This window comes from Halictus rubicundus, unplaced genomic scaffold (genome assembly GCF_050948215.1).
Source record: "Halictus rubicundus isolate RS-2024b unplaced genomic scaffold, iyHalRubi1_principal scaffold0066, whole genome shotgun sequence".
In the NCBI taxonomy this organism is placed as follows: Eukaryota; Metazoa; Arthropoda; class Insecta; order Hymenoptera; family Halictidae; genus Halictus; species Halictus rubicundus.
Genome location: NW_027488607.1, coordinates 235,744 through 307,832, shown reverse-complemented (window position 1 = coordinate 307,832; position 72,089 = coordinate 235,744). Strand labels below are relative to the sequence as shown.

The 72,089-nt window shown below is 43.9% G+C and overlaps 2 protein-coding genes across 2 annotated transcripts in view; both read right to left on the bottom strand.

Annotated features, from left to right (window-relative positions):
* Positions 1-1,242, bottom strand: part of LOC143363594 (uncharacterized) — a 2,355-nt gene extending 1,113 nt beyond the window's left edge. The window contains exon 1 of the mRNA XM_076804159.1: positions 1-1,242. This exon is cut by the window's left edge and continues 1,113 nt beyond it. Within this exon, the coding sequence (XP_076660274.1) occupies positions 1-1,143 (1,143 nt within the window). The 5' untranslated portion in view covers positions 1,144-1,242.
* A 29,726-nt stretch (positions 1,243-30,968) lies between these two features.
* LOC143363595 (uncharacterized) lies at positions 30,969-36,299 on the bottom strand. The gene is made up of 3 exons (XM_076804160.1): positions 36,245-36,299; positions 35,021-36,193; positions 30,969-34,837 (listed from the first exon to the last, which is right to left on the bottom strand). Exons 1-3 carry the CDS (start codon positions 36,297-36,299, stop codon positions 30,969-30,971), a joined length of 5,097 nt encoding a protein of 1,698 aa, XP_076660275.1.
* Between the last annotated feature and the right edge of the window lie 35,790 nt (positions 36,300-72,089).

The window sequence follows — 72,089 nt, the reverse complement described above, 5'->3', positions numbered from 1 at the left end:
ACCACGATTTCCAAATCCACGACCATTGGCACGTTCTCCACCACGGCCACCTCGTCCTTTTCCACGTCCACCGGCACCACGTCGGGAATCACTGAATTGAATCTCGATGCCTAACACACGTTTCTGTCGTCCAACCCGCTGAGGATATTCCGCCGCAGCATCATGCTCCTCTTCGTCGTCATCGTCGTCCTCACCGCCTTCCTTTTTCTTCTGGAGCGCGTACATTTTCTTCCATTGAGTCATATCCTCGCCCTCTCCAGCTTTGCGCAAATTGTATTGAGGCTTCGCTCTATTATTGCGCAAAGCTTTCCATTCGTCCAATGTCAATTCGCGAGATTCCTCTTCGGCAGGCTTTTCCTCGGTTGTATCTGTGTTTGTTGCGTCCCCTTCTTTTGTTTCCGGGGATGCTTGGGGAGCATCTCCTTCGGGTTTCTCGGTAGGCCATTCCTGACTTTCTTGGTTCAAACTTTCTTCAATTTCGTCGTTGTGGGTACCCCAGTTATGGCTACCAGCACCATCTTTTTTATCCACTGGTTTAATCCCGGTTTTATCAGAGCCTGATTGACGATCAAATTCACGTTTCCCGCGGTTATCGTATCCTCCACGGCCACCCCGTGGTCCTCCGCGTCCGCGGCTCAACCCACGCATTCCACCTCGCCCCCTGCGCTCTCCGTAGTCTGCACGTTGAGTATCATTCGAATTTCTGAATTCTCGTGTTTCACGGCCCTCGCCAGGAGGTCCACGTCTCAGTTCTCCTTGAGGACGGGGCGTTCGTTCTCCCTCTTCGCGATTACGTCTGTTGTAACGTTCTTCCCTGTTATCTCCAGAGAACTTGACATTGCGATCTCCTCCACCGGTTCTTACTTGTGGCGGTTTCTTTTCTCCTTGATCTTTCTTTGGATCTTGAATCTTCGACACTGGTTGCTGCGTGTCCTTAATCACGCGGGTTTTTTGCGTTTTGTTGCCGGTAGGCTTTGGCGCGTCCGGCTGCTTACTCTTATTCTCCTTCTCCGAAAGCTTCTCCTTTTTCTTAGCTTCCTTCTCTTGTTCCCGTTGCTGCACTATCTCGCGCAGATCCGCATCGTCGGCCAACAACGGTACCAAGAACTTGTTGGTAACGTTAATACTGTACATGGACTCCATGATGTCTTTTATCCTCTCTTCGTCGAGGATCACGCGAAAATTTCACGGCTACTCTTGAGCCCTTGTGTAACAGAGACATTCAATATTTCAATATGGCCGAGTCCCATCCTCTGTCGTATTCTATTTTCTATCCTATCCAATCCTGTATCCTCTCCAATCCCCTATCCCATCCCCTATACTATCCCATTCTCTATCCTATCCTATCCTCTATCCTATCCTATCTTCTATCCTATCCTATCCTCTATCCTATCCTATCCTCTATCCTATCCTATCCTCTATCCTATCCTATCCTATCCTCTATCCTAACCTATCCTCTATCCTATCCTCTTGTAGCGGCTAGCGGGGCGCCGGAAGAGAAATCTTCAGCGCACCAGCACCAAGAAAGATTTATGGTTTGCACAGCATAAGACGCTATTTGTGAGAAAACGTCTTTAACGTTTTTGGCCACTTAGCGGACAGATGTGTCCTTGTAGTTCCTAGCGACGAACTCAATAGCGCAAGTGGACGCCATAAATTTTGGGTAGTCTAAGGGTCTCCAGCCTAGAGTGTCCCAGCGACGCGTGCCTGGTTTCTATCACCCGGGAAAGCTGGGCCCATTGACGTAAGCCAGCAGTCACGTACCGCACTTAGCACGGGCCCGGAAGACACCCCGCTGCATCACCAAAATTAGATTTTTAACAGAACGACACGCTCACCCTTCTCACGCACGAGAGGCGTGGAACGTGGGCGTGTTATGCAAAATGCACGGATTGGTGGAAGTTCCCCGCAAGGACTTCCACCAATCAGCCGACAAGCATTTTTGATGATATAAGGCAGAGACTACCGACGCGAAATGAAGTCACGAAGTCGAGACACAGCCGCGTATCCGCCGAGTGACTTAGAGTCTAGTCCGGTCGTTGCTAAGTTGCAATACAGTTCAACCGCGAGTCTAAGCGAATCGCCGGTTTTAATTGAACCACCCCGGACGCTCTCGCGACATCACTCTTTATTGTAAATAAACGACTCAGTCACGTACACCTGATTTTGAACACTTGTTCTAAGGCACCCGCCTTATATAACCCTGTTCCTTCACTCTATCCTATCCTATCCTCTATCCTATCCTATCCTCTATCCTATCCTATCCTCTATCCTATCCTATCCTCTATCCTATCCAATCCTCTATCCCATAATATCCTCTATTCTATCCAATCCTCTATCCTATCGTATCCTCTATCCTATCGTATACTCTATCCTACCCCATCCTCTATCCTATCCTATCCTCTATCCTATCCTATAATATTCTCTATTCTATCCTATCCTCTATCCCATCCAATCCCCTATCCTATCCTCTATCCTCTCCTATCCTGCATCCTCTCCAATCCCCTATCCTATCCTCTATCCTATCCTATCCTCTATCCTATCCTATCATCCATCCTATGATATCCTCTATTCTATCCTATCCTCTATCCTATCCAATCCCCTATCCTATCCTCTATTCTAACCTATCCTGTATCCTCTCCAATCCCCTATCCTATCCTCTATCCTATCCTATCATCTATCCTATAATATCCTCTATTCTATCCTTTCCTCTATCCTATCCAATCCCCTATCCTATCCTCTATCCTATCCTATCCTCAGTCCTATCCTACCCTCTACCCTATCCTTTCCTCTATCCTATCGTATCCTCTATCGTACCCCATCCTCTATCCTATCCTATCCTCTATCCTATCCTATCCACTATCCTATCGTATCCTCTATCCTATCCCATCCTCTATCCTATCCTATCCTGTATCCTATCCAATCCCCTATCCTATCCTCTATCCTATCCTATCCTCTATCCTATCCTATCCTCTATCCTATCGTATCCTCTATCCTATCGTATACTCTATCCTACCCCATCCTCTATCCTATCCTATCCTCTATCCTATCCTATAATATTCTCTATTCTATCCTATCCTCTATCCTATCCTATCCTCTGTCCTATCCTGTCCTCTATCCTATCGTATCCTCTTTCCTATCCAATCCTCTATCCTATCCTATCCTCTATCGTATCCTCTATCCTATCCTCTATCCTATCCTCTATCCTATCCTATCCTCAATCCTGTCATATCCCCTATCCTATCCTATCCTCTATCCTATCGTATCCTCTGTCATATCCTATCCTCTATCCTATCCTATCCCCTATCCTATAATATCCTCTATTCTATCCTATCCTCTATCCCATCCTATCCACTTTCCTATCCTCTATCCTATCCTATCCTCTGTCCTAACCTATTTTCTAACCTATCCTATCCTCTATCCTATCCTATCCTCTGTCCTATCCTGTCCTCTATCCTATCCTATCCTCTGTCCTATCCTGTCCTCTATCCTATCCTATCCTCTATCCTATCCTATCCTCTATCCTATCCTATCCTCTATCCTATCCTATCCTCTATCCTATCCTATCCTCTGTCCTATCCTGTCCTCTATCCTATCCTATCCCCTACCCTATCCTATCCTCTATCCTATCCTATCCTCTATCCTATCCTATCCTCTATCCTATCCTCTATCCTATCCTATCCTCTATCCTATCCTATCCTCTATCCTATCCTATCCTCTATCCTATCCTATCCTCTATCCTATCCTATCCTCTATCCTATCCTATCCTCTATCCTATCCTATCCTCTATCCTATCCTATCCTCTATCCTATCCTATCCTCTATCCTATCCTATCCTCTATCCTATCCAATCCCCTATCCTATCCTCAATCCTATCCTATCATCTATCCTATAATATCCTCTATCCTATATAATCCCCCATCCTATCCTCTATCGTATCCTTTCCTGTATCCTATCCAATCCCCAATCCTATCCTCTATCCTATCCTATCCTCAATGCTATCCTGAATCCTATCCAATCCTCTATCCTATCCTATCATCTATCCTATCGTATCCTCCATCCTATATTATCCTCTTTCCTATCCATTCCTCTATCCTATCCTATCCTCTATCCTATCCTATCATCCATCCTATGATATCCTCTATTCTATCCTATCCTCTATCCTATCCAATCCCCTATCCTATCCTCTATTCTAACCTATCCTGTATCCTCTCCAATCCCCTATCCTATCCTCTATCCTATCCTATCATCTATCCTATAATATCCTCTATTCTATCCTTTCCTCTATCCTATCCAATCCCCTATCCTATACTCTATCCTATCCTATCCTCAGTCCTATCCTATCCTCTACCCTATCCTATCCTCTATCCTATCGTATCCTCTATCGTACCCCATCCTCTATCCTATCCTATCCTCTATCCTATCCTATCATCTATCCTATAATATCCTATCCTCTATCCTATCCTATCATCTATCCTATAATATCCTCTATTCTATCCTATCCTCTACCCTATCCTATCCTCTATCCTATCCTCTATACTATCCTATCCTCAATCCTATCCTATCCTCTACCTTATCCCATCCTCTATCCTATCCTATCCTCTATCCTATCCTATAATATCCTCTATTCTATCCTATCCTCTATCCTATCCTATCCTCTGTCCTATCCTATTTTCTAACCTATCCTATCCTCTATCCTATCCTATCCTCTGTCCTATCCTGTCCTCTATCCTATCCTATCCTCTATCCTATCCTATCCCCTATCCTATCCTATCATATATCCTATCCTATCCCCTATCCTATCGTATCCTCTATCCTATCCCATCCTCTATAATATCCTACCCTCTATCCTATCCTATCCTGTATCCTATAATATCCTCTATCCTATCCTATCCTCTATCCTATCCTATCCACTATCCTATCGTATCCTCTATCCTATCCAATCCTCTATCCTATCCTATCCTGTATCCTATCCAATCCCCTATCCTATCCTCTATCCTATCCTATCCTCTATCCTATCCTATCCTCTATCCTATCCTATCCTCTATCCTATCCTATCCTCTATCCTATCCTATCCTCTATCCTATCCTATCCTATCCTCTATCCTATCCTATAATATCCTCTATTCTATCCTATCCTCTATCCTATCCTATCCTCTGTCCTATCCTATTTTCTAACCTATCCTATCCTCTATCCTATCCTATCCTCTGTCCTATCCTGTCCTCTATCCTATCCTATCCTCTATCCTATCCTCTATCCTATCCTATCCTCTATCCTATCCTATCCTCTATCCTATCGTATCCTCTATCCTATCCCATCCTCTATCGTATCCTATCCTCTATCCTGTCGTATCGTCTGTCCTATACAATCCTCTATCCTATCCTATCCTCTATCCTATCGTATCCTCTATCCTATCCCATTCTCTATCGTATCCTATCCTGTATCCTATAATATCCTATATCCTATAATATCCTCTATCCTATTTTATCCTCTATCCTATCGTATCCTCTATCGTATCCTATCCTCTATCCTATCATATCCTATATAGTATAATATCCTCAAACTTATCCAATCCTCTATCCTACCCTCTATCCTATCCTCTATCCTATCCTATCCTCTAACCTATCCTATCCTGTATCCTATCCAATCCCCTATCCTATCCTCTATCCTATCCTATCCTCTATCCTATCCTATCCTCTATCCTATCCTATCCTCAATCCTACCCTATCCCCTATCCTATCCTAACCTCTATCCTATCCTATCCTCTATCCTATCCTATCCTCTATCCTATCCTATCCTATATCCTATATTTTCCTCAATCCTATCCTATACTCAATCCTATCCAATCCTCTATCCTACCCTCTATCCTACACTCTATCCTATCCTATCCTCTATCCTATCCTCTATCCTATCCTCTACCCTATCCCCTATCCTATCCTATCCTCTATCCTATCCTATCCTCTATCCTATACAATCCTCTATCCTATCCTATCCTCTATCCTATCCAATCGTCTATCCTATAATTTCCTCTATAATATCCAATCCTCTATCCTATCCTCTATCCTATCCTATCCTCAATCCTATCCTATCCCCTATCCTATCCTATCCTCTATCCTGGCGTATTCTCTATCCTATACTATCCTGAATCCTATCCTATCCCCTATCCTATCCTATCCTCTATCCTGTCGTATCCTCTGTCCTATCCTATCCTCTGTCCTGTCATATCCTCTGTCCTATCCTATCCTCTATCCTGTCGTATCGTCTGTCCTATACAATCCTCTATCCTATCCTATCCTCTATCCTTTCGTATTCTCTACCCTATCCCATCCTCTATCGTATCCTATCCTCTATCCTATCCTCTATCCTATCGTATCCTCTATCCTATCCCATCCTCTATCGTATCCTATCCTCTATCCTATCATATCCTATATCGTATAATATCCTCTATCCTACACTCTATCCTATCCTATCCTCTATCCTATCCTCTATCCTATCCTATCCTCTATCCTATCCTATCCTCTATCCTATCCAATCCTCTATCCTATCCTCTATCCTATGCTCTATCCTATCCTCTATACTACCCTATCTTCTATCCTATAGTATCCTCTATCCTATCCAATCCTCTATCCTATCCTCTATCCTATCCTATACTCTATTCTATCGTATCCTCTATCCTATCCCATCCTTTATCGCATCCTATCCTCTATCCTATCCTATCCTCAATGCTATCCTGTATCCTATCCAATCCTCTATCCGATGCTATCATCTATCCTATCGTATCCTCTTTCCTATCCCATCCTCAAACGTATCCTATCCTCTAACCTATCCTATCCTATATCCTATAATATCCTCTATCCTATCCCATCCTCTAACGTATCCTATCCCCTATCCTATCCTATCCTCTATCCTGTCGTATCCTCTGTCCTATCCTATCCTCTATCCTGTCGTGTCGTCTGTCCTATACAATCCTCTATCCTATCCTCTATCCTATAATATCCTCTATCCTATCCAATCCCCTATCCTATCCTGAATCCTATCCTATCCCCTACCTTATCCTATCCTATCCTATCCTCTATCCTATCCTATCCTCTATCCTATCCTATCCTCTATCCTATCCTATCCTCTATCCTACAATATCCCATATCCTATCGAATCCTCTATCCTATCCTCTATCCTATCCTCTATCCTATCGTCTATCCTATAATATCCCCTATCCTATCCAATCCTCTATTCTATAATATCCTCTATCCTATATAATCCTCTATCCTATCCTCTATCCTTTACCATCCTCTATTCTATCGTATCCTCTATCCTATACCATCCTTTATAGTATCCTATCCTCTATCCTATCCTATCCTCTATCCTATCCCATCCTCTATCATATCCTGTCCTCTATCCTATCCTGTTCTGTATCCTATCCCATCCTCTATCCTATCCTATCCTCTATCCTATCCTATCCTGTATCCTATCCAATCGCCTATCCCATCCTCTATCCTATCGTATCCTCTATCCTATCACATCCTCTATCCTATCCTATCGTCTATCCTACAATATCCCCTATCCTATCCAATCCTCTATCCTATCCTCTATCCTATCGTCTATCCTATAATATCCAATATCCTATCCAATCCTCTATCCTGTCCTCTATCCTATCCTATCATCTATCCTATCGTATCCTCTTTCCTATCCCATCCTCAAACGTATCCTATCCTCTAACCTATCCTATCCTATATCCTATAATATCCTCTATCCTATCCCATCCTCTAACGTATCCTATCCCCTATCCTATCCTATCCTCTATCCTGTCGTATCCTCTGTCCTATCCTATCCTCTATCCTGTCGTATCGTCTGTCCTATACAATCCTCTATCCTATCCTATCCTCTATCCTATCGTATCCTCTATCCTATCCCATCCTCTATCGTATCCAATCCTCTATCCTATCCTCTATCCTATCCTATCCTCTATCCTATCGTATCCTCTATCCTATCCCATCCTCTATCGTATCCTATCCTCTATCCTATCATATCCTATATCCTATAATATCCTCAATCCTATCCAATCCTCTATCCTACCCTCTATCCTATCCTCTATCCTACACTCTATCCTATCCTATCCTCTATCCTATCCTCTATCCTATCCTCTATCCTATCCCCTATCCTATCCTATCCTCTATCCTATCCTATCCTCTATCCTATACAATCCTCTATCCTATCCTATCCTCTATCCTATCCAATCGTCTATCCTATAATTTCCTCTATAATATCCAATCCTCTATCCTATCCTCTATCCTATCCTATCCTCAATCCTATCCTATCCCCTATCCTATCCTATCCTCTATCCTGGCGTATTCTCTATCCTATACTATCCTGAATCCTATCCTATCCCCTATCCTATCCTATCCTCTATCCTGTCGTATCCTCTGTCCTATCCTATCCTCTATCCTATCCTATCCCTTATCCTATCCTATCCTCTATCCTATCCTATCCTCTATCCTATAAAATCCTCTATCATATCCTATCCTCTATCCTATCGTATCCTCTATCCTATCCTATCCTCTATCCTGTCCTATCCTCTATCCCACAAAATCCCCTATCCTATCCAATCCTCTATCCTATCCTCTATCCTATCGTCTATCCTATAAAATCCCCTATCCTATCCAATCCTCTATGCTATAATATCCTCTATCGTATATAATCCTCTATCCTATCCTCTATCCTATCCCATCCTCTATTCTATCGTATCCTCTATCCTATCCCATCATTTATCGTATCCTATCCTCTATCCTATCCTATCCTCTATCCTATCCCATCCTCTATCGTATCCTATCCTCTATCCTATCGTATCCTATATCCTATAATATCCTCTATCCTATCCTATACTTTATCCTATCCTATCCTCTATCCTATCCTATCCTATCCTCTATCCTACCCTATCCTCTATCCTATCCTATCCTCTATCCTATCCTATCCTCTATCCTATCCTATCCTATATCCCATATTTTCCTCAATCCTATCCTATCCTCTATCCTATCCAATCCCCTAACCTATCCTCTATCTTATAATATCCTCTATCCTATCCAATCCCCTATCCTATCCTCAATCCTATCCTATCCCCTACCTTATCCTATCCTATCCTATCCTTTATCCTATCCTATCCTCTATCCTATCCTATCCTCTATCCTATCGTATCCTCTATCCTATCACATCCTTTATCCTATCCTATCGTCTATCCTACAATATCCCCTATCCTATCCAATCCTCTATCCTATCCTCTATCCTAACCCCTATCCAATCCTCTATCCTATCGTCTATCCTATAATATCCAATATCCTATCCAATCCTCTATCCTATCCTCTATCCTATCCTATCCTCAATGCTATCCTGTATCCTATCTAATCCTCTATCCTATCCTATCCTCTATCCTATCGTATCCTCTTTAGTATCCCATCCTCAACCGTATCCTATCCTCTATCCTATCCTATCCTATATCCTATAATATCCTCTAGTCTATCCCATCCTCTAACGTATCCTATCCCCTATCCTATCCTATCCTCTATCCTATCCTATCCTCTATCCTATACAATCCTCTTTCCTCTCCTATCCTCTATCCTATACAATCCTCTATCCTATCCTATCCTCTATCGTATCCTGTCCTCTATCCTATCCTGTCCTGAAATCCTATCCTATCCTCTATCCTATCCTGTCCTCTATCCTATTCTGTCCTGTATCCTATCCTATCCTCTATCCTATCCTCTATCCTATCCCCTACTATATCCTATCCTATATCCTATATTTTCCTCAATCCTAGCCTATCCTCTATCCTATCCAATCCCCTAACCTATCCTCTATCCTATAATATCCTCAACCCTATCCTATCCCCTACCTTATCCTATCCTATCCTATCCTCTATCCTATCCTATCCTCTATCCTATCCTATCCTCTATTCTATCCTATCCTCTATCCTATGCCATCCTCTTTCCTATCCTATCCTCTTTCCTATCCTATCCTCTATCCTAACCTATCCTCTATCCTATAATATCCTCTGTCCAATCCAATCCCCTATCCTATCCTCAATCCTATCCTATCCCCTATCTTATCCTATCCTATCCTGTCCTCTAACCTATCCTATCCTCTACCCTATCCTACACTATGTCCTATCCTATCCTCTATCCCATCCTATCCTCTATCCTATCCTATCCTCTATCCTATCGTATCCTCTATCCTATCCCATCCTCTATCCTATCCTATCGCCAATCCTATAATATCCTCTATCCTATCCAATCCTCTATCGTATCCTCTATCCTATTCTCTATCCTATCCTCAATCCTATCCTATCCTCAATGCTATCCTGTATCCTATCCAATCCTCTATCCTATCCTATCATCTATCCTATCGTATCCTATTTAGTATCCCATCCTCAACCGTATCCTATCCTCTATCCTATCCTATCCTATATCCTATAATATCCTCTAGTCTATCCCATCCTCTAACGTATCCTATCCCCTATCCTATCCTATCCTCTATCCTATCCTATCCTCTATCCTATACAATCCTCTATCCTCTCCTATCCTCTATCCTATACAATCCTCTATCCTATCCTATCCTCTATCCTATCGTTTCCGATATCCTATCCCATCCTCTATCATATCCTATCCTCTATCCTATCATATCCTATATCCTATAATATCCTCAATCCTATCCAATCATCTATCCTACCCTCTATCCTATCCTCTATCCTATCCTATCCTCATTCCTATCCTATCCTATCCTATCCTCTATCCTGTCGAATCCTCTGTCCTATCCTATCCTCTATCCTGTCGTATCGTCTGTCCTATCCTATCCTCTATCCTATCCTCTATCCTATCCTCTACTCTATCGTTTATCCTATAATATCAAATATCCTATCCAATCCTCTATCCTATCCTCTGTCCTATCCTATCCTCTTTCCTATCCTATCCTATTCTCTATTTTATACTATCCTCTAACCTATCCTATCCTCAATCCTATCCTATCCTCAATCCTACCCTATCCCCTATCCTATCCTATCCTCTATCCTATCCTATCCTCTATCCTATCCAATCCTCTATCCTATCCTATGCTCTATCCTATCCAATCCTCTATCCTATCCTCTATCCTATCCTATCCTCTATTCTATCGTATCCTCTATCCTATCCCATCCTTTATCGCATCCTATCCTCTATCCTATCCTATCCTCAATGCTATCCTGTATCCTATCCAATCCTCTATCCGATGCTATCATCTATCCTATCGTATCCTCTTTCCTATCCCATCCTCAAACGTATCCTATCCTCTAACCTATCCTATCCTATATCCTATAATATCCTCTATCCTATCCCATCCTCTAACGTATCCTATCCCCTATCCTATCCTATCCTCTATCCTGTCGTATCCTCTGTCCTATCCTATCCTCTATCCTGTCGTGTCGTCTGTCCTATACAATCCTCTATCCTATCCTCTATCCTATAATATCCTCTATCCTATCCAATCCCCTATCCTATCCTCAATCCTATCCTATCCCCTACCTTATCCTATCCGATCCTATCCTCTATCCTATCCTATCCTCTATCCTATCCTATCCTCTATCCTACAATATCCCATATCCTATCGAATCCTCTATCCTATCCTCTATCCTATCCTCTATCCTATCGTCTATCCTATAATATCCCCTATCCTATCCAATCCTCTATTCTATAATATCCTCTATCCTATATAATCCTCTATCCTATCCTCTATCCTTTACCATCCTCTATTCTATCGTATCCTCTATCCTATACCATCCTTTATCGTATCCTATCCTCTATCCTATCCTATCCTCTACCCTATCCCATCCTCTATCATATCCTGTCCTCTATCCTATCCTGTTCTGTATCCTATCCCATCCTCTATCCTATCCTATCCTCTATCCTATCCTATCCTGTATCCTATCCAATCGCCTATCCTATCCTCTATCCTATCGTCTATCCTATAATATCCAATATCCTATCCAATCCTCTATCCTATCCTCTATCCTATCCTATCATCTATCCTATCGTATCCTCTTTCCTATCCCATCCTCAAACGTATCCTATCCTCTAACCTATCCTATCCTATATCCTATAATATCCTCTATCCTATCCCATCCTCTAACGTATCCTATCCCCTATCCTATCCTATCCTCTATCCTGTCGTATCCTCTGTCCTATCCTATCCTCTATCCTGTCGTATCGTCTGTCCTATACAATCCTCTATCCTATCCTATCCTCTATCCTATCGTATCCTCTATCCTATCCCATCCTCTATCGTATCCAATCCTCTATCCTATCCTCTATCCTATCCTATCCTCTATCCTATCGTATCCTCTATCCTATCCCATCCTCTATCGTATCCTATCCTCTATCCTATCATATCCTATATCCTATAATATCCTCAATCCTATCCAATCCTCTATCCTACCCTCTATCCTATCCTCTATCCTACACTCTATCCTATCCTATCCTCTATCCTATCCTCTATCCTATCCTCTATCCTATCCCCTATCCTATCCTATCCTATCCTCTATCCTATACAATCCTCTATCCTATCCTATCCTCTATCCTATCCAATCGTCTATCCTATAATTTCCTCTATAATATCCAATCCTCTATCCTATACTCTATCCTATCCTATCCTCAATCCTATCCTATCCCCTATCCTATCCTATCCTCTATCCTGGCGTATTCTCTATCCTATACTATCCTGAATCCTATCCTATCCCCTATCCTATCCTATCCTCTATCCTGTCGTATCCTCTGTCCTATCCTATCCTCTATCCTATCCTATCCCCTATCCTATCCTATCCTCTATCCTATCCTATCCTCTATCCTATAAAATCCTCTATCATATCCTATCCTCTATCCTATCGTATCCTCTATCCTATCCTATCCTCTATCCTGTCCTATCCTCTATCCCACAATATCCCCTATCCTATCCAATCCTCTATCCTATCCTCTATCCTATCGTCTATCCTATAAAATCCCCTATCCTATCCAATCCTCTATGCTATAATATCCTCTATCGTATATAATCCTCTATCCTATCCTCTATCCTATCCCATCCTCTATTCTATCGTATCCTCTATCCTATCCCATCATTTATCGTATCCTATCCTCTATCCTAACCTATCCTCTATCCTATCCCATCCTCTATCGTATCCTATCCTCTATCCTATCGTATCCTATATCCTATAATATCCTCTATCCTATCCTATACTTTATCCTATCCTATCCTCTATCCTATCCTATCCTATCCTCTATCCTACCCTATCCTCTATCCTATCCTATCCTCTATCCTATCCTATCCTCTATCCTATCCTATCCTATATCCCATATTTTCCTCAATCCTATCCTATCCTCTATCCTATCCAATCCCCTAACCTATCCTCTATCTTATAATATCCTCTATCCTATCCAATCCCCTATCCTATCCTCAATCCTATCCTATCCCCTACCTTATCCTATCCTATCCTATCCTTTATCCTATCCTATCCTCTATCCTATCCTATCCTCTATCCTATCGTATCCTCTATCCTATCACATCCTTTATCCTATCCTATCGTCTATCCTACAATATCCCCTATCCTATCCAATCCTCTATCCTATCCTCTATCCTAACCCCTATCCAATCCTCTATCCTATCGTCTATCCTATAATATCCAATATCTTATCCAATCCTCTATCCTATCCTCTATCCTATCCTATCCTCAATGCTATCCTGTATCCTATCTAATCCTCTATCCTATCCTATCCTCTATCCTATCGTATCCTCTTTAGTATCCCATCCTCAACCGTATCCTATCCTCTATCCTATCCTATCCTATATCCTATAATATCCTCTATTCTATCCTATCCTCTATCCTATGCCATCCTCTTTCCTATCCTATCCTCTATCCTATCCTATCCTCTATCCTAACCTATCCTCTATCCTATAATATCCTCTGTCCAATCCAATCCCCTATCCTATCCTCAATCCTATCCTATCCCCTATCTTATCCTATCCTATCCTGTCCTCTAACCTATCCTATCCTCTACCCTATCCTACACTATGTCCTATCCTATCCTCTATCCCATCCTATCCTCTATCCTATCCTATCCTCTATCCTATCGTATCCTCTATCCTATCCCATCCTCTATCCTATCCTATCGCCAATCCTATAATATCCTCTATCCTATCCAATCCTCTATCGTATCCTCTATCCTATTCTCTATCCTATCCTCTATCCTATCCTATCCTCAATGCTATCCTGTATCCTATCCAATCCTCTATCCTATCCTATCATCTATCCTATCGTATCCTATTTAGTATCCCATCCTCAACCGTATCCTATCCTCTATCCTATCCTATCCTATATCCTATAATATCCTCTAGTCTATCCCATCCTCTAACGTATCCTATCCCCTATCCTATCCTATCCTCTATCCTATCCTATCCTCTATCCTATACAATCCTCTATCCTCTCCTATCCTCTATCCTATACAATCCTCTATCCTATCCTATCCTCTATCCTATCGTTTCCGATATCCTATCCCATCCTCTATCATATCCTATCCTCTATCCTATCATATCCTATATCCTATAATATCCTCAATCCTATCCAATCATCTATCCTACCCTCTATCCTATCCTCTATCCTATCCTATCCTCAATCCTATCCTATCCCCTATCCTATCCTATCCTCTATCCTGTCGAATCCTCTGTCCTATCCTATCCTCTATCCTGTCGTATCGTCTGTCCTATCCTATCCTCTATCCTATCCTCTATCCTATCCTCTACTCTATCGTTTATCCTATAATATCAAATATCCTATCCAATCCTCTATCCTATCCTCTGTCCTATCCTATCCTCTTTCCTATCCTATCCTATTCTCTATTTTATACTATCCTCTAACCTATCCTATCCTCAATACTATCCTATCCGTTATCCTATCCTATCCTCAATCCTACCCTATCCCCTATCCTATCCTATCCTCTATCCTATCCTATCCTCTATCCTATCCAATCCTCTATCCTATCCTATCCTCTATCCTATCCAATCCTCTATCGTATCCTATCCTCTATCCTATCCTGTCCTATATTCTATCCTATTGTCTATCCTATACTATCTTCTAACCTATTATATCCTCTATCCTCTCCTACCCTCTATCCTATCGTATCCTCTGTCCTATCCTATAATATCCTCTAACCTATCCAATCCTTTATCCTATCCTATCCACTATCCTATCGTATCCTCTATCCTATCCCGACCTGTATCCTATCCAATCCCCTATCCTATCCTCTATCCTATCCTATCGTCTATCCTATCCTATCCTCTATCCTACCCTATCCTCAATCCTACCCTATCCCCTATCCTATCCTAACCTCTATCCTATCCTATCCTCTATCCTATCCAATCCTCTATCCTATCCTATCCTCTATCCTATCCAATCCTCTATCCTATCCTATCCTCTATCCTATCCTATCCTCTATCCTATCCTATCCTCTATCCTATGTCCTATCCAATCCCCTATCCTATCCTCTATCCTATCCTATCCTCTATCCTATCCTATCCTCTATCCTATCCTATCCTCTATCCTATCCTATCCTCAATCCTACCCTATCCCCTATCCTATCCTAACCTCTATCCTATCCTATCCTCTATCCTATCCAATCCTCTATCCTATCCTATCCTCTATCCTATCCTGTACTCTATCCTATCCTATTGTCTATCCTATACTATCCTCTAACCTATCCTATCCTCTATCCTATCCTATCCTGAAATCCTGTATCCTCCATCCTATCCTATCCTCTACCCTATCCTATCCTCAATCCTATCGTATCCTCTATCCTATCCTATCGTCTATCCTATAATATCCACTATATTATCCAATCCTCTATTCTATCCTCTATCCTATGCTCTATCCTATCCTATCCTCTATCCTACAATATCCGCTGTTCTATCCAATCCTCTATCGTATAATATCCTCTATCCTATCCTATCCTGTGTCCTATCCAATCCCCTATCCTATCCTCTATCCTATCCTATCCTCTATCCTATCCTATCCTCTATCCTATCCTATCCTCTATCCCATCCTATCCTCTATCCTATCCTATCCTCTATCCTATCGTATCCTCTATCCTATCCCATCCTCTATCCTATCCTATCGCCAATCCTATAATATCCTCTATCCTATCCAATCCTCTATCGTATCCTCTATCCTATTCTCTATCCTATCCTCTATCCTATCCTATCCTCAATGCTATCCTGTATCCTATCCAATCCTCTATCCTATCCTATCATCTATCCTATCGTATCCTATTTAGTATCCCATCCTCAACCGTATCCTATCCTCTATCCTATCCTATCCTATATCCTATAATATCCTCTAGTCTATCCCATCCTCTAACGTATCCTATCCCCTATCCTATCCTATCCTCTATCCTATCCTATCCTCTATCCTATACAATCCTCTATCCTCTCCTATCCTCTATCCTATACAATCCTCTATCCTATCCTATCCTCTATCCTATCGTTTCCGATATCCTATCCCATCCTCTATCATATCCTATCCTCTATCCTATCATATCCTATATCCTATAATATCCTCAATCCTATCCAATCATCTATCCTACCCTCTATCCTATCCTCTATCCTATCCTATCCTCAATCCTATCCTATCCCCTATCCTATCCTATCCTCTATCCTGTCGAATCCTCTGTCCTATCCTATCCTCTATCCTGTCGTATCGTCTGTCCTATCCTATCCTCTATCCTATCCTCTATCCTATCCTCTACTCTATCGTTTATCCTATAATATCAAATATCCTATCCAATCCTCTATCCTATCCTCTGTCCTATCCTATCCTCTTTCCTATCCTATCCTATTCTCTATTTTATACTATCCTCTAACCTATCCTATCCTCAATCCTATCCTATCCGTTATCCTATCCTATCCTCAATCCTACCCTATCCCCTATCCTATCCTATCCTCTATCCTATCCTATCCTCTATCCTATCCAATCCTCTATCCTATCCTATCCTCTATCCTATCCAATCCTCTATCGTATCCTATCCTCTATCCTATCCTGTCCTATATTCTATCCTATTGTCTATCCTATACTATCTTCTAACCTATTATATCCTCTATCCTCTCCTACCCTCTATCCTATCGTAACCTCTGTCCTATCCTATAATATCCTCTAACCTATCCAATCCTTTATCCTATCCTATCCACTATCCTATCGTATCCTCTATCCTATCCCGACCTGTATCCTATCCAATCCCCTATCCTATCCTCTATCCTATCCTATCGTCTATCCTATCCTATCCTCTATCCTACCCTATCCTCAATCCTACCCTATCCCCTATCCTATCCTAACCTCTATCCTATCCTATCCTCTATCCTATCCAATCCTCTATCCTATCCTATCCTCTATCCTATCCAATCCTCTATCCTATCCTATCCTCTATCCTATCCTATCCTCTATCCTATCCTATCCTCTATCCTATGTCCTATCCAATCCCCTATCCTATCCTCTATCCTATCCTATCCTCTATCCTATCCTATCCTCTATCCTATCCTATCCTCTATCCTATCCTATCCTCAATCCTACCCTATCCCCTATCCTATCCTAACCTCTATCCTATCCTATCCTCTATCCTATCCAATCCTCTATCCTATCCTATCCTCTATCCTATCCTGTACTCTATCCTATCCTATTGTCTATCCTATACTATCCTCTAACCTATCCTATCCTCTATCCTATCCTATCCTGAAATCCTGTATCCTCCATCCTATCCTATCCTCTACCCTATCCTATCCTCAATCCTATCGTATCCTCTATCCTATCCTATCGTCTATCCTATAATATCCACTATATTATCCAATCCTCTATTCTATCCTCTATCATATGCTCTATCCTATCCTATCCTCTATCCTACAATATCCGCTGTTCTATCAAATCCTCTATCGTATAATATCCTCTATCCTATCCTATCCTGTGTCCTATCCAATCCCCTATCCTATCCTCTATCCTATCCTATCCTCTATCCTATCCTATCCTCTATCCTATCCTATCCTCTATCCTATCCTATCCTCAATCTTACCCTATACCCTATCCTATCCTATACTCTATCCTATCCCATCCTCTATCGTATCCTATCCTCTATCCTATGCTATCCTCTATCCTATCCTATCCTCTATCCTATCTTAACACTCTATCATGCCCTATCCTTTATCCAAGCCTATCGTCTATCCTATCCCATACTCTATCCTATACTATCCTCTATCCTATATAATCCTCTATCCTATCCTATCCTCTATCCCATCGTATCCTATCCTCTATCCTATCCTATCCTATATCCTATAATATCCTCTATCCTATCCTCTATCCTATCCTATCCTCTATCCTATAATATCCTCTATCCTAACCTATCCTCTATCCTATAATATCCTCTATCCTGTCCTATCCTATCCTCCATCCTATCCTATCCTCTATCGTGTCGTATCCCCTATCCTATCGTATCCTCTATCCTATCCCATCCTCTTTCCTATCCTATCCTCTATCCTATCCTATCCTCTATCCTATAATATCCTCTATCCTAACCTATCCTCTATCCTATAATATCCTCTATCCTATCCAATCCCCTATCCTATCCTCAATCCTATCCTATCCCCTATCTTATCCTATCCTATCCTGTCCTCTAACCTATCCTATCCTCTATCCTATCCTACACTATGTCCTATCCTATCCTCTATCCCATCCTATCCTCTATCCTATCCTATCGTCAATCCTATAATATACTCTATCCTATCCAATCCTTTATCGTATCCTCTATCCTATTCTCTATCCTATCCTCTATCCTATCCTATCCTCAATGCTATCCTGTATCCTATCCAATCCTCTATCCTATCCTCTATCCTATCCTCTGTCCTATCCTATCATCTATCCTATCCTATCCTCTATCCTATCCTATCCTCAATCCTACAATATCCCATATCCTATCGAATCCTCTATCCTATCCTCTATCCTATCCTCTATCCTATCGTCTATCCTATAATATCCCCTATTTTATCCAATCCTCTATTCTATAATATCCTCTATCCTATATAATCCTTTATCGTATCCTATCCTCTATCCTATCCTATCCTCTATCCTATCCCATCCTCTATCATATCCTGTCCTCTATCCTATCCTGTTCTGTATCCTATCCCATCCTCTGTAATATCCTATTTGCTATCCTATCCTATCCTCTATCCTATCCTGTCCTCTATCCTATCCTGTCCTGTATCCTATCCTATCGTCTATCCTATCCTATCCTCTATTCTATCGTATCCTCTGTCCTATCCCATCCTCTATCGTATCCTATCCTCTATCCTATCCCATCCTTTATCGTATCCTATCCTCTATCCTATCCTATCCTCTATCCTAAACCATCCTCTATCGTATCCTATCCTCTATCCTATCGTATCCTATATCCTATAATATCCTCTATCCTATCCTCAATCCTATCCTATCCCCTACCTTATCCTATCCTATCCTATCCTCTATCCTGTCCTATCCTCTATCCTACAATATCCCCTATCCTATCCAATCCTCTATCCTATCCTCTATCCTACCCTCTATCCTATCGTCTATCCTATAAAATCCCCTATCCTATCCAATCCTCTATTCTATAATATCCTCTATCGTATATAATCCTCTATCCTATCCCATCCTCTATTCTATCGTATCCTCTATCGTATCCCATCATTTATCGTATCCTATCCTCTATCCTATCCTATCCTCTATCCTATCCCATCCTCTATCGTATCCTATCCTCTATCCTATCGTATCCTATATCCTATAATATCCTCTATCCTATCCTATACTTTATCCTATCCTATCCTCTATCCTATCCTATCCTATCCTCTATCCTACCCTATCCTCTATCCTATCCTATCCTCTATCCTATCCTATCCTCTATCCTATCCTATTCTCTATCCTATCCGATCCTCTCACCTATCCTATTCTCTATCCTATCCTATCCTCTATTCTATCGTATCCTCTATCCTATCCCATCCTTTATCGTATCCTATCCTCTATAATATCGTCTATCCTATAATATCCCCTATCCTATCCTATCCTCTATCCTATCCTGTCCTGTATCCTATCCTATCCTCTATTCTATCCTCTATCCTATCCTCTATCCTATCCTATCCTATATCCTATACTATCCTCAATCCTATCCTATCCTCTATCCTATCCTATCCTCTATTCTATCGTATCCTCTATCCTATCCCATCCTCTCTCCTATCCTATTATCTATCCTATCCTATCCTCTATCCTATCCTATCCTCTATCCTATCCCATCCTCTGTCATATCCTGTCCTCTATCCTATCCTGTTCTGTATCCTATCCCATCCTCTATCCTACCCTATCCTCTATCCTATCCTATCCTGTATCCTATCCAATCGCCTATCCTATCCTCTATACTATCCTATCCTCAATCCTATACTATTCTCTACCCTATCCTATCCTCTATTCTATCCTATCCTCTATCCTATCAAATCCTCTATTCTATAATATCCTCTATCCTATCCAATCCTCTATCCTATCCTCTATCCTATCCTATCCTATCCTCTATCCTATCCTATCCTCTATTCTATCGTATCCTCTATCCTATCCCATCCTTTATCGTATCCTATCCTCTATCCTATCGTCTATCCTATAATATCCCCTATCCTATCCTATCCTCTATCCTATCCTGTCCTGTATCCTATCCTATCCTCTATCCTATCCTATCCTCTATCATATCCTGTCGTCTATCCTATCCTGTTCTGTATCCTATCCCATCCTCTATCCTATCCTATCCTCTATCCTATCCTATCCTGTATCCTATCCAATCGCCTATCCTATCCTCTGTACTATCCTATCCTCAATCCTATACTATCCTCTACCCTATCCTATCCTCTATTCTATCCTATCCTCTATCCTATCAAATCCTCTATTCTATAATATCCTCTATCCTATCCAATCCTCTATCCTATCCTCTATCCTATCCTATCCTATCCTCTATCCTATCCTATCCTCTATTCTATCGTATCCTCTATCCTATCCCATCCTTTATCGTATCCTATCCTCTATCCTATCGTCTATCCTATAATATCCCCTATCCTATCCTATCCTCTATCCTATCCTGTCCTGTATCCTATCCTATCCTCTATCCTATCCTATCCTCTATCATATCCTGTCGTCTATCCTATCCTGTTCTGTATCCTATCCCATCCTCTATCCTATCCTATCCTCTATCCTATCCTATCCTGTATCCTATCCAATCGCCTATCCTATCCTCTGTACTATCCTATCCTCAATCCTATACTATCCTCTACCCTATCCTATCCTCTATTCTATCCTATCCTCTATCCTATCAAATCCTCTATTCTATAATATCCTCTATCCTATCCAATCCTCTATCCTATCCTCTATCCTATCCTATCCTATCCTCTATCCTATCCTATCCTCTATTCTATCGTATCCTCTATCCTATCCCATCCTTTATCGTATCCTATCCTCTATCCTATCGTCTATCCTATAATATCCCCTATCCTATCCTATCCTCTATCCTATCCTGTCCTGTATCCTATCCTATCCTCTATTCTATCTTCTTCCTATCCTCAATCCTATCCTATCCCCTACCTTATCCTATCCTATCCTATCCTCTATCCTGTCCTATCCTCTATCCTACAATATCCCCTATCCTATCCAATCCTCTATCCTATCCTCTATCCTATCCTCTATCCTATCGTCTATCCTATAAAATCCCCTCCGCTTTCCTATCCTATCCTCTATCCTATCCTATCCTCTATCCTATAATATCCTCTATCCTAACCTATCCTCTATCCTATAATATCCTCTATCCTATCCTATCCTATCCTCCATCCTATCCTATCCTCTATCGTGTCGTATCCCCTATCCTATCGTATCCTCTATCCTATCCCATCCTCTTTCCTATCCTATCCTCTATCCTAACCTATCCTCCATCCTATAATATCCTCTATCCTATCCAATCCCCTATCCTATCCTCAATCCTATCCTACACTATGTCCTATCCTATCCTCTATCCCATCCTATCCTCTATCCTATCCTATCGTCAATCCTATAATATACTCTATCCTATCCAATCCTCTATCGTATGCTCTATCCTATTCTCTATCCTATCCTCTATCCTATCCTATCCTCAATGCTATCCTGTATCCTATCCAATCCTCTATCCTATCCTATCATCTATCCTATCGAATCCTCTATCCTATCCTATCCTATATCCTATAATATCCTCTATCCTATCCCATCATCTAACGTATCCTATCCCCTATCCTATCCTATCCTCTATCCTATCGTATCCTCCATCCTATCCCATCCTCTATCCTATCCAATCCTCTATCCTATCCTCTATCCTATCCTCTGTCCTATCCTATCCTCTATCCTATCCTATCCTCTATCCTATCCTATCCTCTATCCTATCCTATCCTCAATCCTACATTATCCCATATCCTATCGTATCCTCTATCCTATCCCATCCTCTATCGTATCCTATCCTCTATCCTGTCGTATCGTCTGTCCTATACAATCCTCTATCCTATCCTATCCTCTATCCTATCGTATCCTCTATCCTATCCCATCCTCTATCGTATCCTATCCTGTATCCTATAATATCCTATATCCTATAATATCGTCTATCCTATTCTATCCTCTATCCTATCGTATCCTCTATCCTATCCTATCCTGAAATCCTATATCCTCTATCCTCTATCCTATCCTATCCTCTATCCTATCCTATCCTCAATCCTATCGTATCCTCTATCCTAACCTATCGTCTATACTATAATATCCACTATATTATCCAATCCTCTATTCTATCCTCTATACTATGCTCTATCCTATCCTATCCTCTATCCTACAATATCCGCTATTCTATCCAATCCTCTATCGTATAATATCCTCTATCCTATCCGATACTCTATCCTATCGTATTATATGTCCTAACCTATCCTCTATCCTATCCTATCCTCAATCCTATCCTATCCTCAATCTTACCCTATACCCTATCCTATCCTATACTCTATCCTATTCCATCCTCTATCGTATCCTATCCTCTATCCTATCCTATCCTACATCCTATCCCATCCTCTCTTATAGCCTATCCTCAATCCTATACTATCCTCTACCCTATCCTATCCTCTATTCTATCCTATCCTCTATCCTATCCAATCCTCTATTCTATAATATCCTCTATCCTATCCAATCCTCTATCCTATCCTCTATCCTATCCTATCCTATCCTCTATCCTCTCCTATCCTCTATCCTCTCCTATCCTCTATCCTATCCTATCCTCTATCCTATCCTGTCCTCTATCCTATCCTGTCCTGTATCCTATCCTATCCTCTATCCTATCCTCTATCCTATCCTCTATCCTATCCTATCCTATATCCTATATTTTCCTCAATCCTATCCTATACTCAATCCTATCCAATCCTCTATCCTACCCTCTATCCTATCCTCTATCCTACACTCTATCCTATCCTATCCTCTATCCTATCCTCTATCCTATCCTCTACCCTATCCCCTATCCTATCCTATCCTCTATCCTATCCTATCCTCTATCCTATACAATCCTCTATCCTATCCTATCCTCTATCCTATCCAATCGTCTATCCTATAATTTCCTCTATAATATCCAATGCTCTATCCTATCCTCTATCCAATCCTATCCTCAATCCTATCCTATCCCCTATCCTATCCTATTCTCTATCCTGGCGTATTCTCTATCCTATACTATCCTGAATCCTATCCTATCCCCTATCCTATCCTATCCTCTATCCTGTCGTATCCTCTGTCCTATCCTATCCTCAGTCCTGTCATATCCTCTGTCCTATCCTATCCTCTATCCTGTCGTATCGTCTGTCCTATACAATCCTCTATCCTATCCTATCCTCTATCCTTTCGTATTCTCTATCCTATCCCATCCTCTATCGTATCCTATCCTCTATCCTATCCTCTATCCTATCGTATCCTCTATCCTATCCCATCCTCTATCGTATCCTATCCTCTATCCTATCATATCCTATATCCTATAATATCCTCTATCCTACACTCTATCCTATCCTATCCTCTATCCTATCCTCTATCCTATCATATCCTATATCCTATCATATCCTATATCCTATAATATCCTCTATCCTACACTCTATCCTATCCTATCCTCTATCCTATCCTCTATCATATCCTCTATCCTATCCTCTATCCTATCCCCTATCCTATCCTATCCTCTATCCTATCCTATCCTCTATCCTATACAATCCTCTATCCTATCCAATCGACTATCCTATAATTTCCTCTATAATATCCAATCCTCTATCCTATCCTCTATCCTATCCTATCCTCAATCCTATCCTATCCCGTATCCTATCCTATCCTCTATCCTGGCGTATTCTCTATCCTATACTATCCTGAATCCTATCCTATCCCCTATCCTATCCTATCCTCTATCCTGTCGTATCCTCTGTCCTATCCTATACTCTATCCTGTCGTATCGTCTGTCCTATCCTATCCTCTATCCTATCCTATCCTCTAAGCTATCCTATCCTCTATCCTATCCTATCCTCTATCCTATCCAATCCTCTATCCTATCCTCTATCCTATGCTCTATCCTATCCTCTATCCTACCCTATCTTCTATCCTATAATATCCTCTATCCTATCCAATCCTCTATCCTATCCTCTATCCTATCCTATCCTCTATTCTATCGTATCCTCTATCCTATCCCATCCTTTATCGCATCCTATCCTCTATCCTATCCTATCCTCAATGCTATCCTGTATCCTATCCAATCCTCTATCCGATGCTATCATCTATCCTATCGTATCCTCTTTCCTATCCCATCCTCAAACGTATCCTATCCTCTAACCTACCCTATCCTATATCCTATAATATCCTCTATCCTATCCCATCCTCTAACGTATCCTATCCCCTATCCTATCCTATCCTCTATCCTGTCGTATCCTCTGTCCTATCCTATCCTCTATCCTGTCGTGTCGTCTGTCCTATACAATCCTCTATCCTATCCTCTATCCTATAATATCCTCTATCCTATCCAATCCCCTATCCTATCCTCAATCCTATCCTATCCCCTACCTTATCCTATCCTATCCTATCCTCTATCCTATCCTATCCTCTATCCTACAATATCCCATATCCTATCGAATCCTCTATCCTATCCTCTATCCTATCCTCTATCCTATCGTCTGTCCTATAATATCCCCTATCCTATCCAATCCTCTATTCTATAATATCCTCTATCCTATATAATCCTCTATCCTATCCTCTATCCTTTACCATCCTCTATTCTATCGTATCCTCTATCCTAAACCATCCTTTATCGTATCCTATCCTCTATCCTATCCTATCCTCTATCCTATCCCATCCTCTATCATATCCTGTCCTCTATCCTATCCTGTTCTGTATCCTATCCCATCCTCTATCCTATCCTATCCTCTATCCTATCCTATCCTCTATCCTATCCTATCCTGTATCCTATCCAATCGCCTATCCTATCCTCTATCCTATCGTATCCTCTATCCTATCGTATCCTCTATCCTATCACATCCTCTATCCTATCCTATCGTCTATCCTACAATATCCCCTATCCTATCCAATCCTCTATCCTATCCTCTATCCTATCGTCTATCCTATAATATCCAATATCCTATCCAATCCTCTATCCTATCCTCTATCCTATCCTATCATCTATCCTATCGTATCCTCTTTCCTATCCCATCCTCAAACGTATCCTATCCTCTAACCTATCCTATCCTATATCCTATAATATCCTCTATCCTATCCCATCCTCTAACGTATCCTATCCCCTATCCTATCCTATCCTCTATCCTGTCGTATCCTCTGTCCTATCCTATCCTCTATCCTGTCGTATCGTCTGTCCTATACAATCCTCTATCCTATCCTGTCCTCTATCCTATCGTATCCTCTATCCTATCCCTTCCTCTATCGTATCCAATCCTCTATCCTATCCTCTATCCTATCCTATCCTCTATCCTATCGTATCCTCTATCCTATCCCATCCTCTATCGTATCCTATCCTCTATCCTATCATATCCTATATCCTATAATATCCTCAATCCTATCCAATCCTCTATCCTACCCTCTATCCTATCCTCTATCCTACACTCTATCCTATCCTATCCTCTATCCTATCCTCTATCCTATCCTCTATCCTATCCCCTATCCTATCCTATCCTCTATCCTATCCTATCCTCTATCCTATACAATCCTCTATCCTATCCTATCCTCTATCCTATCCAATCGTCTATCCTATAATTTCCTCTATAATATCCAATCCTCTATCCTATCCTCTATCCTATCCTATCCTCAATCCTATCCTATCCCCTATCCTATCCTATCCTCTATCCTGGCGTATTCTCTATCCTATACTATCCTGAATCCTATCCTATCCCCTATCCTATCCTATTCTCTATCCTGGCGTATTCTCTATCCTATACTATCCTGAATCCTATCCTATCCCCTATCCTATCCTATCCTCTATCCTGTCGTATCCTCTGTCCTATCCTATCCTCAGTCCTGTCATATCCTCTGTCCTATCCTATCCTCTATCCTGTCGTATCGTCTGTCCTATACAATCCTCTATCCTATCCTATCCTCTATCCTTTCGTATTCTCTATCCTATCCCATCCTCTATCGTATCCTATCCTCTATCCTATCCTCTATCCTATCGTATCCTCTATCCTATCCCATCCTCTATCGTATCCTATCCTCTATCCTATCATATCCTATATCCTATAATATCCTCTATCCTACACTCTATCCTATCCTATCCTCTATCCTATCCTCTATCCTATCATATCCTATATCCTATCATATCCTATATCCTATAATATCCTCTATCCTACACTCTATCCTATCCTATCCTCTATCCTATCCTCTATCCTATCCTCTATCCTATCCTCTATCCTATCCCCTATCCTATCCTATCCTCTATCCTATCCTATCCTCTATCCTATACAATCCTCTATCCTATCCAATCGACTATCCTATAATTTCCTCTATAATATCCAATCCTCTATCCTATCCTCTATCCTATCCTATCCTCAATCCTATCCTATCCCGTATCCTATCCTATCCTCTATCCTGGCGTATTCTCTATCCTATACTATCCTGAATCCTATCCTATCCCCTATCCTATCCTATCCTCTATCCTGTCGTATCCTCTGTCCTATCCTATACTCTATCCTGTCGTATCGTCTGTCCTATCCTATCCTCTATCCTATCCTATCCTCTAAGCTATCCTATCCTCTATCCTATCCTATCCTCTATCCTATCCAATCCTCTATCCTATCCTCTATCCTATGCTCTATCCTATCCTCTATCCTACCCTATCTTCTATCCTATAATATCCTCTATCCTATCCAATCCTCTATCCTATCCTCTATCCTATCCTATCCTCTATTCTATCGTATCCTCTATCCTATCCCATCCTTTATCGCATCCTATCCTCTATCCTATCCTATCCTCAATGCTATCCTGTATCCTATCCAATCCTCTATCCGATGCTATCATCTATCCTATCGTATCCTCTTTCCTATCCCATCCTCAAACGTATCCTATCCTCTAACCTACCCTATCCTATATCCTATAATATCCTCTATCCTATCCCATCCTCTAACGTATCCTATCCCCTATCCTATCCTATCCTCTATCCTGTCGTATCCTCTGTCCTATCCTATCCTCTATCCTGTCGTGTCGTCTGTCCTATACAATCCTCTATCCTATCCTCTATCCTATAATATCCTCTATCCTATCCAATCCCCTATCCTATCCTCAATCCTATCCTATCCCCTACCTTATCCTATCCTATCCTATCCTCTATCCTATCCTATCCTCTATCCTATCCTATCCTCTATCCTATCCTATCCTCTATCCTACAATATCCCATATCCTATCGAATCCTCTATCCTATCCTCTATCCTATCCTCTATCCTATCGTCTGTCCTATAATATCCCCTATCCTATCCAATCCTCTATTCTATAATATCCTCTATCCTATATAATCCTCTATCCTATCCTCTATCCTTTACCATCCTCTATTCTATCGTATCCTCTATCCTAAACCATCCTTTATCGTATCCTATCCTCTATCCTATCCTATCCTCTATCCTATCCCATCCTCTATCATATCCTGTCCTCTATCCTATCCTGTTCTGTATCCTATCCCATCCTCTATCCTATCCTATCCTCTATCCTATCCTATCCTCTATCCTATCCTATCCTGTATCCTATCCAATCGCCTATCCTATCCTCTATCCTATCGTATCCTCTATCCTATCACATCCTCTATCCTATCCTATCGTCTATCCTACAATATCCCCTATCCTATCCAATCCTCTATCCTATCCTCTATCCTATCGTCTATCCTATAATATCCAATATCCTATCCAATCCTCTATCCTATCCTCTATCCTATCCTATCATCTATCCTATCGTATCCTCTTTCCTATCCCATCCTCAAACGTATCCTATCCTCTAACCTATCCTATCCTATATCCTATAATATCCTCTATCCTATCCCATCCTCTAACGTATCCTATCCCCTATCCTATCCTATCCTCTATCCTGTCGTATCCTCTGTCCTATCCTATCCTCTATCCTGTCGTATCGTCTGTCCTATACAATCCTCTATCCTATCCTGTCCTCTATCCTATCGTATCCTCTATCCTATCCCTTCCTCTATCGTATCCAATCCTCTATCCTATCCTCTATCCTATCCTATCCTCTATCCTATCGTATCCTCTATCCTATCCCATCCTCTATCGTATCCTATCCTCTATCCTATCATATCCTATATCCTATAATATCCTCAATCCTATCCAATCCTCTATCCTACCCTCTATCCTATCCTCTATCCTACACTCTATCCTATCCTATCCTCTATCCTATCCTCTATCCTATCCTCTATCCTATCCCCTATCCTATCCTATCCTCTATCCTATCCTATCCTCTATCCTATACAATCCTCTATCCTATCCTATCCTCTATCCTATCCAATCGTCTATCCTATAATTTCCTCTATAATATCCAATCCTCTATCCTATCCTCTATCCTATCCTATCCTCAATCCTATCCTATCCCCTATCCTATCCTATCCTCTATCCTGGCGTATTCTCTATCCTATACTATCCTGAATCCTATCCTATCCCCTATCCTATCCTATCCTCTATCCTGTCGTATCCTCTGTCCTATCCTATCCTCTATCCTACCCTATCCCCTATCCTATCCTATCCTCTATCCTATCCTATCCTCTATCCTATCCTATCCTCTATCCTATAAAATCCTCTATCATATCCTATCCTCCATCCTATCGTATCCTCTATCCTATCCTATCCTCTATCCTGTCCTATCCTCTATCCCACAATATCCCCTATCCTATCCAATCCTCTATCCTATCCTCTATCCTATCGTCTATCCTATAAAATCCCCTATCCTATCCAATCCTCTATGCTATAATATCCTCTATCGTATATAATCCTCTATCCTATCCTCTATCCTATCCCATCCTCTATTCTATCGTATCCTCTATCCTATCCCATCATTTATCGTATCCTATCCTCTATCCTATCCTATCCTCTATCCTATCCCATCCTCTATCGTATCCTATCCTCTATCCTATCGTATCCTATATCCTATAATATCCTCTATCCTATCCTATCCTCTATCCTGTCCTATCCTCTATCCCACAATATCCCCTATCCTATCCAATCCTCTATCCTATCCTCTATCCTATCGTCTATCCTATAAAATCCCCTATCCTATCCAATCCTCTATGCTATAATATCCTCTATCGTATATAATCCTCTATCCTATCCTCTATCCTATCCCATCCTCTATTCTATCGTATCCTCTATCCTATCCCATCATTTATCGTATCCTATCCTCTATCCTATCCTATCCTCTATCCTATCCCATCCTCTATCGTATCCTATCCTCTATCCTATCGTATCCTATATCCTATAATATCCTCTATCCTATCCTATACTTTATCCTATCCTATCTGTACTTTCCGACGGAGCGGGCACCTTTCGCGGCGTAGACTCTGTCGTAGAATCTATGAGGAGGCGTAAATTCCTCAATCGAGGGTGTTTCGACGACGCTACTCGGCGCGACCTTACGATCCTTTCGGATGATAAGGATGGTAAATATAAATTTGGAATTTAATGCTGCAAGGAGCAAACGGAACTATAGCGGCTGGTCCGCGTGTTGACGAGTTCCGGAGTCTAATCTCGATGTTGCCTTTGCGGGAGTTGCATTTAGACTAAAAGTTTTACCCCAACTCTCCATGCACTCGGGGTGCGTTGGCGTGGAGTGGGGGTATTCCATTTCGGGGTGGCAACGTCGCTGGATTTCGGCGGGCGAAATCACAGCTGTGGGCCCGATGTTCATCGGCCAGGGACCGTCGGATGGTCCCGCGATGCCACCTTTGTAGGTCCACGTTTTATGACAGTACGGTTGGCTGTTGAGGGCGCGAGGAAAATTCTAATGGGCAATTAAGAAAGGTTTCGTGAAGGCGACTTTCTCAAAAACAGCCCTAGAGGCCCGTGTCATAAAACGTGTATACCATCTGCACGCCAAATGTTGGGATGTGCCGATTTGTCAGTCGCGAGTAAAACTATTAAACTATTCTTGAAGGGATCGGTCCCTGGTCCCACCTTGAAATAGCGGTGCCGCGGATTTTCAAGGGGATCTTTTGTTTAAATCGCGGCTGAACATCCTCCCCCCGTTGAGAGACTCGCGATCAAAATAAATCTATATAGGATTAAAGATACGCTAGGTTTGAAGTACTAGAATGAACAAGTAAACTATCTTATGAGCTAAAGCTTAGCGATTACGATAAATTAGTTATTATCGGTTGAGGGATCGCGCGTTCTTGACGTCGATGTTGGATCCCGTGGTTCCTCCTCTGGCTGGTTCGGTAACGGTACAAGCCGTTTTACGCCCCGATCGAGTGTGGTTGTGGCTGTTCTCACTGTTGCAGCTCGAACTATGCCATCAGATCCGGGGTAGACCTTGATGACTCTCCCGAGTGGCCACTGCATCGGTGGTACGTTGTCCTCCCTCAAGAGCACGATGGTGCCCTCCTTGATGGGGTGTGTACCGCTGGACCATCTCGAACGGCTCGTCATCTCGTTTAGGTACTCCTTGTACCATCGGTTCCAGAAATGCTGCTTTAGTTTCTGGATATGTTGCCAGGTTGAAAGTCTGTTTGATGGCACATCCCTGAAATCGCGCTCGCGCAGACTCGTTAACGAGTCGCCAATCAGGAAATGGCCAGGAGTTAGGACAAGGGTGTCATTTGGGTCTGATGAAATGGGAGTTAAAGGACGTGAATTTAGAACGGCTTCTATCTCAATAATTAAAGTGTTGAACACTTCAAATGTAAATCGTTCAGCACCTGCGATACGCCAGAAATGACGCTTGAATGATTTCACGGCCGCTTCCCAGATGCCGCCGAAGTGAGGTGTTAATGGAGGAATAAAATTCCACGTGATGGATCGGTCAGCAAGAAAGGTTTTGACCTTCTCGTTGTGGTCATCGGACTGCAAAAGTTCGCGGAGGTCTCGAAGCTCGTTGTTGGCGCCGACGAAATTGGTGCCATTGTCAGAGTAAATGTTAATACAATGACCTCGTCTAGCAATGAAACGACGTAGGGCTGCTATAAATGCTTCGGAGGTAAGATCGCTAACCAATTCTAGGTGAATGGCTTTTACTGAGAGGCAAACGAAAACTGCGACATATACTTTAATGTGGGTTCGACTTCGGTATCGTCGCTCCTTTATGAAAAAGGGACCGCAATAATCAACGCCGACGTTTGCAAATGGGCGTGAGTCGGTGACTCGAGCCTCAGGTAGGTCGCCCATCACGTATTGTGTTGGCGGCGGTTGGACACGGTAGCAGCGGACGCAGTTTCTGATGGTTTTCCCTACCTGACTCCGACCGTCGATGGGCCAATAACGGCGTCTAATCGCGTATAGGGTAGCCTGTGTACCAGCGTGTAATTGTATTCGATGCTCGTGTTCTATTATTAATGCCGTGATTCGAGCCTTTGGGAGGACGATGGGATGTTTTTGCGCGAATGGAATTCGCGAATTCTTCAGACGGCCTCCTACTCGCAGAATTCCGTCTTTGTCGATGAATGGGTTCAGTTGTTGCAGCTTACCCTTAACGCCTATTTCGCTTCTCGAGAGGCAGCGCAATTCTTCTGCAAAGTGTTGTCTTTGTATCAGTTTGATGATTACGTCGTGGGCGTATCTTAGTTCGGAGGATGTCAGACTTCCTTTGGTGGTGTTAGATCCTTTCCATCGGAGACAGCGCGCGATGATTCTTTGAAGCTTTCCCCATGAGGAGCAGTTGTCCAGAATCGTGGTGTCGCAAATTAATGCTTTGAGACAAATCGCGACCCTTTGTTCTGGGATTGTCTCTGGTTGAGGTAGTTCGGTAGTGGGCCAGAAAGATTCTTCTTCGTTGAGCCAAGTCGGACCGTGTTGCCAGATGGAAGGTTGAAGGAAGTCTTCTGGTGATTGACCTCGCGAGATAAGATCGGCCGGGTTGTCGGCAGTGGGTACGTGTCGCCAATCTGCGTTAGCTGTGCGCCTTTGAATTTCCGACACTCTGTTAGCCACGAAGGTTTTTAGAGTGTGTGGAGATGTCTTCACCCAATGGAGAACAATGGTGGAGTCGGTCCAATAGATGGTTTTATGTATTTCCACAGGTAGCGCTTGTTTTGCGGTCTCGACAAGAGAGGTTAGCAGAAGTGCTCCACATAATTCGAGTCGTGGTATTGAGATCGTTTTCAATGGGGCGACCTTGGATTTAGCGAACAAAAGAGTTGTCTCGGTGTGACCGCGTGAGTCGGTTGTACGCAGGTAGAGGCATGCTCCGTAGGCCTTTTCGCTTGCGTCACTAAAACCGTGTAGTTCGACTTTTCTTGGCGATTCAATGATTGTGCGTCGCGGGAACGTGATGTTGTTCAGCGCTGGCAATTTATTATAAAAACGTATCCATTCGGTATGGATATCCATTGGCAGCGACTCGTCCCAGTCAACCTTTATGGTCCAGATCCTTTGTAGTAGCATTTTTGCCGTAATAATTACTGGCCCGAGCAGCCCTAGTGGATCATATATCTTTGCTATTTCTGAGGTGATACTGCGTTTGGTCGAACGTGATGGTGGAGAGCAAGTTTCGACTGCGTACGTAATAGAGTCGTTTGAGGAATTCCAGACAATCCCTAAGGTTTTGAGAGTGGATGACTCTCCCAGGTATAATCTTTTGTTAATGGCCTGCTCGGGCAAGCCAGTCAGAAGAGTAAGGTCATTAGATGCCCATTGTCGTATTGTCAGTCTTGCGGTCTTGAGTATTTGTGTGAGATCTTCGCGTAAGGATAATGCCTCTTCTATGGTCGATGTACCGGTCAGAACGTCATCCACGTAAAAGTCACGCAATAAAATCTTGCCGGCTTGAGGAAAGCGGTGGCCTTCGTCTCGACTGAGCTGTGTCAAACAGCGAATTGCAAGATATGGTGCAGCAGATAGTCCAAATGTCACAGTATTCAGCTCATAAGTTTTAATAGAACCCGTAGTATCGCGCCAGAGGATACGCTGAAATTTCCTGTCTTCCGGACGTACAAGGAACTGTCGGTACATCTTTTCAATGTCTCCCGTCAGTACGTATCGATGAATGCGGAATCTTAATAAAATGTGGAGTAGATCGTCTTGAATTTTTGGACCGGTGTGGAGAGCGTCATTTAATGCTATGCCTGAATTAGTCGTGGCAGAACCGTCGAAGACTACGCGGAGTTTGGTTGTGTCACTGGTGACCTTAACGACCCCGTGATGTGGTAGGTAATACCCCTCAGGTGACTGTTGTTCCTGTGGCAGTTCGCTCATGTGTCCGAGGTCAAGGTATTCTTGGATCACCGCGTGATACTCTTGCTTGAGTGCGGGTTCTCGTTGGAGTTTTCGCTCCAATGAATGGAGTCTTTTTTTCGCTTGTACCTTGGAGTCTCCGAGACGCGACAATTTCTCGTTGAAAGGTAAAGCCACGACGTATCTGCCGTCACGATTCCGAACTGTGTGTTCTTGGAAATGGCTTTCGCAAATTATATCAGATTCAGACAGATGCTGTCTTTGTGGGCCTTCTTCAACCTCCCAGAAACGGGTGAGGTCGAATTGTAACGCGGTGGTCGCGTGGCAAAGTGTGCCATGAGCAGGAGAAGTGACTGGCGCGCTCCCCCCGATGACCCAACCGAGTTGCGATTTTTGAAGGTAGAGATCGGACTCATCTGGGCGTGACAAGACAATTTGGCCGACGCATAAGATTGAGAGGGCTGTTCCGGATCCTAATAACAAATCGATCGGTGCCGGTCGATGGAATTCCGGATCTGCAAGGTGCAGATTCGGCGGAATTTTTATTGTTCCGCGATCAATCTCTTGATCTGGAACGAAAGGCGCGATGTCGTTCACAATGAGGAACGTAAGCGAACGTTGGTAATTGCTTACTCGCGAAGCTATAGTAGCCTTCAGTGCGTGGGTTGCTACAGTGGTCATAGCGTTCAGAGAACCAATGGGAACCGAGCATTTCATCCGCGGGATGTTGATTTTTTGAGCAAGGCGTTCAGAAATTAAGTTAATCGATGCGCAAGTGTCGATTAATGCTCGACAATCTATCGGACGTTTATTTTTGTTGAAGATCTGGATTTGTGCCGTAACTAAAATTTCGTTTGTGATTGCGTTTATGGTGAACGCTCGATGGTAGCCCGTTCCGTTTTGTTCTCTGTGTCTTAGCCGTCATTCTGTATCGGATTGAGCGTTTATTGTTCCGCTTGTTGACGCTTGCTGCTCGAAGTGATGAAGCAACGTGTGGTGTCGTAGCTGACATATTCGGCATGAACCTCGATCGCAATTTTGCGCGCTATGCCCTGGGTGTAGGCAGTTGGTGCATAATTTGGCCCTTTCAACGGCGAACTTGCGTTTTTCGGGAGTCATTCCGCGGAATTTTTCGCAACCCCATGTGCTATGATCTCCGTAGCAGATCGGGCACTCCTTCGGTTGTGAATTTGGACGCGTTTCGTTAAAATTCGACGCGTTTTTTGATTTGTTATCGGCGGTCTGACGTGTTTTACTCGTTACGAAAGCGTGTGATCTGGCGGGTGGTCTTGTTGACTGCGGATGGCTTGTGAAGTTCGCGCTGGGGCGTGTCGATTGCGGATAGCTTGTAAAATTCGGTCTAGGGCGTAATGGCACCGCGGAGGCACTGGATGGTCCAGTTTGTGCGCAACTTGCGCGTTTCTCGAGAAAATCCAAGAGGTCCGTGTACGACGGCATGTTTTTGCCTTTTATCGTTAGTTCCCAAAGCCATGCAGTGTCGCTGCTAACCTTGGATAATATCATTGATATTAAAGAGCCGTTACATCTTGTGAAGTCTTCTCCTAGATTTTTCAAGGCTCGTAGATGCTGGTTGACCGAGTTCACGAGATCGTCTAACGCCTCTGGAGTGTCCTTTACTAATCTCGGATAATCCCTAATTGCGTCGCAATGTTTTAAGATTATTCTCCGCGGACAATCGTACTTCTTTTTGAGCAGTTCTATTGCATCGTAATAATTCGCGTCTGTCGTGTTTAACGCGGAGATGCACTTCAACGCCTTTCCGTGTAAGGTTGAACGGAGGTACTGCAGTTTTTGCAACGGAGTCAGATTTTCATTCGAGTCAATCGTTGATTTGAATGTGTCGAAATATGATACCCAATCTTCGATGTTTCCGTCGAACGATGGCAACCGCATTTCTGGTAACTTGATTGCCATCGGAGCAGTTACCGATGTCGCGAGTGACTCGACTGTTCCGCGACGTTGGGGCAAAGTTGGTTGCGCCTTTTCTATTATTTTGTTGGCTCTGACAACTATCGCGTAGTACTCGTTTTGTATCTCGTATCGGCGAGGTTCCTGGTTTTCGTCTAATGCCTCTAGCTCGGATTGTATATCATCGAAACGCTTCCAAAATTCAATGAGACCGTTCAAATGCATTTTTATAAGATCTATGTCAGGTGGTTGTTCGGTATCGACGGAATCTAAGAATTTCGAGAATGCCGTAATCTGACCGATTACACTGCCGCGCTTACGCTTTAAAGTGCTGAGAGCCGTTGCTTGAGACAAGGATGGGTTTGTCATAGGCATTTTGTGATGAAGGAGATGTTTTGGGAGATTGACGAACGAAAAACGAGCCTACCTTTGATGCGCTGAATTCAGGATGGTGAACTGGTGTCAGACACCTGGCGTTGACCCAAATCGTCAATTGCTTGGCCCACAAACTGCGACCTTCCAGATGCTGGTTGGTCCAGCCCTTGGTAATCCGGGATACTGCAAGTTGTTGGGATGCTGGTTGGTCCAGACAGGATCTCCCGATTGCAGGTGTTGTCCCGTTGTAAACGATGCGCAAGGCTGCGTTGAATCACGTTCACAAAGTCTTTTGTCCACTGTAACTGTCACTCAGTGTCATTTATTTTTTTTTTTTGGATCACACGGCACTGATGATCCGGCTCGAAGGACCAATGTACTTTCCGACGGAGCGGGCACCTTTCGCGGCGTAGACTCTGTCGTAGAATCTATGAGGAGGCGTAAATTCCTCAATCGAGGGTGTTTCGACGACGCTACTCGGCGCGACCTTACGATCCTTTCGGATGATAAGGATGGTAAATATAAATTTGGAATTTAATGCTGCAAGGAGCAAACGGAACTATAGCGGCTGGTCCGCGTGTTGACGAGTTCCGGAGTCTAATCTCGATGTTGCCTTTGCGGGAGTTGCATTTAGACTAAAAGTTTTACCCCAACTCTCCATGCACTCGGGGTGCGTTGGCGTGGAGTGGGGGTATTCCATTTCGGGGTGGCAACGTCGCTGGATTTCGGCGGGCGAAATCACAGCTGTGGGCCCGATGTTCATCGGCCAGGGACCGTCGGATGGTCCCGCGATGCCACCTTTGTAGGTCCACGTTTTATGACAGTACGGTTGGCTGTTGAGGGCGCGAGGAAAATTCTAATGGGCAATTAAGAAAGGTTTCGTGAAGGCGACTTTCTCAAAAACAGCCCTAGAGGCCCGTGTCATAAAACGTGTATACCATCTGCACGCCAAATGTTGGGATGTGCCGATTTGTCAGTCGCGAGTAAAACTATTAAACTATTCTTGAAGGGATCGGTCCCTGGTCCCACCTTGAAATAGCGGTGCCGCGGATTTTCAAGGGGATCTTTTGTTTAACTCGCGGCTGAACACTATCCTCTATCCTATCCTATCCTATCCTCTATCCTACCCTATCCTCTATCCTATCCTATCCTCTATCCTATCCTATCCTCTATCCTATCCTATCCTCTATCCTATCCTATCCTATATCCCATATTTTCCTCAATCCTATCCTATCCTCTATCCTATCCAATCTCCTAACCTATCCTCTATCTTATAATATCCTCTATCCTATCCAATCCCCTATCCTATCCTCAATCCTATCCTATCCCCTACCTTATCCTATCCTATCCTATCCTTTATCCTATCCTATCCTCTATCCTATCCTATCCTCTATCCTATCGTATCCTCTATCCTATCACATCCTTTATCCTATCCTATCGTCTATCCTACAATATCCCCTATCCTATCCAATCCTCTATCCTATCCTCTATCCTAACCCCTATCCAATCCTCTATCCTATCGTCTATCCTATAATATCCAATATCCTATCCAATCCTCTATCCTATCCTCTATCCTATCCTATCCTCAATGCTATCCTGTATGCTATCTAATCCTCTATCCTATCCTATCCTCTATCCTATCGTATCCTCTTTAGTATCCCATCCTCAACCGTATCCTATCCTCTATCCTATCCTATCCTATATCCTATAATATCCTCTAGTCTATCCCATCCTCTAACGTATCCTATCCCCTATCCTATCCTATCCTCTATCCTATCCTATCCTCTATCCTATACAATCCTCTATCCTCTCCTATCCTCTATCCTATACAATCCTCTATCCTATCCTATCCTCTATCGTATCCTGTCCTCTATCCTATCCTGTCCTGAAATCCTATCCTATCCTCTATCCTATCCTGTCCTCTATCCTATTCTGTCCTGTATCCTATCCTATCCTCTATCCTATCCTCTATCCTATCCTCTATCCTATCCCCTATCCTATCCTATCCTATATCCTATATTTTCCTCAATCCTAGCCTATCCTCTATCCTATCCAATCCCCTAACCTATCCTCTATCCTATAATATCCTCAACCCTATCCTATCCCCTACCTTATCCTATCCTATCCTATCCTCTATCCTATCCTATCCTCTATCCTATCCTATCCTCTATTCTATCCTATCCTCTATCCTATGCCATCCTCTTTCCTATCCTATCCTCTATCCTATCCTATCCTCTATCCTAACCTATCCTCTATCCTATAATATCCTCTGTCCAATCCAATCCCCTATCCTATCCTCAATCCTATCCTATCCCCTATCTTATCCTATCCTATCCTGTCCTCTAACCTATCCTATCCTCTATCCTATCCTACACTATGTCCTATCCTATCCTCTATCCCATCCTATCCTCTATCCTATCCTATCCTCTATCCTATCGTATCCTCTATCCTATCCCATCCTCTATCCTATCCTATCGCCAATCCTATAATATCCTCTATCCTATCCAATCCTCTATCGTATCCTCTATCCTATTCTCTATCCTATCCTCTATCCTATCCTATCCTCAATTGTATCCTGTATCCTATCCAATCCTCTATCCTATCGTATCCTCTTTAGTATCCCATCCTCAACCGTATCCCATCCTCTATCCTATCCTATCCTATATCCTATAATATCCTCTAGTCTATCCCATCCTCTAACGTATCCTATCCCCTATCCTATCCTATCCTCTATCCTATCCTATCCTCTATCCTATACAATCCTCTATCCTCTCCTATCCTCTATCCTATACAATCCTCTATCCTATCCTATCCTCTATCGTATCCTGTCCTCTATCCTATCCTGTCCTGAAATCCTATCCTATCCTCTATCCTATCCTGTCCTCTATCCTATTCTGTCCTGTATCCTATCCTATCCTCTATCCTATCCTCTATCCTATCCCCTATCCTATCCTATCCTATATCCTATATTTTCCTCAATCCTAGCCTATCCTCTATCCTATCCAATCCCCTAACCTATCCTCTATCCTATAATATCCTCAACCCTATCCTATCCCCTACCTTATCCTATCCTATCCTATCCTCTATCCTATCCTATCCTCTATCCTATCCTATCCTCTATTCTATCCTATCCTCTATCCTATGCCATCCTCTTTCCTATCCTATCCTCTATCCTATCCTATCCTCTATCCTAACCTATCCTCTATCCTATAATATCCTCTGTCCAATCCAATCCCCTATCCTATCCTCAATCCTATCCTATCCCCTATCTTATCCTATCCTATCCTGTCCTCTAACCTATCCTATCCTCTATCCTATCCTACACTATGTCCTATCCTATCCTCTATCCCATCCTATCCTCTATCCTATCCTATCCTCTATCCTATCGTATCCTCTATCCTATCCCATCCTCTATCCTATCCTATCGCCAATCCTATAATATCCTCTATCCTATCCAATCCTCTATCGTATCCTCTATCCTATTCTCTATCCTATCCTCTATCCTATCCTATCCTCAATTGTATCCTGTATCCTATCCAATCCTCTATCCTATCGTATCCTCTTTAGTATCCCATCCTCAACCGTATCCCATCCTCTATCCTATCCTATCCTATATCCTATAATATCCTCTAGTCTATCCCATCCTCTAACGTATCCTATCCCCTATCCTATCCTATCCTCTATCCTATCCTATCCTCTATCCTATACAATCCTCTATCCTCTCCTATCCTCTATCCTATACAATCCTCTATCCTATCCTATCCTCTATCGTATCCTGTCCTCTATCCTATCCTGTCCTGAAATCCTATCCTATCCTCTATCCTATCCTGTCCTCTATCCTATTCTGTCCTGTATCCTATCCTATCCTCTATCCTATCCTCTATCCTATCCCCTATCCTATCCTATCCTATATCCTATATTTTCCTCAATCCTAGCCTATCCTCTATCCTATCCAATCCCCTAACCTATCCTCTATCCTATAATATCCTCAACCCTATCCTATCCCCTACCTTTTTTTTTTTTTTTTTTATCGTGAGGAAATGTTTTATACATACCCCGACTCCCTGGGGGAAGCCGGGGTTATGTGGGATTCTCTCCGGGGGGCGAAGCCCCCGGAGACTACCCACTAAAACCTCACGCCCACCTAAGCTACACGGGAGGTGCCTGGATCACGCGAGTACTCAACAGGACACCTCCCAGCTATCATCATGCCCCGGGGGAGGGGTTAACCTCCCCCACTGCCTACGCTATAAGACCCCGGGCGGAGGGACCCGCCCGGTGTCCCCATCCCTGGAGCCTTCGGATTGGGCTTCCCGAGCCCCAGCTCGGTCCACCCACAGCTCCCGGAGTCCTCGTGCCCCGCTCGGGGCCGGTGTCCCGAAGGAACCAGCCTCGGCCAGAGCAAGAGGACGCCGCCACCGGAAGGAAGGGCCGTCGGAGGCGCGATCCGGCACGCCCCGACCCTTCCTTTCCCCAAAAACCCCCCACGGTCCCCCTCCCCTATCGGGGGGAGGGGGGACCGACACCCCCACTAACCGGGAAACTATCCCGGGGGGTGTCGGCCAATCACGGGGGGAGCTACACTCCCCCCGGGGGCCCGGGTCAGCTCGCACCCCGGGCCCCCAAATTCAGCGCCCCCACAGGTGGGGGCGAAACAGGGCGCGGGGATACTCCCCGCGCCAAACCTCCTCCGCCCCCCACTCCCGGGGGCAATGGTTGACGCGGGGGAGACCCCCGCGCCCTCCCATCCCTCACCGCCCCCCTCGTGGGGGGCACACGCCGGCGCGCGGGTCGTCCCCGCGCCCACACCCTCCTCGCGGAGCCCGGGTCCCGTTCCCGGGCCCGCTCGGCGGCCTCCTTCTGCTTGATAACTTCCTCGCAGAAGGAGGCCACCGCATTCCACGACCCCACGCTGTCGACCATGTGGTCGACCACGGTCGGCAGCGCGAGGTCCCACCCGCCCACTGCGGCTCGCAGGACACGGCGCGGCCCGGCCCAAGCAGGGCACTCCTCCAGAGTGTGCCGCGCCGTGTCGACATCTTCGCCGCAGTGGTGGCACTGCGCCGTCGGCTCCCGCCCCATTCTGTGCAGGTACTCTCCAAAACAGCCGTGGCCGGAGAGCACCTGCGTGAGGCGGAAGGTCAACCTTCCCCGCCTCCCGCACCATATGTAAAATATGGGCAGGAGGGCCCGGACAATCGGACGTGTGGAGGGCGTTAGCAGCGCGCTCCACTCCGATAAACTTTCCGTCCGGGCCTGGCGATTCTGGCCCTCGAGCTCCTCCTCCTCCTCGCGCGTGAGTTCCACCCCCGGCGGGCGGCGGAAGGAGCGGGCGATGTGGTATAGCTTCGCCCGCTCCGCCGCCACCACAGTGAAGGGTGGAATCACGGCGAGGAGTCCCGCCGCCTCGGTGGAGATGGTGCGGTACCCCCGTATGACCCGCAAGGCCAGCCGCCGCCGCACTCTTTCAAAGAGCTTGCGGCTAGGCGTGCTGGCCTCGAGCGCGCGGTGCCATACGGGGGCCCCATACAGGGCTATAGACCGCACCACCTCCACATAGAGGCGGCGTACTTTCAAATCCGGCCCCCCGACATTCGGCAGCAGCCGCGCCAATGCGGCTGCCGTCTTCTCTAGTCGGGGGGCGAGGAGCTCGAAGTGTCCATCGAATCGCCAGCGGCCGTCTATGATCAGGCCCAGGTACCTCATCCTGGGCCCGATCGCGACGGAGGTTTCAGCGACGCGAATCCACAGGTCCCGACCACGGGGTGGCCGCGGCGACCGAGACGATCCGTATAACCAGATCGCCTCGGTCTTTGCGGCGGCCACCGTCAGACCCATTCTGCGGATTCGCCCGACCACGCAGTCCAGGGCGGCCTCAGCAAGGTGCCTGGTCCTCCTCCAGTCCTCCCCCTCGGCATAAACCAGGGTGTCATCTGCATAACAGATGACACCCGTATCCGGGGGGAGGACAACCCGCAGCACCGCGTCATACGCTAGGTTCCACAGGAGTGGCCCAAGGACCGACCCCTGTGGAACCCCGCGGTGCGTCTCCCTCGTATAAACCATGCCATACCGGCCGGTGAACACCACCTCCCTGTCGCGGAGATAGTCGCCGACCACCTCCCGGAGATAAGGGGGCACCTGGAAATGGTCCAGGGCCCCCATTATCTCCGACCAGGGCAGGGTGTTGAAAGCGTTGGATATGTCCAACGAAACAGCCATCAACACCCCGCCCCGAGCGACAGCCCTTTCCCGGAGGAGGCGCAGACGCTCTAATGCGTCTATTGTAGAGCGCCCCCTCCGGAATCCATACTGGCTGTCGCTCAGGTCGGGACCACCCCGCGACAGGTGCTCGACGAGGCGGGCGGCAATTATTCTTTCGAATAGCTTGCCCGCCTCGTCGAGTAAACATACCGGCCGGTATGCAGAGGGAGACTCTGCGGGTTTCCCCTCCTTGTGGAGGAGAACCAGGCACGCTTGCTTCCAAACAGTGGGGAAGACTCCCCGGCGCAGGCTCGCGTCCATGACGCTCCTGAACGCCGGGGCGAGGACCTCTATGGCTAAGACCATTACGCTCCCGGGAACCCCATCGGGGCCAGGGGCCTTCTTGCCCCCGGCCCGGAGCTCCCGGACGGCCCGGTCAAGCTCCAGCTCGGTGACCCGGAACTCGTCCGACCATCCCATGGTCGGACCTGGGGCGCGTACCCACCTCCCCTCCTCCGCGAGGGGGAAGAGGGTATCGATAACGCGCCCCAGAAGTTCCGGGTCCAACCTCTCCGTGACAGGGGACGCCCGGGGGCGGAGCTTCCCAAGCACCGCCTTATATGGGCGTCCCCACGGATCGTCACGGAGGGTGAGCAGGAGCTCGTCCCAGGCCCTGGCCTTAGCTGCGGCAATAGCTCGCTTGAGGGCCACGGCCGCCGATCTGTACTCCCTGTACAGCTCGGCGACCCTCGGCTCCGCGTCGCCGCCCAGGAAATGGCGGCGACGGGCGCGGGTGTACTGGCGGCGGGCACGGCCGGCCGAACAACGGAGTTCGGCCAGCTCGCCCGACCACCAGTAAACGGTCTTTCTCGGGGGCTGAGCCTGGACCCGGGGCATCGCCACGTCACAAATCATTTGTAACGTGTCCCGAATCCAGGCCGCCCCCTCATTCACCCCGCGCTCCCTGGCCGAAGGCCAGGCGGAGCCGATAATCACGGCCCTCAACAGGTCCCCGTCTAGTCGCTTCAGCGCCCATCTTGGCGCTGAAGGGGTGCCACGTCGGAGGGGCGTGTCCAACGGCGGGTCCGAGACCACTGCCACGTCCATCAGGACGTAGCAGTGGTCCGACAAGGTCTCTCCATCAAGGACCCGCCAATTGGACACACGGCGTGAGGCGGCGGCCGTCGCAAACGTAACGTCCACAATGGACCAGCCGTTCCACCTCACGCACGTAGGCACGGAGCCCCGGTTAATCAACCGGAGCTCCATCCCCTCCGCCCAGTCTTCTAGGACTCCGCCTCGGGTGTTGGTCCTGGGGTTACCCCACGTGGTGGACCTCGCATTGAGGTCCCCCAGGACCAACACCGGACCGGCTATATATGGGGCTATCATCAGCCCCAGCCGGTCCAAAAACAACCCGAGTTCGGCGGAGTCGCAGCTGGGTGAGTTGTAGCACCCCACGACCAGAAGTCCTCCCCACTTCACTAAAATCATCCCCCTGCCCCGTTCGACCACGGAGCAGGGGGGTACACTCGCCGAATGGCGATCCCACCACATCGCCACGGAGCCGTCCAGGTCACCGGACCAGTGTGGATGGTCCGGGACCCTGTACGGCTCCGCGGCGACGGCCAGGCCAACCCCCCACTCCGCCAGGCATTGGATCATCAGGTCCTGGGCCCGGCGGCAGTGGTTGAGGTTGGCCTGGAGAACCGGTAGAGGGGACCGACGCGGAGTGTGGGCCATTATTGGGTCCCCGCGCTAGTCCCCTCTCCAGCGCCCTGCGCGGGTGTCGGGGGGGATGACTCCCCCGACCCGCCAGGGGCCACCTCCACCTCCATACCCTCCCCCTGCTTTTCGGTTGGGGGAGTGGCCAACATCGTCGCCGGTGTTGCCGGTGTTTGGGGGGGCGCCACACCGCCCACCCCTTTTACTCTCCTGTTGGCCTTTGGGGGCGGGGAGCACGACTTGCTCCCCGCCTTGTGACCCGCCGGTCGGCCGGCCGCGGCACACACCACGCAGTGGGGTGGTGCCTTGCAATCCACCGCCCGGTGGCTGGCATCCCCGCAGCGGTAACAGTGACCGCTGCGGTCGACCTCTGCAGTGCACCGCTGCCTGACATGGCCAAGGGCCAAGCAGCGGAAGCACTGCATTGGTCGTGGTGCCAGCACCACCACCTGGGCGGTGGACCACCCCACGCGTACTTTACCAGCCTTCTCAATGGCTAAGGCCGCCACGGCCGGGCACTGCACCCAAATGGTGCCGAGTCCGTTGGGCGGGGCCTTCAGCTCCCCCACCCTTACGGACCCGGCGGTGCAGCCCCCGGCCTTACAAACCGCCTCCACTACCTCCCGGGGGGTCACGGATACCTCCAGGCCCGTCAGGCGGAATTCCGCCTTCTTGACAGGCCTGGAGACCCTCACGTCCATACCCCCCAGGACGGCGGCCATTTTGGCGGCCAGAGCGTCGGCTTTGGCGCCCCCATCGGCACCAGGGACCTCAATGATGAGGCCCCCGGTTACCGCCCTCTTCCAATGGAGGGCCCCAATGCCGAGGGCGTCGAGATCGACGCCCTGGCGGGCCCTCCTAATTGCCTCCTCGTACGAGGCCTTACTCCCCTCCGGGACGGTGACTGATACCGCCGCCGAGCGGGGGGGAGCCTTCACACGGGCCGTCGCCTTTCCGCCCTTTGAGGTTGGGGCGGCGGCCTTCTTGGCCTTAGTGGCCGATGTCGGTGCCTTGGCCGCCGCATTGGCCACCGCAGCCGCAGCCTTGGCCGCCGCCAGGGCCCTCCGGCCCAACACCTGCGCCCAGGTTTCCCCTTTAGGGGGGTCCGGCTTCGGCGCCGGTGGTGGCGCCGGCTTGGCCTCCTCGGCCTCCTTCGTCTTTTTCTTCTTCTTCTTCTTCTTTTTTCTCTTCTTACCGGCCCCTCCCACCCCTGGGATAGGGGCCGGCTTAGGCGGCGCAGGCCCCGGAGCCGGCGTCGGCTGTTTCGCGGGCGGGGAAGGCTGCGGTAGGGGGGGCTTGCGTGCTCCCGCGGCCGGGGCAACGGCCGCAATCGCACGCCTGAGCTCCACCCGCATCTCCTGGCGGATGGAGCTCAGCCCCGCCTCCATAAGTGCCCGTATCTGGGCCATCAGGTCCGATGCGGGCCCCGCAGCCTCCTCCCTCACGCCGGGGGGCGGCAGGGGAGGTTCATCCCGCAACCGCTTCAAGGCCACCAGCTCTCCCCTGATGGCCTCGAGCGAATCGCGGGTCTCCCTTAACTCTCTGCCGAGCGCCGCATTCTCCTCGATCAATGCGGCGTCCCCCGGTCCCTTGCCGACGGCCGGCCGGAGAGGTGCGTCCCTCAACCGCTTGACCGCCATCAGTTCCCCCCTGATGGCGGTCAACGTGTCGCGGGTCTCGCGGAGCTCCCTCTCCAGCGCCGCGTTCCTCGCGCGGAGATCGCTGTCCCCGGAGTCCGCGACGGGCGGCAGGCAGGAGCTGACGGAGGGGTGTCCAACCTGGACGCCCCTGCGGTCTAGCTCCCGCGCGCACGCCTTTATCTCGCCGGAGGCCTCCCGGAAAGCCTTAAGGAAAGTTCCCTTAAGATTTCCGGACCTCTCGGCAAGGTCGCGGACCTCCTCTGACCGCTCCACCATACGGGCGGTCAGTTCTCCGGGGAGCAGGCCTCTAATGTCCGGAGGCGGGACGTCACCCTGCCTGTCGCGCTGGCGGATTGACGGGGCTGGCGAACCCAAACGGGTGCGCTTCGCGCCCGCGCCGCTCGATGACACGCGCGAAACGCGCGAAACGCGCGAAAGACGCGAGATGGTCGACAGGCGGTCGTCCTCCGTCTCGAGCACCGGAGTGCTCCACCCAGGCCGGGGCCTGAGATCCCGGGGAACCGGGGCCGGCGACGGCCTCGGCTCCTCCACTCCCAACTCGACCACTTCCGGGCGTGGTATCCCCTCCTTAAACTCATCGTTTTTATTTAAATTTAAATTCTCCATAGTATTCCCACGAGTACGGCGGGAAATAAATGTCCACCTGGGCAGAGCCCCCACTACCCAGGTAAGCCTATTTACAACGGGAGGTCGGCAGGTATCCCGAGGTGGTCAAACGCTAACGAGCGGGTGAAATCCCCCCGCCCACTCCCGGAGCTCCGGGAGAGTCCCCTCACCGCGTTTCCGACAGCTTGGGATGGAGACTTTTTTATAGAGGTTTATCCTCCTCGCAGAGCCAGCCGATTAAGGCAAGCCCCCCCGTTCCGGTAAAACATGACCACCGGTTTACGGTCTGGGGCCCTGCGGCGGCCTCCCCGGCCGTTGCCCGCAGGACACACCGACCGCGGTTTTCATCCCTCCGTGTGAGCCTTACCGGCAAGGGAGGCCCTGCCAGGATCCGAAGATCCCGCCGGCATCGCCTCACACGTCAAAGGAACTACTTCCCGCGGAATACCCCTCGCTCCGTTAGCAACACACAACTATGTGTGTTCCCAGGGACCACCACGAGGAGGTGGAGCGTAGAGGATTTTAGGGATATGACCACCACCACTGTGGTATACCTAGCAGTGGATCCGAATCACCACTACTAAGCCCATATCCCCTTGGTCCCCATCCTATCCCCTACCTTATCCTATCCTATCCTATCCTCTATCCTATCCTATCCTCTATCCTATCCTATCCTCTATTCTATCCTATCCTCTATCCTATGCCATCCTCTTTCCTATCCTATCCTCTATCCTATCCTATCCTCTATCCTAACCTATCCTCTATCCTATAATATCCTCTGTCCAATCCAATCCCCTATCCTATCCTCAATCCTATCCTATCCCCTATCTTATCCTATCCTATCCTGTCCTCTAACCTATCCTATCCTCTATCCTATCCTACACTATGTCCTATCCTATCCTCTATCCCATCCTATCCTCTATCCTATCCTATCCTCTATCCTATCGTATCCTCTATCCTATCCCATCCTCTATCCTATCCTATCGCCAATCCTATAATATCCTCTATCCTATCCAATCCTCTATCGTATCCTCTATCCTATTCTCTATCCTATCCTCTATCCTATCCTATCCTCAATGCTATCCTGTATCCTATCCAATCCTCTATCCTATCCTATCCTCTATCCTATCCTGTACTCTATCCTATCCTATTGTCTATCCTATACTATCCTCTAACCTATCCTATCCTCTATCCTATCCTATCCTGAAATCCTGTATCCTCTATCCTATCCTATCCTCTATCCTATCCTATCTTCAATCCTATCGTATCCTCTATCCTATCCTATCGTCTATCCTATAATATCCACTATATTATCCAATCCTCTATTCTATCCTCTATCCTATGCTCTATCCTATCCTATCCTCTATCCTACAAAATCCGCTATTCTATCCAATCCTCTATCGTATAATATCCTCTATCCTATCCGATACTCTATCCTATCGTATTGTCTGTCCTAACCTATCCTCTATCCTATCCTATCCTCAATCCTATCCTGTCCTCAATCTTACCCTATACCCTATCCTATCCTATACTCTATCCTATCCCATCCTCTATCGTATCCTATCCTCTATCCTATCCTATCCTCTACCCTATCTTATACTCTATCATACCCTATCCTTTATCCAAGCCTATCCTCAATCCTATCCCATACTCTATCCTATCCTATCCTCTATCCTATATAATCCTCTATCCTATCCTATCCTCTATCCCATCGTATCCTCTATCCTATCCCATCCTTTATCGTATCCTATTCTCTATCCTATCCTATCCTATATCCTATAATATCCTCTATCCTATCCTCTATCCTATCCAATCCTCTATTCTATAATATCCTCTATCCTATCCAATCCTCTATCCTATCCCCTATCCTATCTTATCCTCCATCCTACAATATCCTCTAACCTATCCTATCCTATCCTCCATCCTATCCTATCCTCTATCGTGTCGTATCCTCTATCCTATCGTATCCCCTATCCTATCCCATCCTCTATCCTATCCTATCGTCTATCCTATAATATCCTAAATCCTATCCAATCCTCTATCGTATCCTCTATCCTATTCTCTATCCTATCCTCTATCCTATCCTATCCTCAATGCTATCCTGTATCCTATCCAATCCTCTATCCTATCCTATCATCTATCCTATCGTATCCTCTTTAGTATCCCATCCTCAACCGTATCCTATCCTCTATCCTATCCTATCCTATATCCTATAATATCCTCTAGTCTATCCCATCCTCTAACGTATCCTATCCCCTATCCTATCCTATCCTCTATCCTATCCTATCCTCTATCCTATACAATCCTCTATCCTCTCCTATCCTCTATCCTATACAATCCTCTATCCTATCCTATCCTCTATCCTATCGTTTCCGATATCCTATCCCATCCTCTATCATATCCTATCCTCTATCCTATCATATCCTATATCCTATAATATCCTGAATCCTATCCAATCATCTATCCTACCCTCTATCCTATCCTCTATCCTATCCTATCCTCAATCCTATCCTATCCCCTATCCTATCCTATCCTCTATCCTGTCGAATCCTCTGTCCTATCCTATCCTCTATCCTGTCGTATCGTCTGTCCTATCCTATCCTCTATCCTATCCTCTATCCTATCCTCTACTCTATCGTTTATCCTATAATATCAAATATCCTATCCAATCCTCTATCCTATCCTCTGTCCTATCCTATCCTCTTTCCTATCCTATCCTATTCTCTATTTTATACTATCCTCTAACCTATCCTATCCTCAATCCTATCCTATCCGTTATCCTATCCTATCCTCAATCCTACCCTATCCCCTATCCTATCCTATCCTCTATCCTATCCTATCCTCTATCCTATCCAATCCTCTATCCTATCCTATCCTCTATCCTATCCAATCCTCTATCCTATCCTATCCTCAATCCTACAATATCCCATATCCTATCGAATCCTCTATCCTATCCTCTATCCTATCATCTATCCTATCGTCTATCCTATAATATCCCCTATTTTATCCAATCCTCTATTCTATAATATCCTCTATCCTATATAATCCTTTATCGTATCCTATCCTCTATCCTATCCTATCCTCTATCCTATCCCATCCTCTATCGTATCCTATCCTCTATCCTATCGTATCCTATATCCTATAATATCCTCTATCCTATCCTATACTTTATCCTATCCTATCCTCTATCCTATCCTATCCTATCCTCTATCCTACCCTATCCTCTATCCTATCCTATCCTCTATCCTATCCTATCCTCTATCCTATCCTATCCTCAATCCTACAATATCCCATATCCTATCGAATCCTCTATCCTATCCTCTATCCTATCCTCTATCCTATCGTCTATCCTATAATATCCCCTATTTTATCCAATCCTCTATTCTATAATATCCTCTATCCTATATAATCCTCTATCCTATCCCATCCTCTATTCTATCGTATCCTCTATCCTATCCCATCATTTATCGTATCATATCCTCTATCCTATCCTATCCTCTATCCTATCCCATCCTCTATCGTATCCTATCCTCTATCCAATCGTATCCTATATCCTATAATATCCTCTATCCTATCCTATACTTTATCCTATTCTATCCTCTATCCTATCCTATCCTATCCTCTATCCTACCCTATCCTCTATCCTATCCTGTCCTCTATCCTATCCTGTCCTGTATCCTATCCTGTTCTGTATCCTATCCATCCTCTATCCTACCCTATCCTCTATCCTATCCTATCCTGTATCCTATCCAATCGCCTATCCTATCCTCTATACTATCCTATCCTCAATCCTATACTATTCTCTACCCTATCCTATCCTCTATTCTATCCTATCCTCTATCCTATCAAATCCTCTATTCTATAATATCCTCTATCCTATCCAATCCTCTATCCTATCCTCTATCCTATCCTATCCTATCCTCTATCCTATCCTATCCTCTATTCTATCGTATCCTCTATCCTATCCCATCCTTCATCGTATCCTATCCTCTATCCTATCGTCTATCCTATAATATCCCCTATCCTATCCTATCCTCTATCCTATCCTGTCATGTATCCTATCCTATCCTCTATTCTATCCTCTATCCTATCCTCTATCCTATCCTATCCTATATCCTATACTATCCTCAATCCTATCCTATCCTCTATCCTATCCTATCCTCTATTCTATCGTATCCTCTATCCTATCCCATCCTCTCTCCTATCCTATTATCTATCCTATCCTATCCTCTATCCTATCCTATCCTCTATCCTATCCCATCCTCTATCATATCCTGTCCTCTATCGTATCCTGTTCTGTATCCTATCCCATCCTCTATCCTACCCTATCCTCTATCCTATCCTATCCTGTATCCTATCCAATCGCCTATCCTATCCTCTATACTATCCTATCCTCAATCCTATACTATTGTCTACCCTATCCTATCCTCTATTCTATCCTATCCTCTATCCTATCAAATCCTCTATTCTATAATATCCTCTATCCTATCCAATCCTCTATCCTATCCTCTATCCTATCCTATCCTATCCTCTATCCTATCCTATCCTCTATTCTATCGTATCCTCTATCCTATCCCATCCTTTATCGTATCCTATCCTCTATCCTATCGTCTATCCTATAATATCCCCTATCCTATCCTATCCTCTATCCTATCCTGTCCTGTATCCTATCCTATCCTCTATTCTATCCTCTATCCTATCCTCTATCCTATCCTATCCTATATCCTATACTATCCTCAATCCTATCCTATCCTCTATCCTATCCTATCCTCTATTCTATCGTATCCTCTATCCTATCCCATCCTCTCTCCTATCCTATTATCTATCCTATCCTATCCTCTATCCTATCCTATCCTCTATCCTATCCCATCCTCTATCATATCCTGTCCTCTATCGTATCCTGTTCTGTATCCTATCCCATCCTCTATCCTACCCTATCCTCTATCCTATCCTATCCTGTATCCTATCCAATCGCCTATCCTATCCTCTATACTATCCTATCCTCAATCCTATACTATTGTCTACCCTATCCTATCCTCTATTCTATCCTATCCTCTATCCTATCAAATCCTCTATTCTATAATATCCTCTATCCTATCCAATCCTCTATCCTATCCTCTATCCTATCCTATCCTATCCTCTATCCTATCCTATCCTCTATTCTATCGTATCCTCTATCCTATCCCATCCTTTATCGTATCCTATCCTCTATCCTATCGTCTATCCTATAATATCCCCTATCCTATCCTATCCTCTATCCTATCCTGTCCTGTATCCTATCCTATCCTCTATTCTATCCTCTATCCTATCCTATATCCTATACTATCCTCAATCCTATCCTATTCTCTATCCTATCCTATCCTGTATCCTATCCAATCGCCTATCCTATCCTCTATCCTATCCTATCCTCCATCCTATACTATCCTCTACCCTATCCTATCGTCTATTCTATCCTATCCTCTATCCTATCCAATCCTCTATTCTATAATATCCTCTATCCTATCCAATCCTCTGTCCTATCCTCTATCCTATCCTATCCTATCCTCTATCCTATCCTGTCCTCTATCCTATCCTCTATCCTATCCTATCCTCTATCCTATCCAATCCTCTATTCTATAATATCCTCTATCCTATCCTATCCTCTATCCTATCCCATCCTCTATCGTATCCTATCCTCTATCCTATCGTATCCTATATCCTATAATATCCTCTATCCTATCCTATACTTTATCCTATCCTATCCTCTATCCTATCCTATCCTATCCTCTATCCTACCCTATCCTCTATCCTATCCTATCTCTATCCTATCCTATCCTCTATCCTATCCTATTCTCTATCCTTTCCGATCCTCTCACCTATCCTATTCTCTATCCTATCCTATCCTCTGTCCTATCCTATTTGCTATCCTATCCTATCCTCTATCCTATCCTGTCCTCTATCCTATCCTGTCCTGTATCCTATCCTATCCTCTATCCTATCCTATCCTCTATCATATCCTGTCGTCTATCCTATCCTGTTCTGTATCCTATCCCATCCTCTATCCTATCCTATCCTCTATCCTATCCTATCCTGTATCCTATCCAATCGCCTATCCTATCCTCTGTACTATCCTATCCTCAATCCTATACTATCCTCTACCCTATCCTATTCTCTATTCTATCCTATCCTCTATCCTATCAAATCCTCTATTCTATAATATCCTCTATCCTATCCAATCCTCTATCCTATCCTCTATCCTATCCTATCCTATCCTCTATCCTATCCTATCCTCTATTCTATCGTATCCTCTATCCTATCCCATCCTTTATCGTATCCTATCCTCTATCCTATCGTCTATCCTATAATATCCCCTATCCTATCCTATCCTCTATCCTATCCTGTCCTGTATCCTATCCTATCCTCTATTCTATCCTCTATCCTATCCTCAATCCTATCCTATCCCCTACCTTATCCTATCCTATCCTATCCTCTATCCTGTCCTATCCTCTATCCTACAATATCCCCTATCCTATCCAATCCTCTATCCTATCCTCTATCCTATCCTCTATCCTATCCTCTATCCTATAAAATCCCCTCCGCTTTCCTATCCTATCCTCTATCCTATCCTATCCTCTATCCTATAATATCCTCTATCCTAACCTATCCTCTATCCTATAATATCCTCTATCCTATCCTATCCTATCCTCCATCCTATCCTATCCTCTATCGTGTCGTATCCCCTATCCTATCGTATCCTCTATCCTATCCCATCCTCTTTCCTATCCTATCCTCTATCCTATCCTATCCTCTATCCTATAATATCCTCTATCCTAACCTATCCTCCATCCTATAATATCCTCTATCCTATCCAATCCCCTATCCTATCCTCAATCCTATCCTACACTATGTCCTATCCTATCCTCTATCCCATCCTATCCTCTATCCTATCCTATCGTCAATCCTATAATATACTCTATCCTATCCAATCCTCTATCGTATCCTCTATCCTATTCTCTATCCTATCCTCTATCCTATCCTATCCTCAATGCTATCCTGTATCCTATCCAATCCTCTATCCTATCCTATCATCTATCCTATCGAATCCTCTATCCTATCCTATCCTATATCCTATAATATCCTCTATCCTATCCGATCATCTAACGTATCCTATCCCCTATCCTATCCTATCCTCTATCATATCCTATCCTCTATCCTATACAATCCTCTATCCTCTCCTATCCTCTATCCTATACAATCCTCTATCCTATCCTATCCTCTATCCTATCGTATCCTCCATCCTATCCCATCCTCTATCCTATCCAATCCTCTATCCTATCCTCTATCCTATCCTCTGTCCTATCCTATCCTCTATCCTATCCTATCCTCTATCCTATCCTATCCTCTATCCTATCCTATCCTCAATCCTACAATATCCCATATCCTATCGAATCCTCTATCCTATCCTCTATCCTATCCTCTATCCTATCGTCTATCCTATAATATCCCCTATTTTATCCAATCCTCTATTCTATAATATCCTCTATCCTATATAATCCTCTATCCTATCCTCTATCCTTTACCATCCTCTATTCTATCGTATCCTCTATCCTATACCATCCTTTATCGTATATTATCCTCTATCCTATCCTATCCTCTATCCTATCCCATCCTCTATCATATCCTGTCCTCTATCCTATCCTGTTCTGTATCCTATCCCATCCTCTATCCTATCCTATCCTCTGTCCTATCCTATTTGCTATCCTATCCTATCCTCTATCCTATCCTGTCCTCTATCCTATCCTGTCCTGTATCCTATCCTATCCTCTATCCTATCCTATCCTCTATTCTATCGTATCCTCTGTCCTATCCCATCCTCTATCGTATCCTATCCTCTATCCTATCGTATCCTATATCCTATAATATCCTCTATCCTATCCTATTCTTTATCCTATCCTATCCTCTATCCTATCCTATCCTATCCTCTATCCTACCCTATCCTCTATCCTATCCTATCATCTATCCTATCGAATCCTCTATCCTATCCTATCCTATATCCTATAATATCCTCTATCCTATCCCATCATCTAACGTATCCTATCCCCTATCCTATCCTATCCTCTTTCCTATCCTATCCTCTATCCTATACAATCCTCTATCCTCTCCTATCCTCCATCCTATACAATCCTCTAACCTATCCTATCCTCTATCCTATCGTATCCTCCATCCTATCCCATCCTCTATCCTATCCAATCCTCTATCCTATCCTCCATCCTATCCTCTATCCTATCTTATCCTCTATCCTACCCTATCCTCTATCCTATCCTATCCTATCCTCCATCCTATCCTCCATCCTATCCTATCCTCTATCGTGTCGTATCCTCTATCCTATCGTATCCTCTATCCTATCCCATCCTCTATCCTATCCTATCCTCTATCCTATCCTATCCTCTATCCTATAATATTCTCTATCCTAACCTATCCTCTATCCTATAATATCCTCTATCCTATCCAATCCCCTATCCTATCCTCAATCCTATCCTATCCCCTATCTTATCCTATCCTATCCTATCCTCCATCCTATCCTATCCTCTATCCTATCCTATCCTCTATTCTATCCTATCCTCTATCCTATCCCATCCTCTATCCTATCCTATCGTCTATCCTACAATACCCCCTATCCTATCCAATCCTCTATCCTATCCTGTATCCTATCGTCTATCCTATAATATCCCCTATCCTATCCGATCCTCTATCCTATCCTCTATCCTATCCTATCCTCTATTCTATCGTATCCTCTATCCTATCCCATCCTCTATCCTATCCTATCCTCTATCCTATTGTATCCTCTATCCTATCATATCCTCTATCGTATCCTATCGTCTATCCTATAATATCCTCTATCCTATCCTCTACCCGTATCCTATCCTATATCCTATAATATCCTCAATAATATCCTATCCTCTATCCTATCCAATCCCATAACCTATCCACTATCCTATAATATCATCTATCCTATCCAATCCACTATCCAATCCTCAATCCTATCCTATCCCCTATCTTACCCTATCCTATCCTATCCTCTCTCCTATCCAATCATCTATCCTATCCTCTATCCTATCCTGTCCTCTATCCTCTCCTATCCTCTATCCTATCCTATCCTCTATCCTATCCTATCCTCTATCCTGTCCTGTCCTATATCCTATCCTGTCCTGTATCCTATCCTATCCTATCCTCTATCCTATCCTATCCTCTATCCTATCCTATCCTATTCTCTATCCTATCCGATCCTCTCACCTATCCTATCCTATCCTCTGTCCTATCCTATTTACTATCCTATCCTATCCTCTATCCTATCCTGTCCTCTTTCCTGTCCTGTCCTGTATCCTATCCTATCCTCTATCCTATCCTCTATCCTATCCTATCGTCTATCCTATCCTATCCTCTATTCTATCCTATCCTCTATCCTATAATATCCTCTATTCTAGCCAATCCACTATCGTATAATATCCTCAATCCTACCCTATCCCCTATCCTATCCTAAGCTCTAAACTATCCTATGCTCTATCCTATCCAATCCTCTATCCTATCCTATCCTCTATCCTATCCTGTCCTATATCCTATCCTATTGTCTATCCTATACTATCCTCTACCCTGTCCTATCCTCTATTCTATCCTATCCTCTATCCTATCAAATCCTCTATTCTATAATATCCTCTATCCTATCCAATCCTCTATCCTATCCTCTATCCTATCAAATCCTCTATTCTATAATATCCTCTATCCTATCCTATCCTCTATCCTATCCTATCCTCTATCCTATCCTATCCTCTATCCTATCCTATCCTCTACCCTATCCTATCCTCTATTCTATCCTATCCTCTATCCTATCAAATCCTCTATTCTATAATATCCTCTATCCTATCCTATCCTCTATCCTATCCTATCCTCTATCCTATCCTATCCTCTATCCTATCCTATCCTCTATCCTATCCTATCCACAAACGTATCCTATCCTCTATTCTATCCTATCCTATATCCTATAATATCCTCAATCCTATCCAATCCTCTATCCTATCCTCTATCCTATCGTCTATCCTATAATATCCAATATCCTAGCCAATCCTCTATCCTATCCTCTATCCTATCCTATCCTCAATGCTATCCTGTATCCTATCCAATCCTCTATCCTATCCTATCCTCTATCCTATCGTATCCTCTTTCCTATCCCATCCTCAAACGTATCCTATCCTCTATTCTATCCTATCCTATATCCTATAATATCCTCAATCCTATCCAATCCTCTATCCTATCCTCTATCCTATCCTCTGTAATATCCTATCATCTTTGCTATCCTATCCTCTTCTCTATTTTATATTATCCTCTAACCTATCCTATCCTCAATCCTTTCCTATCCCCTATCCTATCCTATCCTCAATCCTACCCTATCCCCTATCCTATCCTATCCCCTATCCCATCCTATCCTCTATCCTGTCGTATCCTCTGCCCTATCCTATCCTCTATCCTATCATATCCTATTCTCTATCAAATACTATCCTCTATCCCATCCTATCCTCAATCCTATCCTATCCCCTATTCTATCCTATCCTCGATCCTATCCTATCCTCAATCCTATCCTATCCCCTATCCTATCCTATCCTCTATCATGTCGTATCCTCTGTCCTATCCTATCCTCTACCCTGTCGTATCGTCTGTCCTATCCTATCCTCTATCCTATCCTCTATCCTATCCTCTATCCTATCCTCTATCCTATCCTCTATCCTATCCTCTATCCTATCCTCTACCCTATCGTCTATCCTATAATATCCAATATCCTATCCAATCCTCTATCCTATCCTCTATCCTATCCTATCCTCTATCCTATTCTATCCTCTATCCTATCGTATCCTCTATCCTATCATACCCTCTATCCTATCCTTTCGTCTATCCTACAATATCCCCTATCCTATCCAATCCTCTATCCAATCCCATCCTCTATCCTATCCTATCGTCTATCCTATAATATCCTCTATCCTATCCAATCCTCTATCCTATGCTCTATCCTATCCTATCCTCTATCCTATAATATCCTCTATCCTATCCTATCCTCAATCTTACCCTATCCCCTATCCTATCCTATCCTCGATCCTATCCCATCCTCTATCCTATCCTATCCTCTATCCTATCCTATCCTCTATTCTATCGTATTCTCTATCCTATCCCATCCTTTATCGTATCCTATCTTCTATCCTATCGTCTATCCTATAATATCCCCTATCCTATCCAATACTCTATTCTATAATATCCTCTATCCTCTCCAATCCTCTATCCTATCCTCTATCCTATCCTATCCTCTATTCTATCGTATCCTCTATCCTATCCCATCCTTTATCGTATCCTATCCTCTATCCAATCCTATCCTCTATCCTATCCCATCCTCTATAGTATCCTATCCTCTATCATATCGTATCCACTATCCTATAATATCCTCTATCCTATCCTATACTTTATCCTATCCTATGCTCTGTCCTATCCTACTTTCTATCCTATCCTGTCCTCTATCCTATCCTGTCCACTATCCTATCCTCTATCCTATCCTGTCCACTATCCTATCCTCTATCCTATGCTCTATCCTATCCTATCCTCTATCCTATAATATCCTCTATCCTATCCTATCCTCAATCTTACCCTATCCCCTATCCTATCCTATCCTCGATCCTATCCCATCCTCTATCCTATCCTATCCTCTATCCTATCCTATCCTCTATTCTATCGTATTCTCTATCCTATCCCATCCTTTATCGTATCCTATCTTCTATCCTATCGTCTATCCTATAATATCCCCTATCCTATCCAATACTCTATTCTATAATATCCTCTATCCTCTCCTATCCTCCATCCTATACAATCCTCTATCCTATCCTATCCTCTATCCTATCGTATCCTCCATCCTATCCCATCCTCTATCCTATCCAATCCTCTATCCTATCCTCCATCCTATCCTCTATCCTATCTTATCCTCTATCCTACCCTATCCTCTATCCTATCCTATCCTATCCTCCATCCTATCCTCCATCCTATCCTATCCTCTATCGTGTCGTATCCTCTATCCTATCGTATCCTCTATCCTATCCCATCCTCTATCCTATCCTATCCTCTATCCTATCCTATCCTCTATCCTATAATATTCTCTATCCTAACCTATCCTCTATCCTATAATATCCTCTATCCTATCCAATCCCCTATCCTATCCTCAATCCTATCCTATCCCCTATCTTATCCTATCCTATCCTATCCTCCATCCTATCCTATCCTCTATCCTATCCTATCCTCTATTCTATCCTATCCTCTATCCTATAATATCCTCTATCCTATCCAATCCCCTATCCTATCCTCAATCCTATCCTATCCCCTATCTTATCCTATCCTATCCTATCCTCCATCCTATCCTATCCTCTATCCTATCCTATCCTCTATTCTATCCTATCCTCTATCCTATCCCATCCTCTATCCTATCCTATCGTCTATCCTACAATACCCCCTATCCTATCCAATCCTCTATCCTATCCTGTATCCTATCGTCTATCCTATAATATCCCCTATCCTATCCGATCCTCTATCCTATCCTCTATCCTATCCTATCCTCTATTCTATCGTATCCTCTATCCTATCCCATCCTCTATCCTATCCTATCCTCTATCCTATTGTATCCTCTATCCTATCATATCCTCTATCGTATCCTATCGTCTATCCTATAATATCCTCTATCCTATCCTCTACCCGTATCCTATCCTATATCCTATAATATCCTCAATAATATCCTATCCTCTATCCTATCCAATCCCATAACCTATCCACTATCCTATAATATCATCTATCCTATCCAATCCACTATCCAATCCTCAATCCTATCCTATCCCCTATCTTACCCTATCCTATCCTATCCTCTCTCCTATCCAATCATCTATCCTATCCTCTATCCTATCCTGTCCTCTATCCTCTCCTATCCTCTATCCTATCCTATCCTCTATCCTATCCTATCCTCTATCCTGTCCTGTCCTATATCCTATCCTGTCCTGTATCCTATCCTATCCTATCCTCTATCCTATCCTATCCTCTATCCTATCCTATCCTATTCTCTATCCTATCCGATCCTCTCACCTATCCTATCCTATCCTCTGTCCTATCCTATTTACTATCCTATCCTATCCTCTATCCTATTCTATCCTCTATCCTATCGTATCCTCTATCCTATCATACCCTCTATCCTATCCTTTCGTCTATCCTACAATATCCCCTATCCTATCCAATCCTCTATCCAATCCCATCCTCTATCCTATCCTATCGTCTATCCTATAATATCCTCTATCCTATCCAATCCTCTATCCTATGCTCTATCCTATCCTATCCTCTATCCTATAATATCCTCTATCCTATCCTATCCTCAATCTTACCCTATCCCCTATCCTATCCTATCCTCGATCCTATCCCATCCTCTATCCTATCCTATCCTCTATCCTATCCTATCCTCTATTCTATCGTATTCTCTATCCTATCCCATCCTTTATCGTATCCTATCTTCTATCCTATCGTCTATCCTATAATATCCCCTATCCTATCCAATACTCTATTCTATAATATCCTCTATCCTCTCCAATCCTCTATCCTATCCTCTATCCTATCCTATCCTCTATTCTATCGTATCCTCTATCCTATCCCATCCTTTATCGTATCCTATCCTCTATCCAATCCTATCCTCTATCCTATCCCATCCTCTATAGTATCCTATCCTCTATCATATCGTATCCACTATCCTATAATATCCTCTATCCTATCCTATACTTTATCCTATCCTATGCTCTGTCCTATCCTACTTTCTATCCTATCCTGTCCTCTATCCTATCCTGTCCACTATCCTATCCTCTATCCTATCCTGTCCACTATCCTATCCTCTATCCTATCCTCTATCCTATCCTATCCTCTATCCTATCATATCCGCTATACTATCCTACCCTCTATCTTATATAATCCTCTATCCTATCCCATCCTTTATCGTATCCTATCCTCTATCCTATCCTATCCTCTATCCTATCTTATACTCTATCATACCCTATCCTTTATCCAAGCCTATCCTCAATCCTATCCCATACTCTATCCTATCCTATCCTCTATCCTATATAATCCTCTATCCTATCCTAACCTCTATCCTATCGTATCCTCAATCCTATCCCATCCTCTATCGTATCATATCCTCTATCCTATCCTATCCTCTATCCTATCTTATACTCTATCATACCCTATCCTTTATCCAAGCCTATCCTCAATCCTATCCCATACTCTATCCTATCCTATCCTCCATCCTATACTATCCTCTAACCTATCCTATCCTATATCCTATAATATCCTCAATAATATCCTATCCTCTATCCTATCCAAGCCCATAACCTATCCACTATCCTATAATATCCTCTATCCTATCCAATCCACTATCCAATCCTCAATCCTATCCTATCCCCTATCTTACCCTATCCTATCCTATCCTCTCTCCTATCCAATCATCTATCCTATCCTCTATCCTATCCTGTCCTCTATCCTCTCCTATCCTCTATCCTATCCTATCCTCTATCCTATCCTATCCTCTATCCTGTCCTGTCCTATATCCTATCCTGTCCTGTATCCTATCCTATCCTATCCTCTATCCTATCCTATCCTCTATCCTATCCTATCCTATTCTCTATCCTATCCGATCCTCTCACCTATCCTATCCTATCCTCTGTCCTATCCTATTTACTATACTATCCTATCCTCTATCCTATCCTGTCCTCTTTCCTGTCCTGTCCTGTATCCTATCCTATCCTCTATCCTATCCTCTATCCTATCCTATCCTCTATCCTATCCTATCCTCTATTCTATCCTATCCTCTATCCTATAATATCCTCTATTCTAGCCAATCCACTATCGTATAATATCCTCAATCCTACCCTATCCCCTATCCTACCCTAAGCTCTAACCTATCCTATGCTCTATCCTATCCAATCCTCTATCCTATCCTATCCTCTATCCTATCCTGTCCTATATCCTATCCTATTGTCTATCCTATACTATCCTCTACCCTATCCTATCCTCTATTCTATCCTATCCTCTATCCTATCAAATCCTCTATTCTATAATATCCTCTATCCTATCCAATCCTCTATCCTATCCTCTATCCTATCAAATCCTCTATTCTATAATATCCTCTATCCTATCCTATCCTCTATCCTATCCTATCCTCTATCCTATCCTATCCTCTATCCTATCCTATCCTCTACCCTATCCTATCCTCTATTCTATCCTATCCTCTATCCTATCAAATCCTCTATTCTATAATATCCTCTATCCTATCCTATCCTCTATCCTATCCTATCTTCTATCCTATCCTATCCTCTATCCTATCCTATCCTCTATCCTATCCTATCCTCTATCCTATCCTATCCTCTATCCTATCCTATCCTCTATCCTATCCTATCCTCAAACGTATCCTATCCTATATCCTATAATATCCTCAATCCTATCCAATCCTCTATCCTATCCTCTATCCTATCCTATCCTCAATGCTATCCTGTATCCTATCCAATCCTCTATCCTATCCTATCCTCTATCCTATCGTATCCTCTTTCCTATCCCATCCTCAAACGTATCCTATCCTCTATTCTATCCTATCCTATATCCTATAATATCCTCAATCCTATCCAATCCTCTATCCTATCCTCTATCCTATCCTCTGTAATATCCTATCATCTTTGCTATCCTATCCTCTTCTCTATTTTATACTATCCTCTAACCTATCCTATCCTCAATCCTTTCCTATCCCCTATCCTATCCTATCCTCAATCCTACCCTATCCCCTATCCTATCCTATCCCCTATCCCATCCTATCCTCTATCCTGTCGTATCCTCTGCCCTATCCTATCCTCTATCCTATCATATCCTATTCTCTATCCTATACTATCCTCTATCCTATCCCATCCTCTATCCTATCCTATCGTCTATCCTACAATATCCCCTATCCTATCCAATCCTCTATCCTATCCTCTATCCTATCCTGTATCCTATCGTCTATCCTATCCTCTATCCTATCCTCTATCCTATCCTATCCTTTATCCTATGCTATCCTCAATCTTTTCCTATCCTCTATCCTATCCTATCCTCTATCCTATCCAATCGCCTATACTATCCTCAATCCTATACTATCCTCTACCCTATCCTATCCTGTATTATATCGTATCCTCTATCCTATCCTATCCTCTATCCTGTCCTATCCTCTATCCTATCCTATCCTATTCTCTATCCTAGCCGATCCTCTCACCTATCCTATCCTCTATACTATCCTATCCTCTGTCCTATCCTATTTTCTATCCTTTCCTATCCTCTATCCTATCCTATCCTCTATCCTATCCTATCCTCTATCCTATTGTATCCTCTATCCTATCATATCCTCTATCGTATCCTATCGTCTATCCTATAATATCCTCTATCCTATCCTCTACCCGTATCCTATCCTATATCCTATAATATCCTCAATAATATCCTATCCTCTATCCTATCCAATCCCATAACCTATCCAGTATCCTATAATATCCTCTATCCTATCCAATCCCCTATCCAATCCTCAATCCTATCCTATCCCCTATCTTACCCTATCCTATCCTATCCTCTCTCCTATCCAATCATCTATCCTATCCTCTATCCTATCCTATCCTCTATTCTATCGTATCCTCTATCCTATCCCATCCTTTATCGTATCCTATCCTCTATCCTATCCTATCCTATATCCTATAATATCCTGTATCCTATCCTCTATCCTATCCTCTATCCTATCCTCTATTATATCCAATCCTCTATTCTATAATATCCTCTATCCTATCCAATCCTCTATCCTATCCTCTATCCTATCTTATCCTCTATCCTACCCTATCCTTTATCCTATCCTATCCTATCCTCCATCCTATCCTATCCTCTATCGTGTCGTATCCTCTATCCTATCGTATCCTCTATCCTATCCCATCCTCTATATTATCCTATCCTCTATCCTATCCTATCCTCTATCCTATAATATTCTCTATCCTAACCTATCCTCTATCCTATAATATCCTCTATCCTATCCAATCCCCTATCCTATCCTCAATCCTATCGTATCCCCTATCTTATCCTATCCTATCCTATCCTCCATCCTATCCTATCCTCTATCCTATCCTATCCTCTATTCTATCCTATCCTCTAACCTATCCCATCCTCTATCCTATCCTACCGTCTATCCTACAATACCCCCTATCCTATCCAATCCTCTATCCTATCCTCTATCCTATCCTGTATCCTATCGTCTATCCTATAATATCCCCTATCCTATCCAATCCTCTATCCTATCCTCTATCCTATCCTATCCTCTATTCTATCGTATCCTCTATCCTATCCCATCCTTTATCGTATCCTATCCTCTATCCTATCGTCTATCCTAGAATATCCCCTATCCTATCCTATACTCTATTCTATAATATCCTCTATCCTATCCAATCCTCTATCCAATCCTCTATCCTATCCTATCCTCTATCCTATCCTATCCTCTATCCCATCCTATCCTCTATCCTATCCTATCGTCTATCCTATCCTATCGTCTATCCTATCCTGTCCTATATCCTATCCTATTGTCTATCCTATACTATCCTCTACCCTATCCTATCCTCTATTCTATCCTATCCTCTATCCTATCAAATCCTCTATTCTATAATATCCTCTATCCTATCCTCTATCCTATCCTCTATCCTATCCTATCCTCTATTCCATAATATCCTCTATCCTTTCCCATCCTTTATCGTATCCTATCCTCTATCCTATCCTATCCTCTGTCCTATACAATCCTCTATCCTATACTATCCTCTACCCTATCCTATCCTCTATTCTATCCTATCCTCTATCCTATCCAATCCTCTATCCTATCCTCTATCCTATCAAATCCTCTATTCTATAATATCCTCTATCCTATCCTATCCTCTATCCTATCCATTCGCCTATACTATCCTCAATCCTATACTATCCTCTACCCTATCCTATCCTCTATTCTATCCTATCCTCTATCCTATCCTATCCTCTATCCTGTCCTATCCTCTATCCTATCCTATCCTATTCTCTATCCTAGCCGATCCTCTCACCTATCATATCCTCTATCCTATCCTATCCTCTGTCCTATCCTATTTTCTATCCTATCCTATCCTCTATCCTATCCTATCCTCTATCCTATCCTATCCTCTATCCTATTGTATCCTCTATCCTATCGTATCCTCTATCGTATCCTATCGTCTATCCTATAATATCCTCTATCCTATCCTCTACCCGTATCCTATCCTATATCCTATAATATCCTCAATAATATCCTATCCTCTATCCTATCCAATCCCATAACCTATCCACTATCCTATAATATCCTCTATCCTATCCAATCCCCTATCCAATCCTCAATCCTATCCTATCCCCTATCTTACCCTATCCTATCCTATCCTCTCTCCTATCCAATCATCTATCCTATCCTCTATCCTATCCTATCCTCTATTCTATCGTATCCTCTATCCTATCCCATCCTTTATCGTATCCTATCCTCTATCCTATCCTATCCTATATCCTATAATATCCTCTATACTATCCTCTATCCTATCCTCTATCCTATCCTCTATTATATCCAATCCTCTATTCTATAATATCCTCTATCCTATCCAATCCTCTATCCTATCCTCTATCCTATCTTATCCTCTATCCTACCCTATCCTCTATCCTATCCTATCCTATCCTCCATCCTATCCTATCCTCTATCGTGTCGTATCCTCTATCCTATCGTATCCTCTATCCTATCCCATCCTCTATCTTATCCTATCCTCTATCCTATCCTATCCTCTATCCTATAATATTCTCTATCCTAACATATCCTCTATCCTATAATATCCTCTATCCTATCCAATCCCCTATCCTATCCTCAATCCTATCCTATCCCCTATCTTATCCTATCCTATCCTATCCTCCATCCTATCCTATCCTCTATCCTATCCTATCCTCTATTCTATCCTATCCTCTATCCTATCCCATCCTCTATCCTATCCTATCGTCTATCCTACAATACCCCCTATCCTATCCAATCCTCTATCCTATCCTCTATCCTATCCTGTATCCTATCGTCTATCCTATAATATCCCCTATCCTATCCAATCGTCTATCCTATCCTCTATCCTATCCTATCCTCTATTCTATCGTATCCTCTATCCTATCCCATCCTTTATCGTATCCTATCCTCTATCCTATCGTCTATCCTATAATATCCCCTATCCTATCCAATACTCTATTCTATAATATCCTCTATCCTATCCAATCCTCTATCCAATCCTCTATCCTATCCTATCCTCTATTCTATCGTATCCTCTATCATATCCAATCCTCTATCCTATCCTCTACCCTATCCTATCCTATCCTCTATCCTATCCTCTATCCTATCCTATCCTCTATCCTATCCTATCGTCTATCCTATCCTATCGTCTATCCTATCCTATCGTCTATCCTATCCTGTCCTATATCCTATCCTATTGTCTATCCTATACTATCCTCTACCCTATCCTATCCTCTATTCTATCCTACCCTCTATCCTATCAAATCCTCTATTCTATAATATCCTCTATCCTATCCTCTATCCTATCCTCTATCCTATCCTCTATCCTATCCTATCCTCTATTCTATAATATCCTCTATTCTATCGTATCCTCTATCCTTCCCCATCCTTTATCGTATCCTATCCTCTATCCTATCCTATCCTCTGTCCTATACAATCCTCTATCCTATCCTATCCTCTATCCTATCCTATCCTCTATCCTATCCTATCCTCTATCCTATCCTATTCTCTATCCTATCCTGTCCTTTATCCTATCCTATTGTCTATCCTATACTATCCTCTACCCTATCATATCCTCTATTCTATCCTATCCTCTATCCTATCCAATCCTCTATCCTATCCTCTACCCTATCAAATCCTCTATTCTATAATATCCTCTATCCTATCCTATCCTCTATCCTATCCTATCCTCTATCCTATCCTATCCTCTATCCTATCCTATCCTCTACCCTATTCTATCCTCTATTATATCCTATCCTCTATCCTATCAAATCCTCTATTCTATAATATCCTCTATCCTATCCAATCCTCTATCCTATCCTCTATCCTATCAAATCCTCTATTCTATAATATCCTCTATCCTATCCTATCCTCAATCCTATCCTATCCCCTATCTTATCCTATCCTCTATCCTGTCGTATCCTCTGTCCTATCCTATCCTGTATCCTATCATATCCTATTCTCTATCCTATACTATCCTCTATCCCATCCTATCCTCAATCCTATCCTATCCCCTATCCTATCCTATCCTCTATCCTATCCTATCCTCAATCCTATCCTATACCCTATCCTATCCTATCCTCTATCATGTCGTATCCTCTGTCCTATCCTATCCTCTATCCTGTCGTAACGTCTGTCCTATCCTATCCTCTATCCTATCCTCTATCCTATCCTCTACCCTATCGTCTATCCTATAATATCCAATATCCTATCCAATCCTGTATCCTATCCTGTATCCTATCCTATCCTCTATCCTATTCTATCCTCTATCCTATCGTATCCTCTATCCTGTCATATCCTCTATCCTATCCTATCGTCTACCCTACAACATCCCCTATCCTATCCAATCCTCTATCCAATCCTCTATCCTATACTATCCTCTATCCTATTCTATCCTCTATCCTATCCTATCCTATCCTCTATCCTATCCTATCCTCTATCATATACAATCCTCTATCCTATCCTATCCTCTATCCTATACAATCCTCTATCCTATCCTATCCTCTATTCTATAATATCCTCTATCCTATCCAATCCTCTATCCTATCCTCTATCCTATCCTATCCTCTATTCTATCGTATCCTCTATCCTATCCCATCCTTTATCGTATCCTATCCTCTATCCTATCGTCTATCCTATAATATCCCCTATCCTATCCAATCCTCTATTCTAACCAATCCTCTATCCTATCCTCTATCCTATCCTATCCTCAATCCTATAATATCCCCTATCCTATCCTATCCTCTATCCTGTCGTATTCTCTATCCTATACTATCCTCTATCCTATTCTATCCTCTATCCTATCGTATCCTCTAACCTATCACATCCTCTATCCTATCCTATCGTCTATCCTATCGTATCCTCTTTCCTATACCATCCTCAAACGTATCCTATCCTCTATTCTATCCTATCCTATATCCTATAATATCCTCAATCCTATCCAATCCTCTATCCTATCCTCTATCCTATCGTCTATCCTATAATATCCAATATCCTATCCAATCCTCTATCCTATCCTATCCTCAATGCTATCCTGTATCCTATCCAATCCTCTATCCTATCCTATCCTCTATCCTATCGTATCCTCTTTCCTATCCCATCCTCAAACGTATCCTATCCTCTATTCTATCCTATCCTATATCCTATAATATCCTCAATCCTATCCAATCCTCTATCCTATCCTCTACCCTATCCTCTGTAATATCCTATCCTCTTTGCTATCCTATCCTATTCTCTATTTTATACTATCCTCTAACCTATCCTATCCTCAATCCTTTCCTATCCCCTATCCTATCCTATCCTCAATCCTACCCTATCCCCTATCCTATCCTATCCCCTATCCTATCCTATCCTCTATCCTACCCTATCCTCAATCCTATCCTATCCCCTATCCTATCCTATCCTCTATTATGTCGTATCCTCGGTCCTATCCTATCCTCTATCCTGTCGTAACGTCTGTCCTATCCTATCCTCTATCCTATCCTCTATCCTATCCTCTACCCTATCGTCTATCCTATAATATCCAATATCCTATCCAATCCTCTATCCTTTCCTCTATCCTATCCTATCCTCTATCCTATACAATCCTCTATCCTATCCTATCCTCTATCCTATACAATCCTCTATCCTATCCTATCCTCTATTCTATAATATCCTGTATCCTATCCAATCCTCTATCCTATCCTCTATCCTATCCTATCCTCTATTCTATCGTATCCTCTATCCTATCCCATCCTTTATCGTATCCTATCCTCTATCCTATCGTCTATCCTATAATATCCCCTATCCTATCCAATCCTCTATTCTATCCAATCCTCTATCCTATCCTCTCTCCTATCCTATCCTCAATCCTACATTATCCCCTATCCTATCCTATCCTCTATCCTGTCGTATTCTCTATCCTATACTATCCTCTATCCTATTCTATCCTCTATCCTATCCAATCCCCTATCCTATCCTCAATCCTATCCTATCCCCTATCTTATCCTATCCTATCCTGTCCTCTAACCTATCCTATCCTCTATCCTATCCTACACTATGTCCTATCCTATCCTCTATCCCATCCTATCCTCTATCCTATCCTGTCCTCTATCCTCTCCTCTCCTCTATCCTATCCTATCCTCTATCCTATCCTATCCTCTATCCTGTCCTGTCCTATATCCTATTCTGTCCTGTATCCTATCCTATCCTCTATCCTATCCTATCCTCTATCCTGTCCTATCCTATCCTCTATCCTATCCTCTATCCTATCCTATCCTCTATTCTATCGTATCCTCTATTCTATCGTATCCTCTATCCTTTCCCATCCTTTATCGTATCCTATCCTCTATCCTATAATATCCTCTATCCTATCCTCTATCCTATCCTCTATCCTATCCTCTATTATATCCAATCCTCTATTCTATAATATCCTCTATCCTATCCAATCCTCTATCCAATCCTCTATCCTATCCTATTCTCTATCCTATTCTATCCTCTATCCTATCCTATCCTCTATCCTAGCCTATCCTCTATCCTATACAATCCTCTATCCTATCCTATCCTCTATCCTATACAATCCTCTATCCTATAATATCCTCCATTCTATCCAATCCTCTATCGTATAATATGCTCTATCCTATCCTATACTCTATCCTATCGTATCCTCTGTCCTAACCTATCCTCTATCCTATCCTATCCTCTATCCTATCCCATCCTCAATCTTACCCTATCCCCTATCCTATCCTATCCTCGATCCTATCCCATCCTCTATCCTATCCTATCCTCTATCCTATCCTATCCTCTATCCTATCCTATCCTCTATCCTATCCTATCCTCTATCCTATCCTATCCTCTATCCTATCCTATCCTATCCTCTATCCTATCCTATCCTCTATCCTATCTTATCCTCTATCCTATCCTATCCTCTATCCTAACGTCTATCCTATCCTATCCTCTATTCTATCGTATCCTCTATTCTATCCCATCCTTTATCGTATCCTATCCTCTATCCTATCCTATCCTCTATCCTATCCTATCCTATCCTCTATCCTATCCTATCCTCTATCCTATCCTATCCTCTATCCAATCCTATCCTCTATCGTATCCTATCCTCTATCCTATCCTATCCTCTATCCTATCCTATCCTCTATCCTATCCTATCCTCTATCCTATCGTATCCTCTGTCCTAACCTATCCTCTATCCTATCCTATCCCCTATCCTACCCCATCCTCAATCTTACCCTATCCCCTATCCTATCCTATCCTCGATCCTATCCCATCCTCTATCCTATCCTATCCTCTATCCTATCCTATCCTCTATTCTATCGTATCCTCTATCCTATCCCATCCTTTATCGTATCCTATCTTCTATAGTATCGTCTATCCTATAATATCCCCCATCCTATCCAATACTCTATTCTATAATATCCTCTATCCTCTCCAATCCTCTATCCTATCCTCTATCCTATCCTATCCCCTATCCTATCCCATCCTCAATCTTACCCTATCCCCTATCCTATCCTATCCTCGATCCTATCCCATCCTCTATCCTATCCTATCCTCTATCCTATCCTATCCTCTATTCTATCGTATCCTCTATCCTATCCCATCCTTTATCGTATCCTATCTTCTATAGTATCGTATATCCTATAATATCCCCTATCCTATCCAATACTCTATTCTATAATATCCTCTATCCTCTCCAATCCTCTATCCTATCCTCTATCCTATCCTATCCTCTATTCTATCGTATCCTCTATCCTATCCCATCCTCTATCGTATCCTATCCTCTATCATATCGTATCCTCTATCCTATAATATCCTCTATCCTATCCTATACTTTATCCTATCCTATCCTCTGTCCTATCCTACTTTCTATCCTATCCTATCCTCTATCCTATCCTGTCCACTATCCTATCCTCTATCCTATCCTGTCCACTATCCTATCCTCTATCCTATCCTCTATCCTATCCTATCCTCAATCCTATCCTATCCCCTATCTAACCCTATCCTATCCTATCCCCTATCCTATCCTATCCTCTATCCTGTCGTATTCTCAATCCTATGCTATCCTCAATCCTATCCTATCCCCTATCCTATCCTATCCTCTATCCTGTCGTATTCTCTATCCTATACTATCCTCTAACCTGTCCTATCCTCTATCGTATCCTATCCTCTATCCTATCCTATCCTCTATCCTATCTTATACTCTATCATACCCTATCCTTTATCCAAGCCTATCCTCAATCCTATCCCATACTCTATCCTATCCTATCCTCTATCCTATATAATCCTCTATCCTATCCTATACTCTATCCTAACGTCTATCCTATCCTATCCTCTATTCTATCGTATATTCTATCCTATCCCATCCTTTATCGTATCCTATCCTCTATCCTATCCTATCCTCTATCCTATCCTATCCTATCCTCTATCCTATCCTATCCTCTATCCTATCCTATCCTCTATCCAATCCTATCCTCTATCGTATCCTATCCTCTATCCTGTCCTATCCTCTATCCTATCCTATCCTCTATCCTATCCTATCCTCTATCCTATCGTATCCTCTGTCCTAACCTATCCTCTATCCTATCCTATCCCCTATCCTATCCCATCCTCAATCTTACCCTATCCCGTATCCTATCCTATCCTCGATCCTATCCCATCCTCTATCCTATCCTATCCTCTATCCTATCCTATCCTCTATTCTATCGTATCCTCTATCCTATCCCATCCTTTATCGTATCCTATCTTCTATAGTATCGTCTATCCTATAATATCCCCTATCCTATCCAATACTCTATTCTATAATATCCTCTATCCTCTCCAATCCTCTACCCTATCCTCTATCCTATCCTATCCTCTATTCTATCGTATCCTCTATCCTATCCCATCCTTTATCGTATCCTCTATCCAATCCTATCCTATATCCTATCCCATCCTCTATCGTATCCTATCCTCTATCATATCGTATCATCTATCCTATAATATCCTCTATCCTATCCTATACTTTATCCTATCCTATCCTCTGTCCTATCCTACTTTCTATCCTATCCTATCCTCTATCCTATCCTGTCCACTATCCTATCCTCTATCCTATCCTGTCCACTATCCTATCCTCTATCCTATCCTCTATCCTATCCTATCCTCAATCCTATCCTATCCCCTATCTTACCCTATCCTATCTTATCCCCTATCCTATCCTATCCTCTATCCTGTCGTATTCTCAAT

Bases quoted from the DNA above. Each gene is read 5' to 3' on its own strand.
- LOC143363595 (XM_076804160.1), bottom strand. From the start codon at position 36,299: ATGCCTATGACAAACCCATCCTTGTCTCAAGCAACGGCTCTCAGCACT. The intron at 36,194-36,244 runs GTAAGCGCGGCA...CGAAATTCTTAG, and splicing joins GGCTCTCAGCACTTTAAAGC to ATTCCGTCGATACCGAACAA. The intron at 34,838-35,020 runs GTTCATGCCGAA...ACGAAATTTTAG, and splicing joins CGCGCAAAATTGCGATCGAG to TTACGGCACAAATCCAGATC.